At 37.9% G+C, this 72,089-nt stretch overlaps 3 protein-coding genes across 6 annotated transcripts; 1 reads left to right on the top strand and 2 right to left on the bottom strand.

Annotated features, from left to right (window-relative positions):
• Positions 1–24,595: 24,595 nt before the first annotated feature.
• Positions 24,596–34,437, bottom strand: MAIP1 (matrix AAA peptidase interacting protein 1). Of its 3 annotated transcripts, none has more exons than XM_030326050.1 (5): positions 33,805–34,437; positions 28,822–28,893; positions 28,078–28,204; positions 26,824–26,971; positions 24,596–24,966 (listed from the first exon to the last, which is right to left on the bottom strand). In XM_030326050.1, the coding sequence occupies exons 1-5, from the start codon at positions 34,243–34,245 to the stop codon at positions 24,888–24,890; spliced, it is 867 nt and encodes a 288-aa protein (XP_030181910.1). In that variant the 5' UTR covers positions 34,246–34,437; the 3' UTR covers positions 24,596–24,887. The 3 variants fall into 3 exon arrangements, 1 of the variants encoding a protein (XP_030181910.1); XR_003970952.1 differs by having other exon boundaries at positions 24,879–24,966; positions 26,824–26,925; XR_003970953.1 differs by lacking the exon at positions 26,824–26,971 and adding an exon at positions 26,633–26,786 and having other exon boundaries at positions 24,889–24,966.
• Positions 34,438–34,499: 62 nt separating this feature from the next.
• Positions 34,500–54,090, top strand: TYW5 (tRNA-yW synthesizing protein 5). 2 transcript variants are annotated; one of them, XM_030326048.1, is made up of 8 exons: positions 34,500–34,650; positions 39,350–39,504; positions 44,214–44,283; positions 47,142–47,186; positions 48,247–48,384; positions 50,365–50,452; positions 51,058–51,174; positions 53,496–54,090. In XM_030326048.1, the coding sequence occupies exons 1-8, from the start codon at positions 34,573–34,575 to the stop codon at positions 53,750–53,752; spliced, it is 948 nt and encodes a 315-aa protein (XP_030181908.1). In that variant the 5' UTR covers positions 34,500–34,572; the 3' UTR covers positions 53,753–54,090. The 2 variants fall into 2 exon arrangements, with proteins under 2 accessions (XP_030181908.1, XP_030181909.1); XM_030326049.1 differs by lacking the exon at positions 48,247–48,384.
• Positions 54,091–58,234: 4,144 nt separating this feature from the next.
• CC1H2orf69 (chromosome C1 C2orf69 homolog) lies at positions 58,235–71,806 on the bottom strand. The gene is made up of 2 exons (XM_030326616.1): positions 71,389–71,806; positions 58,235–60,917 (listed from the first exon to the last, which is right to left on the bottom strand). Exons 1-2 carry the CDS (start codon positions 71,725–71,727, stop codon positions 60,090–60,092), a joined length of 1,167 nt encoding a protein of 388 aa, XP_030182476.1. The 5' UTR covers positions 71,728–71,806; the 3' UTR covers positions 58,235–60,089.
• Between the last annotated feature and the right edge of the window lie 283 nt (positions 71,807–72,089).

Raw genomic sequence — 72,089 nt, 5'->3', positions numbered from 1 at the left:
CATCTGACTTTGGTTCAGGTCATGATCTCACAGTCGGTGAGTTCGAGGTCCGTGACTTCAAGCACCACATTGGGCTCTGTGTTGACAGCTCAGAGCCTGGAGCCTGCTTCAGATTCTGTGCCTCCTTCTCTTTTTGCCCCTTCCCTGCTCATGCTCTGTCTCGCTCTCTCTCTCAAAAATAAATAAAGATTAAAAAAATTTTTTTTCTTTGAAGGAATAGGGACTTTAGTTAATTCACCCAAGGCCACAAAATAGTAAGGGGAAGACCAGCATATGAACCCAGGAGTCTGATGTAGAGATTTTTCTCTCCACTAACAAGCTTTGCTGCCTCTCAAACATTTATATGAGGCTTATCACATGCCAGGCACCTTTCTAGGCCCTAAAAATATAGGGCCTCATCTACAGATTAGGAAAATGAAGCCTGAAGAGACTGTGACTCTCTGGCCTCCGTTTCCCTGTCTGTCAAATGAGGAGGTTGGACCAGCTGACACTGAAGGCTTTTTCTACAAGACACTAGGATCCTATTACAAAAAAGCTCAAGGGTCTGACTAAAACATAACTACAAAGAAAGCCTGTCTCACATATTTAGGGACCCCTGATCTCACAGGACTGATAACAGCACAATCATGTACTTCAGTACAAAAACTGCCAACTTGACATAGGTTATTATTCTCCATCATCTATTCTCCTGCTAGGAGCTAGGTGGGAAACAAAAGGAAGGGGATCAATAGCTTTTTAGGAAAAAATCATTTAGGATAATCTGTTTCTTGCTTTGGGCATGTGGCACTGTGGTCATTTCACATCTGACTATAGCCCTTAGTATTAAATTGGGGAGAGGATAGCACATATTTTTTTATTACTTTTTTTCTCCCATTTTTATATCCTGTTTGACTTTTAAATTTTCAATCTACCACAGGCCTTTGAGATGGGTTAGTGTTTTCAAAACGGGAAGGCCCAGAAACCACGGATGCTTGAGAACTTGCCTGAGGACACCCACCTGGTAAGAACTGAGCTGGGATTTGAACTTGTTATGAGTTTTACCTATAGTGACAGTACTAGGACTGCCAAGACTAAAACTAATCTTGTCTTAGAAATCCTAGTTTTTAAATAAAAACTCTCCTGTCAACGTGTAACCTTGTAACTCTTGACAGGCCAGGGATAGGGACATTAATAAATTGCCAGCCCCTCAGTCAAATGACCCGACACTGCTGAGTTCCTGGAAGCATCACCAAAGCAAGTCACAGGCCAGCCGTCCACCATGCTGATGGGGTACACAGGTGTCCAACATCCCCAGGAACTTCACACCCCACTATAAGGCCTGATAGGTAAAATACGACAAAACCCCTAAGAGCCTCAGGAATTAAATGATTTTATAAGGACAGACACCCATTTTCTTTGAAATGTTCCTGTGAAAAAAAAAATTGTGCACCTGAGCTAAATCAAGCCTTTTTCACCAACATATGCCACTTTGGGCTTATGAAAAAGTCCCTAATAGCCTTTAGGACCCTACTCTGCTGGGAAATAGAGGGCTCACTGTAATAACAAGAGTCCTGCCTTAGAGGAAGATCTTGATTCTTCATCTGAATATCCATAGAGCCCAAGAAAGAGCCTGGATAAGGAAGCAAGTGAAGGGAGAGAACGAGCCTCCCCAAAGAATGGTCCTGGAGTGCACGTTCCACGGTGGCTCTCCAACAACAACTAAGCAGGAGGCTGGCACGCGGTTCCTGTTTCTCCTCTCCCCTCCCCAGATGGGCTAGAGGTCTTTTAGGAATTCCATACCCTCTTTGCAATGCAGCCACAGCTTGTGCCCAATGTCTCCCTGGAACCTGAAAATGAATTACTTTAATCCACTATCAAAGTTAACAACTAATTGAATCCAATATTGCTGAAGGGAAGTTGGAAGGCACTGGGGGTTTCTTAAATCAGGGCTCAGATTCCAGGTCCTCCACCAGCTGTGCAAATCTATGCAGGTATGTAGCCTCTTGAGCCTGGTGTCTTCATTTGACAAAGGTGAGTAATAATGCCCCTCTCATTGGCTGGCGTGTTAGTTTCCTATGGCTATTGTAACAAAGCACCACAAACTGGGTGGCTTAAAATAACAGGGACTTTTACTTTCATAGTTCTGGAGGCTGGAAGTCCAAAATCAAGGTGTTAGCGGGGAGGGGTATGTTTCTTCTGAAGGCTCTAGTGAAGAATCTTTCCTTGTCCCTTCTGGCTTCTTATGGCTCAGACATATCTTGGTTTATGGCAGCATAACTCCAATCTCTGCCTCATCTTCTCACTGCCTTCTCTCTGCATCTTTATGTCCTCTCCTTTTCTTTGAAGGACATCAGTCATTAGATTTAGGCCAACCCTAATTCAGATGATCTCATCTTGATTCTTAACTAATTACATCTGCAAAGACCTTATTTCCAAATAGGGTCAAATTCTGAGGTTGCAAGTGGACATGAATTTGGGGACAGGGTACATGAAAAGTGCCTCACACAATACTTGCATGTTACAGGTCTTTCAGAAAGGAATGGTTCTTGGTTTTGATATTATTGCAGCCCCTGGAGCCATTTTCTTCCTAGAGAATTTTAAAAAAGGTTTGACCTGGGAATGAAAGGGCAGGCCTGAGGAGTGGTAGGGGAAGGGACAGCATAAAGGCCCGACAGAGAAAGTAGGAGGTTCAGAAAGAGGGAGGAGAAAGTGCTGAGGTGACAATTACTGTGTGGGCTTGCTGGGTTTCTGAGTGCCCCCAAGGCTGAGGCCCAGGACAAGCTATCAACGTTGGTCAGGAAAACTGGACATCAGCCGAGCACAGCCTGGCCATCTCCCAGTGTGGCTGAACTTTTATGAGGGAAAAGGAACAGAAGAATCTGGGGAAAGAAACTCTCCACATCCCCACTTCTAGTGTATGTATTTCAGAACATTTCTTACGGGAGTGGAAGAAGAAGAGATTCTGGAAGCCACACTCCCATAGGCTGAGGCCTTCTCACTGAAAAGTAAGTGACTCTCTCTCAGAGCTGAGCATGGACAGAAACTCCTACAATTTCAGATGATTCCTCAGGTGATTTCAACCAAGTGTAGTGAAAATGTGAAATCAAAGGCACTGGAAAAGCTAGGTCCCTTCCTCCCCAAGGTCAGGATGACAGGCCCTAAAATTTACTCAACACAATTCTGAATACACTAAAATTTCATTCTGATATAAATTGTACACTGACAAGCACTGTAACTAATACTTTTGATATGTTTGACATATCTTTATGTCACCAGAGGAGATGGAAGAGCAAGAGGTGAGTCACAACTAAAAATTATTAAGTGTAAAGATTCCCTTGAAGACTAACTTCTTTTTCCCAGAGACCAGCCTAGTGGCTTCTCAGCCAAGTGTTCCTAACCTTCTCTCTATACCATGAATACTTTTGACAGTTTGGTAAAGTCCATGGGCCTCTACTCAGAATGTTTTAAACAAAACAAAGTAAAATAAAATGACATAAGATAAAATAACATAAAATGACATAAAATGACATAAAATAAAATAAAATAAAATAAAATAAAATAAAATACAAACAAAGCAAAGTAAACTAATTGTCTCAATATTAAAATACCAACAACAAAAAACAACAAATTTGCTCTATGGTCCATATGTGCTTCTTTATTAATGTATTAAATAACAAGATCCAGCAGCAGGTCCTCTTGCTACTGGAATTTTGAAGTAATGAGGGATACAACCAATATTTCAAGATCTCTGCCACAACTATGTTGGGATCCACAGATACCTGTGATTCGTTACCTACATTCATAATTAAAGAAAATGCTAAATTTCAGTTAGAGATTAGTGAAAATAAACACAGTTTTCCCCTCACCCAAGTTCACAGAATTCTATCCATAGAGATGGTGGCCCCCAAATTTAGAAGCCCTGTTCTAAGCAAGCTTTTCAGAGGTACCCAATTTCTGGTGGGTAGCCTGAGCTACCCAGCTAGCCTGAGCTAGCCTGAGCACCAACTCAGTTATGTTGGCAAAGGAGGCCCCCTGCTGGCTGGAGGGCTCATGCTAGTCCTCGGAAAATTCATTTAATTGGCCGTGTTGGAAAACAATGGGTCAGGCAATTAATTCACTGACTCATATCAAGAAATGGAGCAGGAAAGCTACTTGTCAGCCAGGCTCTGGGGCATCTAATCAGTGCAGATTTAGAAGTTCCATTTGGCTTAATGGGGAAGTGCTGATGGCTTGTAGCTGTTGGTCATTAGTTGAAGAGGACGAGATGCCAGCCTGGCAGGCTGTTTGTAAGGGGGCTGCTTTGACCTGCTCCTGCTCAACAATAACAAAAACCCTGCAGATTGCTTAAAGGTTAGATTTCCCAATGGGCTTGTCTAACCAAGATCTTTAGGACCTGCTTTCAGTACTTGGAGCATGGAGCCAAGTGGAAGGGAAGGAGAGCAGAAATGAATTTAGGACTTACTGTGCTGGAAACCAGGGTATGTACAAATATGCTATCGCAATCAATTCCTAAAGCAACTCTGCATGGAATTTTTAGATTATTTTGTTTGTGTGTTTGATTTTATATACGGATGTGAATGAAGCTTGGAGAGGAAACTTGTCACTTGCCCATGGTCACTGAAGGAACTGCTGTGTGGGCTGGGGGGATGGGAGCCCATCTGATGCCCAGTCTCCACCACCAGAGGCAGGACAGTTAGATACCCACAGCACTACCAACTCATCGTGGCACAGAGTCCGGGACCCTGTTGTCTGGTTTGAATCCCAAGCTGTACCACCTACTAATGGTGTGAATTTAGACAAGTTAACGAATCATTCTGTGCCTCAGTCTCTTGATCTGTAAACTGAGGATAATAACAGTACCTGTAGTAAGGGATGTTGCATTGATTACATGTAAAACCCACAGAACAGTGCCCAATATCTGTAGCCATCGCTAAATGATAGGTACCATCATTCTCCGACAATACTGCCTCCTGAATACCAACACGGCAACACAGCAGCCAATAGCTTAAACCCGTGTTCTTCAACTGACGGCGAGTTTGTTCCCCTGGGGACACTTGGCAATTGCAAAGACGTGTTTGGTGGTCACAACTCGGGGCCAGAGATATTGTTAAATACCCTCCAGTGAACAAGACGGCTCCTCCCACAACAAAGAAGTGTGTAGCCCAAGTGTCAGTAGGTCTGAGGTTAAGAAACTCTGCCCTGAACCGAACACAAATGAGGTAAAGAGTATTTTGCCAGATATGAGGAGGCACTAAGTTGAAATCAGAAGCCCCCATCCTAGTGGAAGAAGGCCAGACAATACACAAATAAATAAACAAGAAACTACTGGATGACAGTAAATGCTGTGAGAAAAATAAAGCAGGAACAGAGCATGATCGGGTTGGGCTGCTTCAGACTGGACGAGCAGAAAGTCTTCCTAGGAGAGGTGACATTTAAACTGGAACCTTCTGTCATTGAAGATCTGAGCAAAGAGCACAGAGCTGGCAAAGGGACAGGTTTTGCAGAGATACCACAGTAGGGACAACCTGGATGTGCCTCAGGAGCAGAATAGGAAGCTAGTGCTGAGGAAGAAGGTAGAAAGGCAAGTGAAATTCCAATCAGGCCACACAGAATGGCTTCTTTTGGACAATGCTGCCTCGTGGTGTACTCCCTAGGAAAAAATGTTGCCTCAAAGCACCTGATGGTAACTAAAATACATGATTTGGTATGTGGCGTAAATTTTAAGTTGGTCTTTTTCCTCCTTTAGGGAGCAATAAGAGGGAGCCTCTTTCCTAGCAGTAAATTAGTTAACAATAAATTAGCCAATTATTGGAATTGCTGTTTCTGTTTGAGATCAACCGTATTTTGCTCCATCAGAGCTTTTGCCCTGAGTAGGATGCTGTATCGCAATGCACATTCTGAGGAGGGATAAAGCCAGGATGGGGGGCGGGAGGGGGGCAGACAGGGTGCTCCGCTAAACCCATGCAGCTTTGCCCATATCTCCTCTGCACTCACAATCAGAGGCTAAGGAAAGTCTCACCAAAGGATCTGATTAGGTACTTTTTCCACCATTCTTGATGGATTTCTTCACATGAAGGCAAAAAGTATCACAGGATACTTTAACTACTACTCATACAAAATTGAACCAGAGTTGTAATTTATTAAGCAAGTGTATGAGGCAAATTTTGATAGAATGTCCAATAGACTGATTTGGTTTATAAAATGGAGGTGAGGACAGTCAAGAGGAGGTTTCTATTTTTGAATATGGGATAAACTATATCCAGAGTCCTCCAGGCAGGAATGTGTGTGGTGTAAACAACAGGAAGTGAGCCCTCAAAGGTCTGGATATATTATCTGGAGCATCCTTAAGCCACTCTGGAATCAAAATTTTCTCTGGGTGCTCTATTACATCAAGGTTTTAAAAACTAGTTGGGCAATGTTTAGGACTACTACCAGACCCCAGCTAGAAAGCATGTGGGGTCTCTAAAAGCTCGTTCTCAGTCAGCAAATCTGGCAAGGCGAACCTGTCAGCCATCTACCAGAGTCCACAGTCACGATTCAAGTAACCTAATTAGAACAAATTGCTAGTTGCGTCTTCCTCTTCCTTTAGTCTTAGAACCCCTAGTTTTATTTGGGGCAATTAAATGTACCCAGATAAAACACTGTATTTCCCAGACCTAACAAAATTGTATATGGTCGTATGACTAATTCCCAGCTAACGAAATTAAGTGGAAGGGTTTTGTATGATCTCTGGGAAAGCATCTTAAAAGACAACTGATGCATATCTTTGCTTATTCTTTCCTTCCCCCCATTCTGCCACTGGAATGTGGATTTAGTGGCTGGAGCTCCACTAGCCATTTTGTACTATGAGGACAAGGGTCATACTCTCAGGAAGGCAATGCTGACTGGAAGAAGCGTGGATGCCTAAAGAGCGTCTCTGTGGAGACTCCCAACTCTGTGGAGACGCCCAACTCTGGAGTTGGCATACCAGTCCAAAGAATCCTATATCTGGACTTTGTGTGTAAGAAAAATCAACTACTTCTATATTATTTAAGTCATGATCTTAAAAGTTTATTTCATGCAGTCAGAACTAATCCTAAATGATACATCGATATTTGCATAATCTACTCAAATTGAGATTGAATGACCAAGATTAAGTACTCTCATAAGGTCTTATTTTATCTAAGTTTCTTAAAATTATTATTTTGAAGCAATAAACAACTTATCAGGGTGCCCAGGTGGCTCAGTTGGTTAAGCATCCGACTCTCGATTTCAGCTCAGCTGGTGATCTCAGGATGCGTGAGATGGAGCCCCACGTTGTATGGCTTTGCAGTCATAGCATGGAGCCTGCTTGGGATTCTCTCTCCACCCCTCCCCTGCTCAAGCTCTCTCTCTTTCAAAATAAATAAATAAACTTGGGGCTTCTGGGTGGCTTATTTGGTTAAGTGTCTGACTTTGGCTCAAGTCACGATTTCGCTGTTGGTGAGTTCGAGCCCTGTATGGGGTTCTGTGCTGACCACTCAGAGCCTGGATCCTGCTTCCAATTCTGTGTCTTCCTCTCTCTCTGCCCCTTCCCCACTCCTGCTGTCCCTCTCTCTCTCAAAAATAAATAAACATTAAAAAAAAGATAAATAAACTTTAAAAAATAAACAATATATAATAAAGGTTGACACTATATAAAGTCTTAGCCAATCAATTTTGAGTTTGTTTGATGCCCCCATTAATCTAAAAGGTTTTGTTCTTTTTAATTCACTTATTTATTTTTGAGGGAGATTGAGAGCACAAGTGGTGGAGGAGCAAAGAGAGAGAGAGGCAGACACAGAATCCAGAGCAGGCTCCAGGCTCTGATCTGTCAGCACAGAGTCTGTCATGGGGCTTGAGCTCCTAAACCATGAGATCATGACCTGAGTCGAAGTCAGATGCTCAACGAACTGAGTCATCCAGATGCCCTGCATCAAAGGGGTGTTTTATTCTTTATTTTTTTTTCAGTATATGAAATTTATTGTCAAATTGGTTTCCATACAACACCCAGTGCTCATCCCAAAAGGTGCCCTCCTCAATACCCATCACCCACCCTCCCCTCCCTCCCACCCCCATCAACCCTCAGTTTGTTCTCAGTTTTTTTTTTTTTAATTTTTTTTTTAACGTTTATTTATTTTTGAGACAGAGAGAGACAGAGCATGAACGGGGGGAGGGGCAGAGAGAGAGGGAGACACAGAATCGGAAACAGACTCCAGGCTCTGAGCCATCAGCCCAGAGCCTGACGCGGGGCTCGAACTCACAGACCGCGAGATCGTGACCTGGCTGAAGTCGGATGCTTAACCGACTGCGCCACCCAGGCGCCCCTGTTCTCAGTTTTTAAGAGTCTCTTATGCTTTGGCTCTCTCCCACTCTAACCTTTTTTTTTTTTCCTTCCCCTCCCCCATGGGTTTCTGTTAAGTTTCTCAGGATCCACATAAGAGTGAAAACATATGGTATCTGTCTTTCTCTGTATGGCTTATTTCACTTAGCATCACACTCTCCAGTTCCATCCACGTTGCTACAAAGGGCCATATTTCATTCTTGCTCATTGCCACGTAGTACTCCATTGTATATATAAACCACAATTTCTTTATCCATTCATCAGTTGATGGACATTTAGGCTCTTTCCATCATTTGGCTATTGTTGAGAGTGCTGCTATAAACATTGGGGTACAAGTGCCCCTATGCATCAGTACTCCTGTATCCCTTGGGTAAATTCCTAGCAGTGCTATTGCTGGGTCATAGGGTAGGTCTATTTTTAATTTTCTGAGGAACCTCCACACTGTTTTCCAGAGTGGCTGCACCAATTTGCATTCCCACCAACAGTGCAAGAGGGTTCCCATTTCTCCACATCCTCTCCAGAATCTATAGTCTCCTGATTTGTTCATTTGGGCCACTCTGACTGGCGTGAAGTGATATCTGAGTGTGGTTTTGATTTGTATTTCCCTGATAAGGAGTGACGCTGAGCATCTTTTCATGTGCCTGTTGGCCATCCAGATGTCTTCTTTAGAGAAGTGTCTATTCATGTTTTCTGCCCATTTCTTCACTGGGTTATTTGTTTTTCGGGTGTGGAGTTTGGTGAGCTCTTTATAGATTTTGGATACTAGCCCTCAAAGGGGTGTTTTAATAAACCTTGGTAGATCTCATCAAATGAAGAAAATGGAATTCAGGTGTTCTATGGCCTTTTTCATTTAACACTGGTTTAAGATCTGCAATCATTGGTATATAGAAATAGAGACCTTCACCTTCAGGCTCCTATAGAAGAGTAGTAAATAATTCTCAACTAATAATAAGTCACCAGAAGATCTGGGAAGTTCCTTTTTCTCCTGAGCTTCCTGATCTTTCTGATGCAATAGTATGAGTTAATTGGCTCTACAATAGCCATTCTTAGAATTAAAACAAGAGAAACCATCAGCTGAGTCCAGGAGGGCAGGTGATACCACTGCGGAGCACAGCCCCCAAGTATCTCTTACTGGACACGTAGTGTGAACAAAAAATATACCTTTTGTTTGTTTGTTTGTTTGAATCCACTGAGATTTAGAGATTGATTGTTACTGCATAATCTATATTATCCTAACTGATATACTACACCATCCAGAAAAAAACCTTCTGAGGATGGGGGTAATCACAGCAGAACTCAATGATAAAATCTGTGGTTCCAGCAATCAGAGAAGAGATGTAGGTAAGTTCCCTCTGATTTGACTGATGCACTTAACCCTTTTAACATCAACAAATTCTGTCTATTAAACTTTTTATTGAGCAGTTTCCTACAACATATCCATCTACGAAAAGTCTGCCAGTAAGCAAAGCCATCTTCCCATTGCTCAGTGACTTCAGACCCTATCAAATTTACTGCCCATCCTGGCATTTAGATTCCATACACAATTAGCGCCACCGTGTGGTATTTAGAATAAATGACATTTATTATAGGATTGTAAAAGCAAGTTCACCTATCAAATTATACCATTTACCCATTGAGAAGGGGATTATACATAATAAAAGAAACTACATACACCTTGCTAGGGCATCAAATCAAAAGCAGGAGGGAAAATGTTCCTGTCATGTGAGCATGGAAACTCAATAGTAGTGAGGCTTGCTCATTGATTTATTCATTCAACTAATATTTCCTGAAGTCTGCCATGTACCGGATATTGTTCTGGGCCCAGGAAATACAGCAATGAACAAGATAGACAAAGTCCTTGCCTTAGTTGGAAAGACAGACAATGGAATAAATCAACAAAGTAATATATACTACAATGGCAGATATGATAAGTCCTATAAACCAAAATAAATCTGGGCCAGGGCATAGAGAGTGAAAGGGAAGGAATTATTTTAAATGTTGACAGAAATAAAAGAAAACAGTCTACATTTAGCTGCCCCAAAGTTACTTTAGATAAATGATCCAAATTTGCAAATATATATAAATATGAGCATTCTCTTGCAGATATTCAATGTTTCAAGATACCCAAAGCTTGGTTTCTAAACATTATCCTGTTTTGGTCCATTCAGGTTGCTGTAATAAAAATACCATAGACTGGGTGGCTTAGACAACAAATATTTATTTCTCATAGTTGGAGAGTGGGAGGTCCAAGATCAAAGTGACAGCAGATTCAGTGTCGGTGAGAATCCCCCTCCTGGACTGTAAATGGCCATCTTATCACTGTGTCTTCACATGGCAAAGGAGCTAGGGAGCTTTCTGGGGTCTCTTTTTTGAGTGCATTAATCCACTCATGAGGTCTCTTCCCCCATTACTGAATCCCTCCCAAAGGCTTCATCTCCTAATGACATGATATTGAGGGTTGGGATTTTAACATATGAATTTGAGAGGGACACATTCAATCTATAGCAATCATTCTGAAAAGAAATCATGATTCTTTGAGGTAACATTGATTTTTTTCAAGCCTGAGGCAGGAAATAGATATGAAGATCCTGGGACATTTTGTTATGCTAAAAAATGCAGAAGCATTCAAAAACTAAAAAACAGGGTGATGATAGTCTTTAACCTGTCACAGTAAACAAATTATAGGGGCTCCCATTAGCCAAAATGGGGACTAGTTAAGCATCAAGAGAACATTAACTATAATTGATATTACATTGGATGATTAAAAATCATGAGTTTGCGGTGATTTATTTCTTTGAAGGGAAGGGGCTCTGTTATAATTTATAGAGTGCCAATAGAAGGTATTATGGAATTAGAGAATCATTATTTTGCAAACTGTAATAGAAATTCATGCAAGGATCATCTTGTATATTAATTTCCTCTTGCCGACATAACAAATTACTACAATCTTAGTGGCTTAAAACAACACAGATTTATTATTTTATAGTTCTGGAGGTCAGAAGTCTAAAATGGGTCAGCATGGCTGTTTTCATTCTGCAGACTCTAGGGCAAATCTGTTTCTTGCCTTTTCTAGTTTCTAGATGCTGTCTACATTCCTTGGTTCTCATGGCCTCACATCACTCCCACCTCTGCTTCCATTATTGCATCTCCTTCTCTCTGACTCTAACCTATCTACTTCCCTTTTATAAGGACCCCTGTGATAACATCAGGCTCACCCAGAGAATCCAGGATACTCTCCCCATCACAAGATCATTAACAGTATCTGCAAACTATCATTTTGCCATGTAAGGTAACATATTCACAGATTCCAGGCATTAGGATATAAACATCTCTGGAGACTTATACAGCCTACCACACATATATATGTGTGTATATATGTGTGTAAATATATGTGTATGTGCATATATATGTGTATATACATATACATACATATATATACACAGAAACACATATATATATATACATACATATATATATATGATATGAAGTACACAGATCACTTGTAGGATATTCTTGCCAAAAATGTTTAACTTGAATCTAATCAAACCTTTAGCCCTAAGTTCCAGCCAGCTTACAGAAATGACACCATAATAAAATAACAACACATATTCCATATATGGGACATGCTATGTGTTTACTACCCTAGACTCCTCAAAATTACAATGTCATAAAAATGAATGAAGGATATTCTAAAAGTTTTTTTAGTTTGAAAAAAAATGTTTTTTTAATCTTTATTTATTTTTGAAAGAGAGACAGAGTGTGAGCAGGGGAGGAGCTGAGGGGAGGGAGACACAGAATCAGAAGTAGGCTCCAGGCCCTGAGCTGTCGGCACAGAACCCGACAGACCCGACGCAGGGCTCAAACTCACAGACCATGAGATCATGACCTGAGCCGAAGTTGGACGCTTAACTGACTGAGCCACCCAGGTGCTCCTCTCCTTTAAAAGTTTTAAAAGAACTTAAGAAACATGATAAATATATGCAATGTATAAACCTTGATTGGATCTTGGTTTAAAGTTATTTTAAAGACAATTGGTGGAACTTTAAACTTGGCTTAAATATTAGATGATATTGTGGAATTATTGCTAATGTTCTGATATTTATGTAGGATAATGTCCTTTTTTTTGGAAATGAATGTTGAAATATTTAGGAGTGAAATATACACTGCCTGAAACTTACTTTCAAATGATTTAGATAAAAACTGTATATGTAGAGAGGTGGGAGAAAGAGCAAACATTATGGCAAAATGTTAATGTGTTTTGACTCTAAGGAAAGAGTATGTAGTTGTATCTTGTACCTGTGACAGTTATTTTTATGAGTCAATTTTGCTAGGTCATTACACTCAGATATTTGGCCAAACATTATTCTAGATGTTTCTATAAAGGCATCTTTAGATGCGATTAACATTTAAATCAGGAGATTTGAGTAAAGCAGATTTTCTTTTATACTGTGGGTGGGCCTCATTTAATCAGTTGAAGGCTTTCACGGAAGAAGACGGATACCACTCCCCTGGAAGAATGAATTCTGTCAGCACACCACTTTTGTCTTGAACTGCAGCATCAACTCTTCCCTAGGTCTTCTGTCTGCTTGCTTATCTTGCAGATTTTGAACTTGCCAGCCTCCACAATCACATGAGCCAATTCCTTAAAATCTCTCCCTCCATCTCTCCCTTTCTCTCTAGCACATGTATACCAGGAAATATTTTATTATATATCATATATAGAGCATTATATAATATATATAGCACACACATAATAGGATATATATGTTACATACTAGTGTATATATATATATATATACACACACACACACTGTGTATATATATATAGTATACATATATATATATATACACACTGTATATATATACTGTATATATATTGCGTGTGTGTGTGTGTATATATATATATATATATATATACATACAGTAAAACCTTGGTTTGTAAGCAAAATTCGTTCCAGAAACATGCTTGAAATCACAAGCACTTATATATCAAAGTGAACTTCTCATAAGAAATGGAAACTCAGATGATTCATTCCACAACCCAAAATATTCACATACAGATTATTACAATACTGTAATATAATATAAAATAGTAAAGAAAATACAAAATATAAGAAAAACAAACAAATTAACTGCACTTACCTTTGAAAACCTTTGTGGCTGGTGTGAGAGAGAAAAGAGAGAGGAGGGTTACTGTGCAGGACGACTTCCACTATTGCTAATGGAATCACTGCTATCTATTGGCTCAATGGAATCTTTTTTCTGCATGGGGCCATTATATTCACTTGCACAGATGTTGACTACAGTACTTACTAATAAACTCTTGTAATATACTGTATTTAATGTAACTGGCAATAAGACAGCAGAGGAAAGGGTCTATATCTCTAGACAGCCTGACCTAGAATGAAGCAAAGCATTCCTAAGCTTACTCTTGCATGGAAAAAGAAAGGACTCTCCATATGTGCTTTGAAGTGACAAAAATTACACTGGTGCCAGTTGTGGGCACCTTCCAACGTTGTGAAAAATCATTAATTTCTGCCAAACACCATACCCTGAGACTGAGCATCCAAGCATAGGAGACGATCACCCACAATCCCGCAGAGAGAGAGAGAGAGAGAGAACCATTGGCCCAGTTGTGATCATGTGACATTGGACGTCACATACTGCTTGTAATTCAAGTCATTGCTCATTTATCAAGTTAAAATTTACTATAAATGCTTGTTCATCTTTTTTTTAAATGTTTATTTTTGAGAGACAGAGAGAACATGAGTGGGGGAGGGGCAAAGAGAGAGGGAGACACAGGCTTGGAGAGGCTCAGAGCTGTCAGTACAGATCCCGATGCAGGGCTCAAACTCAAGAATGGTGAGATCATGACCTGAGCCAAAGTCAGATGCTTCACCGACTGAGCCACCTAGGTGCCCCAGAAATGTGTGCTCCCCTTGCAGAACACTCGCAGAACAAGTTACTTGCAATCCAAGGTTTTACTGTATATGTATCTTCCCTGGCTATCTAATTTATACAGTTAGCTTGCTTAATTTCTAGCCTCTCAAAAAGCAAAAAAATGATTAAAAGCAGCAGGATGGGGGACAGCAGGAGGAGATTTAAATAACCCAACTGTGCATAAGAAAATGGCTTCGAAAGGAGAAAAAAATATATATGAATTGCACTACATAGGGACATGTCATTTTTCTGTTGTGGATAATTGAAGGCAGATTCAAAATTGTAAAGGAAGTGATGATAAATTAATAACAGACTTTAAAAATAAATTTCAGGAAACTTTTAAACAGAGTAGACAGAGTACACCCACCACCTGAAAGAAAGGAACTTTGTTCTCTTAGCATGACTGGGCTCACACCTAAAATAGGGGATTTAATAAAAAAAAAGTACAATGAAATGGAAATTTGCCAATTTGGAGAGTTCTAACATGTAGCTGAACATTTTCAAAGAGCTTTAAATGGTAAACTAGCTAGAAATCAAACCAAACTTATGTCCCTTTAGATAAAATAACTGGCTCCCAATTTAATACCTTGGCAATTGTAAATAATGCTGCAATGAGCATGTTTTAACTTTTCTAGAATTTCACAGAAATATAATTATACAGTAAGTCCTCTCTTGTATCTGGCTTCCTTCACTCGATTGTCTATCCATCAATCTACTGAACATTTGGGGGCCTTTCCAGTTTGGAGTCATTAAGAAAAAAGCTGTTATGAACATTCAACACTTTGTGTAGATGTATGTTTTCACATCTCTTGGATAAGTACCTAGGAATAAAACTGCTGGATCCTATGGTAAGCACATGTTTAACTTTATAAGAAACTGCCAAAATACCTTCCAAATGGCCGTACCATTTTGAGGACTGACAATGTTAGAGAGTTCCAGCTGCTTCAGATCTTCATCAATATTTGGTACTGGCAGTTTTTGTTCTTGAAGCCATTTGGTGGGTTTGTAGTGGTATCTCCATGTGGTTTTCTTTTCCTATGGACTAAGGATGTCACGCATCCTTCTATGTGTTTATTGGCAATTTTAATGTCTTTCATGGAACATCCATTGACATTTTTTTTGTTTTTTTAAATTTCCTTAAAGCCTTTATTAGGTGAGATCTCTCTTGCAGTTTAGATAACTGGAGAGAGCCTTCCTGGTGATTCCCCATGGTCATACAGCATGTTTGCTTTTAGTGGGTTTCTATCAGAGGCCAGGACAGATTTTAACTGGAGGTTGTTGGAAGAAGGCCTCTTTCTTGCTCCATGAGGATGTTCTGACCCCAGGAATAACCTGGCACATCAGCCCTGAAGGTGGGCCCTTTGCCTTTTGTGCAGCCTTGAAGCCAGCAGTGAGTTCCAGTGGATACCTGGAAGCCTCAGGGGCTTGGAATTAGGCTGGAGCTTCTCCCTGCTCAATATTTAGCTCATTATTGACCTATAAGCATTATGTATATATTCCAAGTATAGGTCTTTTGTCGAATATATTTATCCCAAATATAGCATAAGTTTTAATGTTAATATATTCCGATTATTTTTTTCTTCATGATTCATGCTTTGTGTGTCTTAAGAAATCTTTGTCTATCAAAAGAAAGCGATTTCAAAATTCAATTTCTCTCTAGAATTTCTAGAGTTTTAGCTTTTATTTAAGTCTATGACCCATTTCACAATCTCAATTTTGTACTAAAATTACGTATGGTGTGAGGCAAAAGTTGAGCTTTATTTCCCATTTGAATATGTAATTTTTCCATTTGTTAAAAGGACTACCTTTCAGAGTGCCTGGGTGGCTTAGTCAGTTAAGCGTCCCACTCTTGATTTCATCTCAGGTCATGATTTTATGGTTTATGGGATCAAGCCCCACATCGGGGTTCTCGTCCCCTCTTTGGCTCTTCCCCACTCGTATGCACACACATGCACGCTCTTTCTCTCTCAAAAATAAATAAACTTAAAAAAAAAAAGACTGTCTTTTCCTCACTAAATTACTTTCGCACTTTTGTCAAAAACCAAATGTCCAATAGGCATGGATCTATTTCTGAACTCCATTCTGTGCATGGTCCTTAACATTTCTTATAAACCAGGTGTGCTGGTCTACTGGCAACAAATTTACTCATCTTTTCCCTGTCTGAAAAAGTCTTTTCTCACCTTTTCTGAAGGATATTTTGGCTGAATATATAATTTAGGTTGCCAGGGTTTTCTTTAAGCACTTTAAAGATGTTATACCAAGGTCTCTAATTTCCACTTTGAGAAAAGACATATACAGTCATTCTCTGTATGGAATGTATCCTTTTTTTTTTTCTCCAGCTGCTTTACAATTTTCTCTGGTTTGATCATGGTATACCTTAGAGAGGTTTTCTTTATGTGTCACCCTTTCTGTTGAATTTCTTGGATCTGTGAGTTTATAGTTTTCATCAATTAGGGAAATTTTCAGACATTATTTCTTACATTGTTTTTGTCTCCCCTACCCCAGCTTCTAGGATTTGAAATACAAGAATGTTAGAAGACCTGATATTATCCCAGAGGTGGCTGAGGCACTGTTGTAATATTTTTCTCTTGGTGCTTGTAGTAAGCTTCAACTTCATTGATCTTTAGTTCTGCAGTGACCGATATAGAATTCCATCTAGTCCTTCTCAACTAGCTAATGAACAGAGGTAATCAAATAGCAGCAGTGATTTTTAAAAATAAATCTTAGACATACTTGAATTATTGGTATAGATGTATTAACCACAAAATATTTAAGGACTATTAATTTAGAAATGTGTAGTTTTTTCAATACCTTCTTTACTGTCTATAAAATTAGCTTATGTATATACATAATATAGGTAACATTAGAAATGATACTGAAGGGGAACAGCATGGAAGTTTTTTTGTGTGTCTCCCATCCATGAAATACAGCCAGACCAACACTAAACCATCCTGCACACCTAGAAAACTGATTGGAGGATTAACACAACAATCTGCACAACCTGAACCACAGAATTCAGCAGGCACCCGGTGCGGAGAAGTGAACTTGGGGAGCGAGAAGGCACAGGAAGGGAGGTGCTTTTGCAAGCAGAGAGAGGACGGAGACTGGGTGGGGGGGAGAGAATACAAGAAAAGCACCCCTCCCCTAAAGCAGCTGGAGAGAAAGTGGAAAATTGGAAACAGCCACAGGGACCAAACTAAAAAGGGAGAAAGGAGAAAGGAGAGGGTTTAAATTCCAGTAAGACTGTAAACAAGGGGATCGCAAAGGCTGCAGCTCTGCAGCTCGATACCTGGTGGTGCTCTGGTGGGAAGGGCGAATCCCCAGGAACAGAGTGGGGTCCGGGAGGTTCTCAGGCCACACAGGAAAAAGCAGTTCCACTGCCGGAAGGACATTTGGTAGAGACTGTTGAAGCCACCTGGTCCAAGCAGACCCCAGAAAACGACCACATTCACTGGTGCAGGAACAAGGTGGTTAAGCCTGGTGCCAGATGTGTGATGTGATTTCCCATAATCCCTGAAAAGCTGCTGCTACACTAACTCGTGAACTTTTTCTGGGGCGGGCTGGCACCTGGCTGCAGTCTCGGGGCACCGGCAGCAGCAGGGTCCAGCAAGCATTCCTGGGTGCGGCCGACATTTGGCCATTGCTCATTCGGTCATTGCTTGGTGAGACCCTCCCATAGAGGGGCGGAACGGGTCAAAGCCACAGTCCTTCAGAAGTAAGGGGTCAGGGAAAACAGCTGCATCTGAGACAAAACTCGGGAGAGAGGTACTGCCTGGAGTCTGGTCACGGAGAGTGAAAAAGTGGGGAGTGGACAAAGCTGAAGACAGAGGACAGGTGCGTGATTGCTGATCCTGGAGAACAGAGTTCCCAAACTAGAGACTGGGTAGCTGGGTGGCACCATTTTCACCTATCCCGTGCATGTGCACATGCACCTACGAGCGCCACAACACTCCACCCAGTAGGCTAGCAGTGCCATCTAGTAGAGAGCTGAGCTGTTACACTGAGCCCCGCCCAACTGGGCCAACTTCACTCCTCAAGAACACAAATCACACCGGCTGCTTAGTTTATGGACTATAAAGCACTACATAGTCTGACTTCTAGTGGAAAACAAAGTAATTTCAGTCCTACTTCAATCTGTTACCAGCTCCATCTATTCAATTTTTTTTTCTCTTCTATGCTTATTTTCTTTTTCTTGAATACAGAAAGAGAAAAAATTCATTTCTATTTTCAATTTTTATTAAAAATCTTTCTTTAATTTTTATTACTATATTTTTTACTTTTGTGTAAATTTTTTCAAATTCTATTTTACTTCCATTTTATTTTAGTCTACTTCAATGTATTCACCTTTCCAAATTTTCAAATGATTTCCTTTTTTTTTCTTTTTTCTCTTTTTCATTTCTTTTCTTTTTCTTGAATGCAGAAAAACTTCATTTTTACTTTCAATTTCTATTAAAAATATTTTTCTTTAATTTTGTTAACTATATATTTTGCTTTTATGTAAATTTTTTCAAATTCTATTTTACTTCCATCATTTTATTTTAGTCTACTACAGGGTATTCACTTTTTCAAATTTTCAAACTATTTCTTTTTTTAATCTTTTTCCCTTTTTCATTTTTTTCTTGAATACAGAAAAATAATTCATTTTTATTTTTAATTTTTGTTAAAATATTTTCTTTAATTTTTTCCTACTATATTCTTTACTTTTGTGTATATTTTTTCAAATTCTATTTTACTCCCATCATTTCATTTTAGTCTACTTCAGTGTACTCAATTTGTCAAATTCTCAATTTCCTTTTTTTTTCTTTTCTCACCCCCACCCCCAACCCTTTCAACCATTTTCAACACCCAGACCAAAACACACCTAGGATCTAGCATCATTTATTCGATTTGTGTGTGTGTGTTTAATTTTTTAATTTTAATATTTTTTTAATTTTAATTTTTCTACACCATTAATTCCTTTATTCCCTTCAAAATGACAAAACAAAGGCATTCACCCCAAAAGGAAGAGCATGAAGAGAGGGCAGCCAGGGATTTAACCAACACAGATACAAGCAAGATGTCTGAACCAGAATTTAGAATCACGATAATGAGAATACTAGTTGGAGTAGAAAATAGATTAGAATCCCTTTCTTCAGAGATAAAAGAAGTAAAAAATAGAATGAAATTAAAAATGCTATAACTGAGCTCTAATCACGGATGGATGCAGCAGCGGCAAGGATGGATGAGGCAGAACAGAAAATCAGCGATATAGAGGACAAACTTATAGAGAATAATGAAGCAGAAAAAAAAAGAGGGAGATTAAGGCAAAACACGATTTAAGAATTAGAGAAATCAGTGACTTATTACAAAGGAACAATCTCAGAATCATAGGGGTCCTAGAAGAGGAAGAGAGAGAAATAGGGTAGAAGCTTATGTGAGCAAATCATAGCAGAAAACTTTCCTAACCTGGGGAAAGACACAGACATCAAAATCCAGGAAGCACAGAGGACTCCCATTAGATTCAACAAAAACTGAGCATCGACAAGGTATATCATAGTCAAATTCACAAAATACTCAGGCAAGGGGAGAATCATGAAAGCAGCAAGGGAAAAAAGTCCTCAACCTACAAGGGAAGACAGACCAGGCTTGCAGCAGACCTATCCACAGAAACTTGGCAGGCCAGAAAGGAGTGGCAGGATATATTAATGTGCTGAATCAGAAAATATGCAGACAAGAATTCTTTATCCAGCAAGGCTGTCATTCAAAATAGAAGGAGAGATAAAAAGTTTCCCAGACAAACAAAAATTAAAGGAGTTTGTGACCACTAAACCAGCCCTGCAAAAATTTTAAGGGGGACTCTCTGAGGGGATAAAAGAAAAAAAAAAAAAAAAAAAATATATATATATATATATATATATATACACACACATACATACATACATACCAAAAGCAACAAAGATTAGAAAGGACCAGAGAACACCACCAGAAACTCCAACTCTACAAGCATCATAATAGCAATAAATTCATATCTTCCAGTACTCACTCTAAACATCAATGGACTCAATACTCCAATCAAAAGATATAGGGTAACAGAATGGATAAGAAAACAAGATTCATCTATATGCTGTTTAAAAGAGACCCACTTTAGACCTAAAGATACCTTCAGATTGAAAATAAGGGTATGGAGAACCATCTTTCATGCTAATGGTCAACAAAAGAAAACCAGAGTAGTCATACTTAGACAATCTAGACTTTAAAATAAAGACTGTATCAAGAGATGCAGAAGGGCATTATATCATAATCAAGGGGTCTATCCACCAAGAAGACCTAACAATTGTAAACATTTATGCGCCAAATGTGGCAGCACCCAAATATATAAATCAATTAATCACAAATATAAAGAAACTCATCGATAGTAATACCATAATAGTAGGAGACTTCAATACCCCACTCACAGCAATGGACAGATCATCTAATCAAAAAATCAACAAGGAAACAATGGCTTTGAATGACACACTGGACCAGATGGACTTAACAGATATATTCAGAACATTTCATCCTAAAGCAGCAGAATATACAGTCTTCTCTAGTGCACATGGAACCTTCTCCAGAATAGACCATATACTGGGACACAAATGAGCCTTAAGTAAGTACAAAAAGATTGAGATCATACCGTGCATATTTTGAGACCACAATGCTATGAAACTCGAAATCAACCAAAGGAAAAAATTTGGAAAGGTAACAAATACTTGGAGACTGAAGAACATCCTACTAAAGAATAAATGGGCTAACCAAGCAGTTAAAGAGGAAATTAAAAAGTATATGGAAGTCAATGAAAATGATAACACAACTCAAAACCTCTGGGATGCAGCAAAGGCAGTCATAAGAGGAAAGTATATAGTAATCCAGGCCTTCCTAAAGAAGGAAGAAAGATCTCAGATACACAACCTAACCTTATACCTTAAGGAGCTGGAAAAAGAACAGCAAATAAAACCCAAAGCCAGCAGAAAACAGGAAATAACAAAGATTAGAGCAGAAATTAATGCTATCAAAACCAAAACAAAAAACAAAAAACAGTAGAACAGATCAACGAAACCAGAAGCTGGTTCTTTGAAAGAATTAACAAAATTGAGAAACCACTAGCCAGTTTGATCAAGAAGAAAAAGGAAAGGACCCAAACAAATCAAGAATGAAAGAGGAGAGATCACAACCAACACAGCAGAAATAAAAACCATAATAAGAGAATATTATGAGCAATTATATACCAATAAAATGGGCAATCTGGAAGAAATTGACAAATTCCTAGAAACATATACACTACCAAAACTGAAACAGGAAGAAATGGGAAAATTTGAACACACCCATAACCAGTAAGGAAATCGAATTAGTAATAAAAAATCTGCCAAAAACAAGAGTCCAGGGCCAGATGGCTTACCAGGGAAATTCTACCAAACATTTAAGGAAGAGTTAACACCTATTCTCTTGAAGCTGTTCCAAAAAATAGAAATGGAAAGAAAACTTCCAAACTCTTTCTATGAAGCCAGTATTACCTTGATTCCAAAACCAGACAGAGACCCCACTAAAAAGGAGAACTATAGACCAATTTCCCTGATGAACATGGATGCAAAAATCCTCAACAAGATATTAGCCAACTGGCCCCAACAATACATTAAAAAAATTATTCACTACGACCAAGTGGGATTTATACCTGGGATGCAAGTCTGGTTCAATATCCACAAAACAATTAACATGATCCATCACATCAATAAAAGAAAGGACAAGAACCATGTGATCTTCTCAATAGATGCAGAGAAAGCATTTGACAAGATACAGCATCCTTTCTTGATAAAAACCCTCAAGAAAATAGGGATAGAACGAGCATACCTCAAGATCATAAAAGCCATATACAAGTGACCCAATGCTAATATCATCCTCAATGGGGAAAAACTGACAGCTTTCCCCCTAAGGTCAGGAACAAGAAAGGGATGTCCACTCTCACCACTGTTATTCAACACAGTATTGGAAGTCTTAGACTCTGCAATCAGACAACACAAAGAAATAAAAGGCATCCACATTGGCCAGGAGGAGGTCAAACTTTCACTCTTCACAGATGACATGATACTCTATATGAAAAACCCAAAAGACTCCACCACAAGCTGCTAGAACTGATTCACAAATTCAGCAAAGTTGCAGGATATAAAATCAATGCACAGAAATCGGTTGCATTCCTATTCACCAACAATGTAGCAACAGAAAGAGAAATCAAGGAATTGATCCCATTTACAGTTGCACCAAAACCCATAAAATACCTAGGAATAAATCTAACCAAAGAGGTGAAAAATCTATACACTGAAAACTATAGAAAGCTTATGAAAGAAATTGAAGAAGACACAAAGAAATGGAAAAAGATTCCATGCTCCTGGATAGGAAGAATAAATATTGTAAAATGTCAATACTACCCAAAGCAATCTTCATATTCAATGCAATCCTTACCAAAATAACATCAGCATTCTTCACAGAGCTAGAACAAATAATCCTAAAATTTGTATGGAACCAGAAAAGACCCCGACTAGCCAAAGCAATCTTGAAAAAGAAAACCAAAGCAGGAGGCATCACAACCCCGGACTTCAAGCTATACTCTACAAAGCTATAATCATCAAGACAGTATGGTACTGGCACAAGAACAGACACTCAGATCAATGGAACAGAATAGAGAACCCAGAAATGGACCCACAAACATATGACCAACTAATCTTTGACAAAGCAGGAAAGAATATCCAATGGAATAAAACATTCCCTTCAGCAAGTGGTGTTGGGAAAACTGGACAGCAACATGCAGAAGAATGAACCTGGACCACTTTCTTACACCATACACCAAAATAAACTCAAAGTGGATGAAAGACTTCAATGTAAGACAGGAAGCCATCAAAATCCTCGAGAAGAAAGCAGGCAAAAACCTCTTTGATCTTGCCCGCAGCAACTTCTTACTCAACACGTCTCTGGAAGCAAGGGAAACAAAAGCAAAAATGTGAACTACAGCGACCTCATCAAAATAAAATGCTTCTGCACAGCGAAGGAAACAATCAGCAAAACTAAAAGGCAACCGACAGAATGGGAGAAGATATTTGCAAACAACATATCATATGAAGGGTTAGTATCCAAAATCTACAAAGAATTTATCACCCCAAAAGCAAATAATCCTGTGAATAAATGGGTAAAAGACATGAATAGACACTTCTCCAAAGAAGACATCCAGATGGCCAACCGACACATGAAGAAATGCTCAACATCACTCCTCATCAGGGAAATACAAATCAAAACCACAATGAGATTCCACCTCATACCTGTCAGAATGGCTAACATGAACATCTCAGGCAACTACAGATGTTGGCGAGGATGCAGAGAAAGAGGATCTCTTTTGTACTGCTGATGGGAATGCAAGCTGGTGCAGCCACTCTGGAAAACAGTATGGAGGTTCCTCAAAGAACTAAAAATAGAACTACCCTACGACCCAGCAATTGCGCTACTAGGCATTTATTCAAGGGATACAGGTGTGCTGTTTCGAAGGGACACATGCACCCCCATGTTTATAAAAGCACTATCAACAATAGCCATAGTATGGAAAGAGCCCAAATGTCCATCGATGGATAAATGGATAAAGAAGATGTGTTATAGATATACAATGGAGTATTACTTGTCAATCAAAAAGAATGAAATCTTGTCATTTGCAACTATGTGGAAGGAACTGGAGGGTATTATCCTTAAGTGAAATTCAGAGAAAGACAAAAATCATATGACCTCACTCATATGAAGACTTTAAGAGACAAAACAGATGAACATAAAGGAAGGGAAACAAAAATAACATAAAAACAGGGAGGGGGACAAAACAGAAGAGACTCATAAATATGGAGAACAAACTGAGGGTTGCTGGAAGGGTGGTAGCAGGGGGGATGGGCTAAATGGGTAAGGGGCACTAAGGAATCTACTCCTGAAATCATTGTTGCACTATATGCAACAATGGATGTAAATTAAAAAAAAAAGTAAATATAAAATAAAAATAAAAGACACACAAATATAACAAAGAAAAGAAAGAAAAGAAAAGAAAAGAAAGGAAAGGAAAGGAAAGGAAAAGAAAAAAGAAAAGAAAAGAAAAGAAAAGATACTGAAGGGGTGCCTGGGTGGCTCAGTTGTTTGGGCATCTGACTTCGGCTCAAGTCATGATCTCGCGGCATATGAATTCGAGCCCCAGGTTGGGCTCTGTGCTGACGGCTCCGAGCATGGAGCCTGCTTCAGATTCTCTGTCTCCCTCCGTCAATCACACTCTGTCTCCCTCTGTCTCTCAAAAATGAATAAACATTAACAAAAAAAAAATTTTTTAATTTAAAACAAAAAAAGAAATGATACTGAATATGACACCAACAATGAGCTGTTGTAGTTTTTTTACTTTGATCTCTTTTATAGAAGGTGATAATAATCTGTGGAAAAGGCCTTACTGTACCATGCCAATATACTACAAGGAATATTTCAAAATAATACAAAAGTGATCCACAGACTTGACTATGTGAAGATCAACTGATCCAAAATGGTTTTTTCCTTAATTTTTCATAGTAATTGCCAAAAGTCCAACAAGCTGATTTTTCAAGAAAGATCATTCTAATAACTTTGAGTGTTCAATCCGTGCGATGGTCCAGTCAGGCTTTACTCCTTGTGTAAACTCCCTCTGAAATCTAGGGAAAAAATTACAAATAATATGAATCTTACATTAGTCCAAATACTTCTTGGATAACTATATCATTTCCAAATGTACATTAGAGGCAATTTTTAGCAACAAGCTAATGGTAAATCATAAATAAAAATCAAAACAAAAAAGTTTAATTTACCAATTCAATCAGGAAAAGTATCATCACAAAATTAGAACATTTTCCACTAAATGAGAGCATGCACAGAGGAGGGGCAAAGGGAGAAGGAGAGAGAATCTCAAGCAGGCTGCACGCCCAGTAGAGCCCAATGTGGGGCTCAGACTCATGATGGTGAGATCATAACCCGAGCTGAAATCAAGAGTCAGACATTTAACCACCCAACCTACCTAGGTGCCCCTAAAATGAGTATTTTTAATGAACTGATATATACTCCAACATCTACCAGTCCTTGAGAGAAACTTGGGTATTATTCTGTTGTTAAATACTAGCTAGAACATATGCCTAATATGAGGAAAAATAAATTGGGCTATGGTGATGGAAAGGGTATTTTAGTGGAATTTGGTTTATATACATTAGATCAATCTTGAAAATAACAGTGTTTATGAGCTGCCCATGGCCTTAGTAGGGAATATCAGAGGAATCAAAGGTGAGTATTGATTATATTGTTCTTTAATTACAAGTGATATCTTTAAAAGGAGATGATTCTGTAGATTGAAGTATTTAAATATATATTTTATATAATTACAAATAAAGCAAAATTTAAAAAAAGAAAAAAAGCACATTTCTTTCAAATAAAGTGAAAAAATAAGGATACAATTCCCTTTTACCTTACTGAAACAGAACAGATTTTCTTAGGTCATTTTTGGGATTTGTTATTTAAATTAGGTTTATATACTTTCAGCAACATAATAGTATTCTCTTTTAAATATTAAATTATGTCTCCAGTAACCTGCTTGACTGGTTCACTGTTCCAAATTTTATTAGCAAAAAATACACGATAGTGTCTCTTTTAAATACATTGCTAACCTACTAGATAGTACCTCTTTACAGGCAGGAACTCTTCATTTTTGTATCTGAAACCCTAACAGGGTACTTGATAAAGAGGGAATGATCAGTAAATGTCTAGTGAGTGAATCACCCATGTGCCACCTGTGGCAGATTTTATTTCCCGAGTAAGGTTATAACCATACGCCCCATCCCACATGCTCTTCTGCAATGGGACCCTGCTATTGCCTGATAAAAAGTGGAATCTCTCCATGTCCTTTCAACTGTGTAGGTCCTATGACTGCTTTGACAGGTAGACAAAGGTGGAAACGATGTTCCGATCCTGGGATAGCCCTTTACCAGACTAGCTGACCACCTGGTAAAACATGTGAACAGCTGGAGACTGCCACAGGCCCAAGCCATGAAGAGAGGCCCTGGGGAATGAGACATTATGTGCGGAAGCCAAGGAGCACCAAGCGGGGCACGTGTGAGTGAAGAAGCCATCGTGGAAATGATTTCTCCAGCCCTTGCCACCCTGGTTGATGGCAGGTGAAGCAACGAAAACCTCATGGCTGTGCCTTTCCAAAATTCCTGAGCAGTAAAGCAGCAGACAAAATAAATGGCTGCTTAAAGTTACTGAGTTCGGGAGTGGTTTATGACACATCGATAGACAGCTGAAACACCTTTTAATTACATTCAGCAGCATTACCTCTTTCTAATTTCTCAACACTTCTGTTTCATATCCAGTATGCCTTTATGACTTTCTCTCTTCTTAAATAACTTGTCAAATTTCAATGCTTTTCTTCCTAAAGCTCCCTTTAGCTTTCATACCTTCATACTTCCTTCATACTACCTTCCATTTTCTAGAGAAAGGAAACAATGAGATGGGATTAGACTTACTCATAGCTTGCACTAAGAAGTTGTTTAGTTTCCACGTTCTGATCCCCCAATTTAACCTGGAATACACTGGCTCCACTTAAAGTTTCACTGGGGATGTTGGCACTGGTTAGATACCAAAAGCACATCAGGATGTTAACAAACTTCCTTCCTTAGAGAAAAAACACACACACACACATACAAATACAAATCACAATAATCTATCATCCATATATTCAAAATGAAATTAGAAAGTGGCAGTAGCTACACGAGTTTGTATAGATCCTATTTTGTACGTATTCTAGTCTAACTAGAATAACAAAGTAAGATACTTACATTGATTTCTTCTTATTTTTAGAAAATTCTCCTAGGGTTTATGACATATTTACCTTCTCTGTATCTCAGAAATAATAGTTATGATTTATTGAACATGTACTATTTACCTTCATTCACTCTGCTATGTGCCTAGTGATTCTAACAAGGTCCTGGGTTAAAATCAAGTAGTGACCATGGTGCTGAGATTTAATTTGAAATGTTAGGGAGAAGAAAATATTTATCACTAGAAGTACCTATAAAAATGTTTCAAGTTAACATGCGTATGAAAAATGTTTATTAAAGAGTCCTATATCAGAACTGCCTTGGAAAGTATGTAAGCAAAGGCTAGATTTCCTGTGTGCCTGGCACATAATACATTTGCAAATATTTATAAAAGGAACAAATGAGTCAATAAATTTTGGGGAATAGTATAGGGGAAAATGTTTGCATTGGACAAGGAGAAAAATGAGATAACCAGTAAAGTTCCTTTCAATCTTTTTCACTATCTCCAAATAAATCCAATTTGGGAGTTCCACAGTTAATCTTACTTTCAAAACAGTCTTTAACTGATATTTTTTACTTTTTACTCCTCACTCTTATTTAATCTACAGCTAGACATTTAAAATGTTCAATTGTTTCCTTCAAATTAGGAAATCTGAAACATATTTTCTATTTGAGACATGATAGCAGCCTTAGACAATCGTCATCAACTTAAGTGACAATATCTTCTCTTGTGAATGAAATAATAGTAGAGGAAGGTGCTTAGATAGAAGGCCTTAAATAACTATTACCATATCTTAACTCTTTCGTAGGTAGGTCCTTAAAGAATGAACGTATTATTTTTCTTGAATTTCTAAACATATCCACTGTACCAACAAAACCCCACTATTTCATGATTATCCACTAGTTTAGCCTATCTGGGCAATTATTTATCATTTAAAGTTGACTATGTTCCAGCAGTACCTTTCTCATCATAGTAAATGGAGATGTCTCCTGTTGATGTGTATACAATTTCATCTATGTCAGCAGCAAGGGCATTTTTATGGTTATCAGGTAATGAAGTAACCTTTTCCTTCAACACATGTAGCACCTAAGTATGGAAAAAAGCAAACCATAGTTCACCTACTGAATTTTCAAAAGTCTTTCAGTAAGCAGATGAATTCTTTATGGAATGAATTTTTCTAAACCTACTTTTTTTAATGTTTATTTATTTTAGAGAGAGAGCATGAGCAGGAGAGGAGCAAAGAGAGAGGGAGACACAGAATCCAAAGCAGGCTCCAGGCTCTGAGCTGTCAGCACAGAGCCTGACGTGAGGCTCAAACCCACGAATCGCAAGATCATGACCTGAGCTGATGTCGGATGCTTAACTGAGCCACCCCAGCACCCCTAAACGTATTTTTAAATTTACTACATTTACTCATATTCAAAAGCAATCCTGAAAGGCATCTAATTGTTCAACAGGTAATTCCTACAGAACGTTCAGTACAAAAACAAGTGTAAGACATCATATTTACTTAGCTATACCTTAAGTAGCAAGCATTCTATGCTTTTATATGACCCAAAGTACCCAAAAGTAAAGATACAAGGACTCTACTTTGGCTGATGGCACACATACTACTTTTAAGCATAAATAAGGGTAATGCATATCATTCTATTGCAAGAGAGTAATACACTTATTTTTAAAGGAAAATTAAAAGTATACTTTACCTCTTTGGCCACAAGTTCTTCCAATAGATCAAATTTGCATTGTGACAGCAACTTGGACACATGAGCAAAAGCCTTTTTAAAAAAAAAGGTGAGGAGTGGTAATCATTATTTCAAAACATCATGCAAAATACCATACAACATACAATGCTCATACTTAATTAGCTTAATATCACAAAGACTATTTTATGATAAAGGATAAACAATGTCAAATACTATGATATGCTTCAAAGTTGCTTGGCTTGTCTCTTCTCATATGGCCTTCCCACATATACAGTAGTGAGCTGATTGCCAATTAGGTAACCACTCTTAGGACCTGGGAAAAGATGGTATGTGTATAAACATAACTCTTCACATAAAAATCCTCCTACAGAATTCCTTTTAAAATAATAATGAAGTAATCACTGTTATCACTATAATGACTATTATATGACCCCTCCCCCTTCCCCAAGAACCCAAAGAATTTTGTAAGTAGTACATTCTAGATTGTAATGGGAGTCTGGAGATCTGGGCTGCAATCTGAACCTCATTAAGATAGGGAAGGCAGGTTTGGGAAAGTGGGAGAAAATATAATGAGTTTACACAGTCTAATACAGTGAGATGTATGAGATCCCATTTAAAAAAATATTTTATTTATTTTTGAGAGAGAGAGAGAGAGAGAGAGAGAGAGAGAGAGAGAGATTATGAGCAGAGAAGTGGCAGAGAGAGACACAGAGAATCCCAAGGAGGCTCCACTCTATCAGTGCAGAGACCAATGCAGGGCTTGAACTCATGAACTGCGAGATCATGACCTGAGCCAAAACCAAGAGTTGGATGTTTAACCAAATGAACTACCCAGGTGCCCCGATATCCCATTTTAAAGTAGGGAGGAACTGACTACAATCCTCCATATTTTTAGCCGTGAGAAACGAAACTCTGTATAAGACCTACCTGTTTTCAAGTAGCTTTCAGTCTACTTGAGAAGGGAGGCAAGTAAACGGACAAGTTCAAGAATTATGACAGGGGCAAGAACAGGATGACTTGAGCAGAAGCACCCACTTAAGTCAATCTGGGAGGACCAGAGAGGGCCTCTTAAAGGAAGGAACATCTCAGATGAAATGCGAAGAACTGGCAAGACAAAGCAGATGCAAAGGCATGTCAGACAGACAATAATTGTTTGGGATGGAATGTTATGGGATGAACTGTTTCCCCCAAATTCATATGTTGAAACCCTAACTCCCAGTACCTCAGGACTGAATTTGGAGACAGGGTCTTTAAAGAAGTGATTAAGATGAGGGGGGGCCTTAGCCCAACCTGACTAGTGTCCTTATAAGAGGAAATACTGACACACAAAGCACCAGGGGCACATGCACACGGAGGGGGTGGGGGGAACAAGAGTGAGGACACAGAAGACAGCCATCTGCAAGCAAAGGAGAGAGACTTCAGAAGAAACCAAACCTATCAATACCTGGATCTTGGACTTCTATCCTCTAGAACTGTGAGGAAATAAAGTTCTGTGCCCCAGACTGTGGTATTTTGCTACGGCAGCCCTGGCAAACAGACAATAATAAGAGTTGTTGAATTTTCAGAAAATGCATATATCCAAATGGATTCCGGGACGCCTTGCAAACATGTGAGAGGCCCTCAGGGTTCAAAGACACTATCTGTATTAATAAGCCTTCGTGAGGAAGGCGGGTGGTATTTAGGTAAGAAGAAAAAAGACCATAACGATCATGGTGAAACCCAACCACTACATTCTAGTTTGATTGGCCAAGGTGTGATGTTTGTGTGGCCTAAGAAGATCACACCTGAGCAAACTATCTGATCAGATAATAACGATCAAGAGGCTGCTCTGAGAAGGCTTAGATGATACAGGATTGTCTAACCTAAAGAGGCTAGGAAATAGCCTATACAACATGCAAGAAGATACAGGAAGATACAGGAAAATAAACACTATATGATTAATGTGGTTTGATGGCAGTAATAGGGAAGATGGATCATATGCACATATCCATAGTGTGACATTGTGATATAAGAAGAAAATATACACTTGTTCTCTGTTCCACCTCCTGGCACAGAGTTCCTAAAACAAGCCCCTTTCAACCATACTGGAGTTCAGGCTAATGAGGTGACTGTTGTCAGAAGAACCAACCACGTGATCAGAGGGTTGAAACTTTCAGCTCCACCTCTAGACTCAGGAAGGGAAGAGGGGCTGGGGATTGAATTAATCACGAATGGCCAATGATTTAATCATTCGTGGCTAAATAATGGAACCTCCATTAAAAACCCTAACGAAGGAATTAGAAGAGCTTCCAGGTTGGTGAACATGTGGAGATGCTGGGAAAGTGGTGCACCCAGAAAGCACGGGAGCTCCATACCCTTCCCACATGCCTTGCCCTATGCATCTCTTCCATCTGGCTGCTCCTGAATTGTATTCTTTCTAAAAAACTGAAAATAGCAAGTAAAGTGCACTCCTTAGTTCTATGAGCTGTTTTGGCAAATCATGGAACTTGAGGAAGGGGAATGTGGGAACCCTCCATTTATAACTGGCCAGTTAAATGGAGGCCTAGACTTGTAATTAGCATCTGAAGTGGAGTCAGTCATGTGGGACTGAGCCCTTAACCTGTAGGATCTGTATTAACTCCAGGGAGTTAGTGTCAGAACTGTTGTAAGCTGCCCTGATGAGGCATTGATGACAAGGAGTATCTAACCTAGAGAGGCTTCTAAGAAATAGCTCTCTTTTTCATAGAAAAGGACAAAACTTAAGATATGTAAGAAAACATACAGTATATGATTACTGCTGTTTGATGGCAGTAAGAGGGAAGATTCCATATTATATGTACATATTAATGGAAAGCAGGGTCTGTGGAGCTAATAAAGCTATAGCACTGGACCACATATTTCCCTGGCTCATGTGATGAATAAAAGCTTATTCAGACCATAATTAACCTTCTCAATTTCTAGTGACTGGAGGACCAAGACTGCTTATAGACAGGGTCACAAGACATTGCTTACAATGCATCCTTGAGCCAACTGTTTTATCATCTGTAAAGGAGAATTAGGCTAGAATGGTCCTGAAGATGTCTTTTTGTTTTCATGTTCTCTGATATAAAAAAAAAAAATCTGAATGAACGTGCTCTAATGATAACTTGATATTCACAACCCAAGATAACATTTTATTGCTGAGAGGTTAGATTAAGGAGAAAGGGCAAGTGGAGCCCATGAGAGTAGATGAACTAGCTAAGGCTTTTGCACCAGATTATTCCTAAGCCCTAGACTTTTAAACCCATGCAAAGACACAGTTGCATTATTGCATAAAGAGATCTAGTAGGGTGAAGGTTTTTTGGCCATGTCCTCTTAAATCTTAGGTGTTAAATAACTGATTTGCTTGATATAAAAGGTATGTTATAAGTAAGCATTGGTTTAAAGGAATTGATAAATATTTGCCATGGATGGCCCAACATTCCTTTTGGAAATCACAATGGTTAAATGCACAAAAACCGACTTAGATGAGGCAAAACGTGTATACAGACTGGCTGATGAAAGGATGGAGATACTACTTAATAGCAAGGATGAGGGCAAAAATAGCTAATAGCTGGAGACCAGAGAGTGATCTGGATCAGAGAGTGGCTAAAAAGTGTCCCATGCTCCTCTGTGTTCAGAGGACATGGGGTGTAAAACCTGATTCCTGCCCAAGAAGGGGAGAGGGTTTCCATTCCTCACTGACACATAAATGAGCTGGTACAGTCATTTAATATGTTATGAGGCACACAAGTTCATGTGTCCTCAGTGGGCATTGTGGAGGATAGTAGAATCACACCAATTTACCTCTACATGACAAAAGAGTTTGAGAACTGATATGAGCAGAGGTTTACCACTTATAACGCTATTAATCAAGCCTGCCTTTTGCTTTTTAACTTTTTTATAAACACATAAATCAGTCAAGAGTTGACTCAGGGAAGCAGGAGGCAGGAGTTAATATTGACACTGATTATATGAAGTTGGAAACATTTATTTATACAATCAGTACTGCGAAATAATTACAGTTATAGTATAAGTTTAAGGTATATGGCAGTATGAACTGGGAAATAAACTATGACTTCTATTTATCAACAGTTCTGAAATGTTTGGGAATGACAAACTCTCCGAGGGATTCGAAAGACATTTATAGATGGACTTTCATCCTAGAAAAGAGCATGTACACAAAAAAAAAATCCGTAAATAATCTCAGGACCCAAAGTGACTGTTATGGGACAAGGGTAAGGCAAGGTATTATCAGCCACTCAGAAAGAAAGAGAAAGAAAAGGGAAGGGGTCAGGGTTATGAATCACCAAAGGCTATTTCTCAGTGTGTAGGATGTTATGCACTTATTAGCGACCAGGTTGCTCAGCAAATTCTTTGAAAGGGTAAAACTCCTTATCTCTAAACTAGTCTTTAAAGAGTATGATGGGGGAGAATTCGGGGGTAGGGAGATGGGCTAGGGAGCTCTGCCAAATGGCTAGCAGGAAGTTTTGTTTTTCTACCTAAAATTACATTATTGCATTTGAAAATGCTACCTTATTTACTCTTCAAAACGATCGCATCTACTCATTCATTTATTCAACTAACATTTGTGGAGCGCCTGCTATGTGCCAGGCATGGTCTTCTTAATTTTGCAGAAAGTGATGTTCAGAAAGATAAAACCATGTAGCTTTTAGGTGGCAGAAATGGGCTTTGAATCGAATTCATTTCTATCGGATTCAAAACCTGTAGAGCAGAAAAAGGAATTGGAGGACTTCAGCTGGTGGAACTGGTGTCTCAATCGAACCCCTCTTCCTCCTCGGCGACCGTGCAAACGTAAGAAGCAGCTGAATTTTAGTCAAGAAGTAGCGGAGGGCTGTGTCTGGGTCACTACCCACTTTGGATACCTTGGGACCCAGTGAGGAAACCTCATCGCTAAACACTTTTTGCATGGAACCGCTGAATGCAGGAGAGGCGAACAGGTCACCCCCAAGCAAATGAACAAACCTGCTTCGCTCCCTCAGAGAATTCTGCGATGCTGAACTCTTGGTCGAAATAGGCCCAGATCAGGAAAGCGTAAATTCGAGTCCGAACCCAGTTGATGGGGTTGGAGAATCCCAGAATGATCATCTTGGTTTTCTGGCGCGGCTGGGGCTGCTCCTCGGCGCTGTAGCTGCGCCGGGGGTAGGCAGGGAAAGCGGAGAGGGCTGCGGGTAGTCCCGGAGGGCTGAGCAGGGGACGCTGCGGGCCCCGAGCGGGCAGCGCCGAGGCCCAAGTGACTCGAGGAAGCGGGACCGGTCCGGAACCGAGGCGGCGGCGGCAGAAGCGGCAGAGTTCAGCCAACGGCGGTCTCATCTCGGCTCCACGGGGAGTCCGGGGTGGGCCGGCCCCGCCGGGCAGCGGCGGAGCGAGCAGCAAGCGGGGCAAAAGACGAACAGCCAGCGCCATCTTTATGGCTTTTCACCCCAGTCCCTGTCTGTGCCGTGTCGAATGAAAGTCGGTGGGAAACCAGCTTGGCCGCATCCGGAGGAGACTAGAGAGTGAATCTGGCCTGTTGCTGCCACCTCTGGTGAGTCGGCCTCACTCCGGCTCTCCGGCACGCAGCTCACGCGGAGGCCCTGTGGCCCCGGGCCCGGATCTCCGACCAGCCGCTCTAGCGAGTCGAGCGGCCCCGCGGACCTTTTCTCTCCGGGTCGCGTTTCCGGGCGGATGGCGCGCTGACGGACGTGTCGGGCCGGGGTTCCTGGGACTTGAGCGGGACAGGCGTGAGCGACCATGGCCTGGCAGAGCATCCCGGTAGTCCGGCTGGAGGGCGTTTCGCAGGAACAGTTCACGCAGCAGCTCTACCCGCAGGTGAGGCCCTCGGGCAGGCCGAACCGCAGGGAGCCAGGAAATACCTGTCCCTGCCACTCGGGCGGCTCCGAACTGGTTTCTGGAGACCCAGGGTATGGGGAGGAGGCGGCAGGCTGCTGAAGATGGCTTGTTGGCTCTGTGGCCAGGGGAGAGAGCACATGGGGGATGTCGAATGGATCATCTGTCAAGTTTTCCAGGGAGAACAGCGCCACGTTTTCGGGGAGCAGGGTGACAGCGGAGCCAGGAGTGCGAGAAATAGCTTGCCTAATAAGCGCTGCTCGCTGCGAAGGGTGGCTCTGGACGGAGTCTATTATTTTGTCTTCCCCCGTTACCATGGCAACGAAGGGAGTTGCGTTGGGTTTCTTAAAGTTTAGAGGTTTCGTCGCCCCACTGGTTGCGTGAAAGGCGCGTGTTAGTCTACTCCACTGACTGGGTTCAGAAGAGCAATTTTTCACTGCATCGAGCCAAAAGGGAAAGCAATGGGAATCCCTCGGGAAACTGACTTCCCCTGGTCTTGGGTTCTAACTAACCTGAATTCCAGTTCAGACGTTGGAACCTCTTATATGTGTAATTCGAACCTCAGTTCCTTAAGAGAATACTCAAGAGGATAATATTAAAGAGAAGTATTTTGACTCGCGGTGCTTTGTAAGGGAATCCAGGCTTCAGAACAGACTAAAGAGTCCAGCAGGTACTTAAAAGAAAAATATAATCCACAAGCTTACAGTTAGTATGCTTATGGTAGAACTCTCCCTCAGCAATTTTACTTGATATTTAGAAGGGTGGTCACAGAGCTACAGTTCTCAGTATGAAAAAAGTCAGGAACGAAGTTTTTTGATTGTTTGCTTGTTTGTTTGTTTGTTTGTTTGTTTGTTTGCTTTTAGGAGTTAGCAATCTAGAGCGAAGATCTAAGCCTTCATTTATTTGTGGGTCTAGTGCTGGATGGGTTGTTGTTGCCCTCCCTACTCCCACCTCAGGATGTGATCGCATAAGATGCTTGTAGGGCACGATTGTGGAGAAACAATGTATGTGAAAATGCTTTCTAAGATGCATGGCAAAGAGTATTTTGTAACGTAATCTTTACAGACAAGATACATATAATATGTCACAAAGTGGACATACTTAAGTTTCCTAAAGTGGAATATTGCAAACAACACCCTGGCCACGATGTAATAAAGTAGAAACTAATAAAACTGTGAAACAAGACCTTTCTACTTGGAAACACTAAAGAAAATCGATGAGGGGGAATAGTCCTCAGATTTTTAACATGTTTTAATAATTAACAGTGTGATATAGGTGCATGAATAAATAGACCAGAGAAACAGAATAGAAAGTCTGGAGGTGTACATCTAGAAATAAATTTCCATTCATATGGGCATTTAGTATGTGATGACCATGGTGTGTTAAAAATCACTGGGGCAGGGGCGCCTGGGTGGCTCAGTCGGTTAAGTGGCCGACTTCGGCTCAGGTCATGATCTCGCGGTCCTTGAGTTCGAGACCCGCGTCAGGCTCTGTGCTGACAGCTCAGAGCCTGGAGCCTGTTTCAGATTCTGTGTCTCCCTCTCTCTGACCCTCCCCTGTTCATGCTCTGTCTCTCCCTGTCTCAAAAATAAATAAAACGTTAAAAAAATTGTTTTTAAAAATCACTGGGGCAAAGGAACTTTTAAATAAGTGATGCGGGGGCAGCTAGTCATTTTAAAAAATGATAAAATTAGATTTATATCTGACATCATACACAAGAATAATCAAATCTCTAAATGGATCAGAGACATAAATGTAGAAAAATTAAACTACATGGGTGTTAGAAGAAAACATGGATAAATTCCTCCATAATCTAGGTCAGTGGACAGTCTAACTGTGACTGAAAATTCAGGTGTGGTAACAGATTAAAATTTGAATACATAAAATACAAGCTGGGGAAGAAAGTATTTGCAACATGTTTCATAAAAGGGCAGAAAAGGCCATGTATATAAAGAACTTCTAAAAATTAAAGGGTTGGGGTGTGAAAGGCCAAAAATCTGATAAAATGTGAGCAGTTGACCAAAAAAAAAAAAAAAAAGATAAAAAATAGCCTCTACACATGAAAAGATGTTCAACTTTACTCATAAGAGAACTTAAAGCTACACTGATACACCATTTCTTATCTGTGGCTTTAATAATACTCTTGGTGAGGCTGTGAAGAAACTGGAACTCTCACACTTTATGCCAAGTGGTACAACCCTTGTGGAGAGGAATTTGGCATATCTAACAAAACTATGTGTGTTTACTTTATAACCCAGCAATCCCTCTTTGAGGAGTTTACTTTGGGGATTATTGCAAATAATCTAAAAATACTATGCACAGGAGAGTGATTGGTTAAATTGTTCATTTACATTATGGTGTACAAAGCAGTAAAAAAGAATGAGGGAGATAATCTGAACTGATAGCAGTGATTTCCAGGATGTATTTTTAAATTAAAAAAAAAAATCAAATTACCAAAAAAACCCCCACAAAATATGCCACTTTTTTTTTTTTTTGTAAAAAAGAAGGGGAAATAAGGAAGTATATGTGTTTCTGTTCTCTGCCAAACAAACAAACAAAACCAGGAACGATAAGCCAAAAATGAGACTGGTTATCTATAAGGGATGAGTGAGCAGGAAGTGGAAGAATATGGATGGGATGACCTCTTCGCATAGTTTTGACTCTGGGGATCACATTAATGCTTTACATTCTAAAGTAATACTGATAATAAAATTAATGGTGAGTAGTGATTAAAAAAACCAAAACTCTAATGTAGAATTTAAAAAAATAAGAAGTGAACTTAAGTAAGGGGGAGGGAGATAAGTAACCCAAATCACTTTTGAGCACAGTACTTGGTATGTCTTCAGTCTAAAGACAAAAAGAACTGTAAACAAATACTGAACTCTAGTTAATAGACTTGCTTTTTTACAGTGATATGACTTAGCAATCGTGAAAGTATTTATTGTGAATTCTGGGATTATGCAATTGATTAAACATTGAAGATGATAGCAACAAGGTTTATCACTGTTAACAGAAGAGAGTTACAAATATATAAACAATGAAATTTAAAATGAACCTTGTGTAAGATCGGTATTGGGGTTTCAGTGTTGGTGGTATTTTGGTTTGTTCATACATACATCTATTAAGTGCATATGTGTATATAGTGTATATGTATGCTTGGAGAGAGAGAGAAATAGATATAGGTATATACATATGTGGGCTATGTGTGATTATGTGTGTGTCTTTGGGAAAAGGAGAAATGAATATACACAGACTTTCACACATTTCTTAGCTCTGTCCACTGAGAAGGCCTAGAAGTAATGACACCCCAATAGCAATGAACACACCTAATACCAAGATCATGGTTTCTAAATATGAAATGACTGTAGGGCTGGGACAGAAAAAGTATAAAAGGATTCTGGATTGTGGTTTTTTGCTATAAAGAAAGGATGTGTTCAGGTAAAAATTCACAAGAGCCAGCTTGATTGGATCCTACTGGCCAAATGTGAGATATTTCAAGCATCAAATTAAATCAGTAGATTAAACCAAGTGAATAAAATAAATAAATGGAGATGTTAGAGCTCATTTTGACATTAGAATGCTACCTAATGTAGAAGATGATGAAATTTTTTTAAAAATCATGATTTTTGCATTCATCATAGTAATACTTGATTCAGGCAGGAATTACCAGTTGCTCAAAATTAACATCACAAATAATAGAGCAAAATATGTGCTACCTGATGTGTTGCACTGAGGAGGACACAGCATTGCTTCTGTGGTACATTTCTTCCAAAAATGTATGACCTGAATCTAATCACGGAGAAACATGAGATAAACTGAAATAGAAGGGCATCCTACAAAATAATTGGCCTGTACTTTTCAAAAATGTCAAGGTAATGGAAGAAAAAGGCTGAGGAACTGTTCCAGATTAAAAGAGACATGGCAACTAAATGCAATGTGGGATTTCAGAAATAGACAAAAAAAAAAAAAAAAACTATAAGAGACAATAGGACAATTAGCAAATTGGATATGGATTGTAAAGTAGTAGTATTTTTATCACTGTTAAATCTAATTTTGATAATTATTCTGTGGCTATGTAAGAAAACATCTTTGTTCTCAGAAACTATACTCAAGTTTTTGGAGATAAAGAAGTGTGATGTCAGCAACTTACCTTGAAGTTAATTTATTTTTACTAATATGTTCCTCTCTATACACATAGTGAACATGAGAGCAAATGGTGAAGTAAATGGGGCAAAATGTTAAATTAACAGTTGGTGAATCAGAGTAAAGAGTATATGGGAGTTCTTTGTAATGTTCTTGCAACTTTTTCACAAGTTTGAAATAGTATCAAAATAAAAAGTTACAAACAATATTGACTGTAAAGTACACATTTTAATTATTTATATTTTTGTTATAAATAGCACTTGTGAAAATGCTGTAAGTAATGTTCAGATTTGTTGTTCCTAGCTAGTGATGGCACTGCTGTTTGGTTTGTTTTCCTAATGTTAAATTTTGTTCTAAGTGTATTACATTGTTGCTCTTCCTGTTTCAGTTACAGCATGAATTGTCAAAAGGTCTGAGTCTGAGCATCTTAGGATCAAGAATCATTTCTTACTGTTTTTGTCCCTGTATTGCCAAATATAACTCCTCATATATTATTCATTTTCCCTAATTTTTTGTTGTATGTTTTTGCCACTTACAGAGAAAACCTCTAGTGTTGGAAGGAATCGATTTGGGGGCATGTACAAGCAAATGGACAGTGGATTACCTGAGCCAAGTTGGAGGGAAAAAAGAAGTAAAGATTCATGTTGCTGCAGTTGCCCAGATGGACTTCATTAGTAAGAACTTTGTATATAGGTATTTTCTTCTGAGGCTTACTCTGGGATTACAAATAGCTTTTAAACCTTTATAAAATAGTTTTGTATTATTATACAAAGACCATACTGCATTTCATCTTTTGGCTAGTTTGATACAGTCATAGAATAGCTTACTAATTTTTAAATTCTAAATTTACATAATTATATAAAGACATTTTCAAAGACCATTTTTTAAATAGGGTATATGCCTGCTACCTTCTGGAACTCTGGAAGGAGCCAGATTTCTATAACTTGAGTTAGATTAACCCCCAAATTGGGTCTGCTGTAGTCATTCAGTGCTTCATTAATTAATTGATCCTACCTCATTAGTAATTGTCATCTAGAGTAATGAATTCTAAAGTTTCCCTTCATAACCTAGCTTGATTTTTAATGCCCTTATTTTTAAAAGATTTTCTAATTCTTCATTGTTAGAAAAGCATAAGCCCATGTTTTCTTTTTTCTGCTCCCTCCAGAAATATAGGTCAGGTAGTTGCTATGTTTGCTATAGGTTTTCATCAACTTGGATAACTTAAAAAATCATAATTTTCTTTTTTGACACAATAACCTTAGATGCTTTTAATTTCCCTTGTGTTTATCATTTTATGCTTGAGATGTCTTAAAAGTAAGTAAGATAGTTAAAAGCTGCTGAATGTCCAAACTTCAATGTTTTAAATGCTATAATCTTACAGATTTAATATGCTATTTATTCCCATAAGTTTCATTAAAAATGTTTAAAAAAACCCAAATTTTTATATTCTGTGCACATGCAGTTTCCAGCAAATTCAGTTGAAAAACCATGTAGTTCACAAAAGACTGATTTTTAAAGAAAGGTGGTTCTCACTGTTCCTTCCAGAGTTTAGAGATGAGTTAAACAGAGCTTCTAATGTCCAGAGCCATTCCTTTCTCATTAGAAATATCCAAGCTCATATAGCAGCTTGCCAAAGTATTTCTTAGTTTTTGAGCCTTTGAATATTCACCATTATAGTTTTGGTGTTTAGTAGGCCATGAATTGAATTTAATTGCCATAAGTTTTAATAAGTGCAAGAACTTTTCATTTTTTATTAAACCAGAAAAGTGGAAGAAAGTGCTGGAATGATGAACATTTTTAAGCCAGCAATTAATGATGTTTATTTTCCAGAGAGTCCAAAACCATAACAAATGGGCATTGAAACTTCATCTTGAATTGCTTTGATGTTTTGTCATGTTCCATAAACTTTTCAAAACTTGTTTTGAAGCACATACATTATGTAATAGTTCTTATCCCAGCTTTCTCCAAGCCTTTCACTAGAGCTACTAAAGAGTTGCAAGATTATTTTCTTAGTGCAAGAAAAAAATAGATGCAGTCATTTTTGGCAGTTACCAACCAGGGAGTAGGAAAGAAGGGAGGCATCTAGGTCAAAAGGAGCCTAGAAAGTAAGAAATCCTACACACATGTATCGTTACCACTTCAGTTTAAGGTTGCATTTCTGCTTATTAAATATTTGAAAAGCAATACATTCCCAAGTCTTAGCTTTTACTTCTTCCTTCTTGGTGCCTCTCATTGTTCCTCTAGAATCAGGGTAGTATGAGGAGAGTCTTGTGTGGTGAAAGAATATTGTTGGTATTTTTCTGGGCGTTTAAAAAAATAAATAAGTCTGACTCTTACATAAGCTTTATTTAACTGCTTCTGTCTATCACGTCATCTAATTCCTGTCATCATCCTGCTCTTACTTATACTTTTATTAATCCTGATCTTGATTTTGCAAAGCAGCCTTTGCAAATGGGGACCAGGACAGTGAAGATCTCTTTTTCTTTTTTAAAATGTTGGTAACTACTTTCATGCTGCTAATGGGTACATTATCATTGTTGTTCACCCTACCATCTGTCCTTTCCTGAGCACTTACTATATATCAGGTGCTGTGCCAAGCATCCTAGATTATATTAGTCATTTAATTTGGAAACTATCTCTGAGGTAGTTTTTGTTGTTTGTTGTTGTTGTTTATGATTATACAGTTGAGAAAACAGAGGCTTAGAAACATTAAGTAACTTACCCAAGATCATATACCTTGAAATAATGAACCAAATCTATACCCAAATTTGCCTGACTCCACAGAGCCCATGAGACTAACCCCTCTTTGATATGATCTCCCTTACTGGTCTGTTTACCAGTCCAGACAAATGGAATTTAAATAGCAGGTATCCTTTTTTTTGAAACATGCATAGGATAGATAAAACCTCTAGACCAAGGAACTTCCTAATTCATACCTCATTTCCCCCTGTCTCAGCTTTGCTTACATAGAAGCTCTGACAGGCACCACTACATGAGGGAAAAGATTGCTGATAGCACCCAAGTTCTGCTTTTCTTCATTGCCCTGTTCTCGTGCAGGTCTTAAAACCCTTCTGAGTTTTCCTAGTAAAAAGATAAGCCTGGGCTACTGTGCCAATTACAGGGGTAGCTCTGGACCAGAGAAGCTTCTACATTTTCCCCAAACTCTTCAAAGATGCTTTAGTAGGAATAAGGGTATGTGATGAGGTCAGAGAGGAAAACATTGCATAGGGGGATTCCAAGTAAATTTGTTGATATAATTAGCCAGAAACTGTAGTAGGAAATTGGTCTGAGCAAATGGCAGACTCCTTTCTTCTCTCTTGGCAGTGCTCACTCTTGTACATAATTATTAGCAATGTCCTCAAGTTCAGACTGACATTCATAGCCATAGGACTCACTAGTTTGTAATCTGGCCTCAGATTCACTTAGCTTTACAAAAGGATACAAGGCGGGAAACCACATTCTAGCAGTATAGGATCAGTGGGAGTCTTTATTCCAATACAGTAGCCATTTTTTGGCTCACCAAGTGACAGCTTAGTTGTAAGGGAACAAGACTATATAGGTGGGTACAGAAACACCTTAGTTTAGTCAAGCCACAGAATCCACAGAAACCAGTGACATGAAATGGCCCCGTGAATTTAGCTTCTAGGTTCCACCAAGGGACAAACTCAGTTACAAGAGTTACACTGCACACAGGGAAGCCAAATCTTTTGCTTAACAAATATTTACAGTCCACACATCAGCCTTTTAGTTCAGACATAGTTTATCAATCAAGGGTCATTTTTACAATACACAATGTTACCTGATATCACAGCTAACATTCCACATTTATCTTAAATCAGTAAGTTTTTATGAAAACATTGCTAGGAGAAGGTAGGCCCAAGGTCATCTTCTTATAGAGAAGGAGAAAGGGTTTTTGCTAACCCTTTCTCCCCACCTCCTCAGTACACATTTACGTGGGAAGATATTAGGTAGGAAGAATGAAAAGGTTACAACTCTTAATTGGACTTTTGGAGGTTGGAGTGCAGTGGAGGGGTGGAGGAGAGGCTTTTGACTCAGATGCTTTTGAAGACTTCATTTTCTTGATGTTACTGTTGTCATCTTCATGTGGGGGTCAGTACTTTTGATTCTAGAATGTTGAATAGATAGGATGGGACCCAGAGAAATGGTAGCCTTCCAGGCTCAAGAGTAAGACAAAAGGAAACAAACTGCTTCTGTGATGTTCATCTCTGTTTATAAGGGTGGAAGGAGATAGCCATTTAAACAGCAATATTGAAGAAGAATAAAATTTGGTCACTTCACTGAATTCTTCTTGAGGTATTCCTCAGGATCTTAAAAAATTTTTTTTAATGTTTATTTATTTTTGAGGGAGACAGACACAGAATGCAAATGGGTTGGGGCAGAGAGAGAGGGAGGCACAGAATCTGAATCAGGCTGCAGGCTCTGAGCTGTCAGCACAGAGCCCGACATGGGGCTCGAACTCACAAGCTGTGAAATCATGACCTAAGCTGAAGTCAGATGCTCAACTGACTGAGCCACCCAGGTGCCCCACCTCAGGATCTTTAAAATGACAGAGTGGTGGTGGGGCGCCTGGGTGGCTCATTCAGTTGAGCATCTGACTTTGGCTTAGGTCGTGATCTCATGGATCATGGGTTCAAGCCCCGCGTTGGGCTCTGTACTGACAGCTAGGAGCCTGGAGCCTGCTTTGGATTTTCTCTCTCTCTCTCTCTCTCTGCCCCTCCACCATTCATGCTCTGTCTCTCTCTCCCTCTCAAAAATAAATAAACACTAAAAAAAATTTTTTTTTAAATGACATAGTAGTGAAGGAGACTGAGAGCAGTGTTATGGGCCTCTGTTTTCTGTGGTAGTGCCTAAAGGCAGGAAGATCAGTGAGAGAGGGAAGGAGTTGATCTTCACTTGACCATTCGCTTACTATCTCTTCCAAAGTAGCACTAGGAGTTTGTTCCATTTGTCAGTCACAAGACTTGTTTTGCCATGACACTTGAAAATAAGTAGCAAGTTTGAAAGTTTGTGTATATGGAGAGATAACCAGATACCACAGAAACATTTTTCTAACAGTAACTTGGAATAGGAGGATATTGACATTAGAATGATTCATTTGCACCATAGATTTAAAAACCTTTAATGTTTGAAATCAAAATTTTAGACAATCTAGGTCAAATAAGCACACTGTTAAATGAATTTTGAAAAATTGCACATAATAGATATAATAAAAATTATGGATACTGTAAAACAGAAGATCATACAACTCCAACAAACCTATATATATACCTATAGAATATTACTGGTTGATTTATTATAAAGTCTAAGGCTACTTTTTTGTTTATTTCAGAACTTTACCTTTTGATTTATTAAGTCTAAGGCTTCTTTTGTGTTTTTTTCAGAACTTTACCTTTTGATAAGTTGGTTCAAAGGGCAGCTGAAGAAAAGCATGAAGAATTCTTTATTTCAGAGGTAACTGCTTTGAACATTATTTTCTTTAGAAAGCATTAATATCTGTATACTAGGTGGATTTTCTTGTACAAGAACATTAGACACCAGAGTTGTCGCCTTCTCTGATAGCTGTTTGTAAGGCTTGGTTGTATATGCCATAGATCTAGTTTTGCTATTTATTAGATCTCAAACCTTGGCCATGTTATTTTTCTGTGCCTTGATATACTCATCTATAAAACAGGAACAATAATAGTACCTATTTGATAAAGTTTTTGTGACATTTAACTAAATAAAATCAATGCCTGACATGTAGAAACTACTCACTAAATGTTAGCTATTAATAATACTTTCTTAGAAAATGCTTTGGTGTGTGGGCACCTAGGTGGCTCAGTCAGTTAAGTGTCTGACTTCAGCTCAGGTTATGATCTCACGGTTTGTGAGTTCAAGCCCCACATCAGGCTCCATGCTGACAGTGTGGAGCCTGCTTGGGAATTTCTCTCCCCGTCTCTGCCCCTCACCCACTCATGCTCTCTCTCTCAAAATAAACAAACTAAAAAAAAAAAAAAAAAAATGCTTTAAGAAAATTCTTTGGTCTGATATGCAAAGTTCAAATGCTAAAAGAGAACTTTATTTTCGTATCTTATTGACTGTTAGACTGTTTCTATATTTTATTATTGTTAGTTATTATCAGTGTGATTGCTGTTGTATTTGCTGTAACATTTGTTCAGGATTAAATGCAGAAGAATTCTACTTATTTACATTATAATCCAGTTTTAAATAATTCAATTTAAATATCTTGAGATAAGACATTGCGGCTTATATAGAAATACATTTTTAACAAATTCACTGTTATCTCAAAAGCACATTTTAAAAATAAACTGCTTGTTAAGTTTTGAATAAAGCTGTTGTCTGCATTTGAGCCAGCTGGGCTGGTGGCCAGTTTGGTTGTGATGGGTGCTGCCTGTTCACAGTTGTTTCAGCAGGTAGTGGTTACACTAGATTATCACCAGGATCCCTCCACACTCTGCAGGGCTGTGATTCTATGATATGATTAGATTGTCTACTAAAACTGAATCCATTAGCTTTACCTGAACTAACAGTATATATTCATCTTATTTACAACTTTCCATAATTTTTAGACATAAATCCATAATTTTTAGGTGTAAGATGAATATAGACTATCAACTCAGTCCTCCAGGAAGCAGGTGCACAGATGGGCTTAGGAGTGCAAAAAAGTTTATTGGGGAGTAATACTTCTGAAAAGAAAGGGGAGGGTTAGGTGGGGGAAGACAGCATCTCTACCAGCTCAAGGTGGAACTCCTCAGCAAAGACTGCCTGTTAGAGGAGTCCTGTGTGGGTGGGTGACAGTGTCTAGTCCTTTTTCATCTTGCTCAGTCAGTGGTTGGGGCTACCCCAACAAGAGCGTGACCTTGAAAGGCTGAATTTATTTTTTTCAATCCTGAAATATTAGAACGGACAGAAAACTTAGAATTCCGAAAACCATACTTTGAAACCTATTTACCCAGTAAGAAATTTATAGAAATTATATGAGGCTAGTTAAAAACATAAAAACACTGGATCTGAGGGGCGCCTGGGTGGCTCAGTCGGTTGGGCGGCTGACTTCGGCTCAGGTTATGATCTCATGGTCCGCGAATTTGGGCCCCGCGGCGGGCTCCGTACTGACAGCTTGAAGCCTGGAGCCTGCTTTGGATTCTGTGTCTCCCTCTCTCTCTGCTCCTCCCCCATTCGCACCCTGTCTCTCTCTATCTTTCAAAAATTAATAAATGTTAAAAAAAAAAAATTGGAAACACTGGATCTGAGAGCTGAGTTAAATTTTTGGTCCTAGATTTATAATATGTTGTTAAGATAAATAATGTAGATTTTGAATCTTGTGTTATGATGGTAAGGTGTAGGTATAAAAGAGGCAGAATTCCTGAGTTGGATTGCCCCTGTACTTGACCCAGTATCTCAGTTCTTTAATTTTTAGAGGAAATGCAAGCAACAGTAGTGTTTTATAATTCAAACACTTCTCTACTCTAGCTACTCAGTGAAGGGTAGTTGACAGTTTTTTAAAGTATCAACATAAATTTACTACTCTGATGTGACATATTTCTAATTCATACATGAGCTGACTCTAAAGGATTTGGCTTGAGAATTTATATGATCAGTTATAAGGCTTACCTTGATAAAATGCAGTGTTCCGGATTTTTAAAATATTTATTACTGAAAATATAAATTGTTATATTTATCTCCTATTCTACATTTGCATTACATGAAGAAGTTTGTTGTTAGCTTCCACAATACCTTGAGATCATTGTGTTATACAAATGAGAATTCTTTTCAGTCTTATAAACTGTTAAGAGTCTAAGTAATTTAGAGCATAAAATCTAAACTAAGCATTGTAGGGACCCCTGGGTGGCTCAATCAGTTAAGCTTCCAGTTTCGGCTTAGGTCATGATCTTGTGGTCTGTGAGTTTGAGCCCTGTGTGGGTCTCTGCGCTGAGCGCTCAGAGCCTGGAGCCTGCTTTGGATTCTGTGTCTCCCTCTCTGCCCCTTTCCTGCTCGTGCTCTATCTCTCTCTCTCAAAAATAAATAAACATTAAAAAATAAATTAAGCATTGTGTTTTAGACATAGTAGGTATGTGTTGCCTTTCAAATTTATTTCATATAACATTTTGTGGATCTAGTCCTTCTAATAAGCGGCCTATAAAGCTATTTCTTCATATGGCCACCAGAGAGCATTAGTAGAAAGGGTAAGAAAACAGAACTGTTTCGAAAACAACTTAACTGGGTTAGATTTTAAGACTCATTTCCTTCTGTCTTTACTTTCTAGTATTTTTAAGTGAATATTTATGTTATTTTTCTTTGCAATATTTAAGGATGAGAAGTACTACTTACGGTCACTTGGGGAAGACCCTAGAAAGGTAAGAATTCTGAATGTAAAACAAATGCTTAAAACCTAAATGGACATATATATTTTAATTGGCACTGTAGTTTTATACTTAGTGCCTGACACATGACTTGTTTCATCTTTTTCCATTCTTTTCTCAATGATTTGTGCCCTTGAATAAGATAAAATTATTAAAAGTTGGTTACTTAGTTCTTAAGCAGGACCATAGTATCTTAGTGTTTAAAGTCATCTACTCTAATCTCTATATAATTAAGAAATCCTTTCAACAATATATTTTACAGATGGCCATTCAACTAATAAAATATAATCTAAAATAATTATAAACATTCTGAATAATTCATTATATAAGTTTTGACTTGTATTCAGAGTCAAATTAATATGGCTGCCTAAAATGATCAAGTAAGGGGCGCTTGGGTGGCTCAATCGGTTAAGCATCCAACTTAAGCTCAAGTCATGATCTCATAGTTCATGGGTTCGAGCCCCACATCGGGCTCTGTGCTGACAGCTCAGAAGCCTGGAGGCTGCTTCAGATCCTGTGTCTTCCTCTCTCTCTGTCCTTCCCCTGCTTATGCTCGCTCTCGCTCACTCTCTCAAAAATAAACATTAAAGAAATTAAAAAATAAAATGATCAAGTAAGATTCTGGTTTTTCCTTTTATTTCCCATTTCATTCTTTACTTTCTTTTAGTTTCCTCCCTTAGTAAAACCCACAGGTTTTACATAGTTGATAATGTTCAAATTGTTGACTCATAGATTTTAAATACTTAATATTGGAGTAGATGGCAATTGTATGATTGTTGTTTAAATAGGAAGAACCTCTCTATTAATTAAGCATATAAAGCTTAACAATACTGATATTGTTGAATCTGCAGTCTTGTTACATAGTCTGTTATTACTTCATTTGAAAGAGCATGTGTTGGCTGTGGTCACCTACTAGTATTTTAAAGCAATGAACAGACTTTTGCCCCATTCCTCCTTGATATCTTGGGCTCTGATGGCAGACTGAAGTAAAACAAGCATTACACCAATATTGCATTTATTATTAAAATTTTTTACCATGTTTCTCTCAATGCAGGATGTTGCAGATATCAGAAAGCAGTTTCCTTTACTGGAAGGAGATATTAAGTTTCCAAAATTTTTCAAAGAGGAGCAGTTCTTTTCCAGTGTTTTTCGAATTAGCTCACCAGGATTACAACTTTGGACCCACTATGATGTATGCTACATAAATGAGAAATCTGAAGCTATAGTCAATCTTTCGCATTTATAGATATAACATTTACAGTTTTAACGTTCTGTAGACTACCCTAAAGATCTTGGAGATATAATTTGCTGAAACATGAGCTTTGAAAACAGGTGCTCTGCAAGTTGGTGCCTAGTTTCTCATATTTGCATTTCTCTGTGGTCTTGTTATATTGGTGTGTATGTAAGTTTTGTGCAGTTTTGTTTTTTGTTTTTTGTTTTTTGTTTTTTTGTGTGTGTGTGAAAAATGGCCACCAGATGAGGGGGGAAGTTGCACAAATGGCAAAAGTCATAAGGTTATGATATGAGGATGTGAAGATGACACATGTGACTAGGTGGAACTATTTTTCAAGAGAAAGGCAGAAGTTTGTGGAGAGCCATTTCCAGTTGTAAGAATTTGGGGATATCTGAAGATCTTAGATTATATATCCCTTGAGAATGTGAAATGTCAACTGTATTGGTTGAGCAGCAAGATGTATAGAATATTGTCCCTGATCATATCATGGTATTATAATTTTACTTGCTTAAATATATGCATATAAATATTTTAAACACATTAATCCTACACATTAAAAGTGTAGGATTGTGTATGGTTTGTTGTTGAGTGGAGAAATTTAGGAAGCTAAAGCAATACCTAATAAGTTTCTAAACATAAAATAATTTTGGGGGTGCCTGGGTGGCTCAGTTGGTTAAGCGTCTGACTCTTGGTTTCGGCTCAGGTCATGATCTCATGGTTCATGGGTTCTGGCCCCATGTCGGGCTCTGCGCTGGTACTGCGGAGCCTACTTGGAATTCTCTCTCCTCTCTCTCTGTCCCTCCCTCTGCTCTCACTCATGTGTCCACTTTCTCTCTTTCTCTCTCAGAATAAATAAACTTTAAAAATAAATAAATAAGGATAAAATAATTTTTTTAAGTTCTAAATCAAGCTATATTGTTTTATAAATGTATTATAATTCAGCTGAGGATCTCTTGGGAGGATTGTAACATAATAACTCTAATTAAATGACGTAGACAAATTCTTAGCTTAGTTTTTAAATGTTTTACATAAATGATATGGTGAGAAAATGATATGGTAACTGAAATATATTTTTAATTGTATTATGTGACTTTTAAATTTTAACTAGTATCACTTTTATCTGGATTTATAATGAAACTTGATAAATCTTTTCTTAAATTAAAAATAAGTCAAAGGAGTGCTTGTTATATAGTTAAGGTTTACATAACAAAAGGGTTAGTGAAAGGAGAAATGCTTAGGTAGAAGAAAATGTAAATAATTATGAATATATCTTGCTTAGTATATATTTTAATTCCTTGGCTAAGAATTATGTATCTCCACCTTTTAACATTTCCCACAATGTGTACCAACAAAGTATATCCTTGCATATGCAGAAATCAAGATTACTCCATTAGTAAGTACATAAAGAACATTTGCCAAGTTATAGTCCGGTAGAAATAATTTGGAAATCAGGATGCCTGTAACTAAATTATGGTTGGCTATATAAGAGTTTAGTAGTGGTTGATTACAGCAATACTTTGTGTTTTTCCAGCACCTAATTTTTCTAAGTGCTTTCAATCTGTTGTCCAATGTTCATTGCATAGCATCCCTTGACAAATAAGTAAAATAAGTACTAACCAAGGGGAGCCTCAAATACATGTAACAACCTTCTCTGTCAGAATACTGGGGCAAGGACAAATAGTCCTCAGATTTCCTAATGGCTTGCCAGTCCTTACCATTTTAAGGCAATGCTGCTGGAATACCTCTAATAAAGGCACAGTTGTATTTAGAATACAAATGTTTTCTTTGTTAGATTAGAATATTACTGTAAGAGTTTTAGATAATGTGAGGCAAGTCTAACTAAAGGATAGGGTTTACATTTAACTGTTTTGAATACCACTGGTTCTATTTATTTGAATTTTAGATATTGTTTATCCATAAGTTCTTATTGGCCTTTAGGTAATGGATAACTTCTTGATACAAGTGACGGGGAAAAAACGTGTTGTACTATTCAGTCCTCGAGATGCCCAGTATCTATATTTATCAGGTACTTTTTTTTAAGTTTATATTTCTAAGGTCTGGTCTATTCAGTTTCTCTTTTTAAGAATTCTATTTTCGGGGCGCCTGGGTGGCGCAGTCGGTTAAGCGTCCGACTTCAGCCAGGTCACGATCTCGCGGTCCGTGAGTTCGAGCCCCGCATCAGGCTCTGGGCTGATGGCTCGGAGCCTGGAGCCTGTTTCCGATTCTGTGTCTCCCTCTCTCTCTGCCCCTCCCCCGTTCATGCTCTGTCTCTCTCTGTCCCAAAAAAAAAAAAAAAAAAAAAAAAAGAATTCTATTTTCATAGACAAATATCTTAGGGCTTCTTCCTAATTATGATGTATTTGTGTTCACTGTGCATGTGTATATAGGTAATAGGCTGTGTGAACAATGAAATTTTCAAATTTTCTTAATTATATTACATGGATGTCCATGGTCATAAAGGGTGGGTCACTGAAAACTGGCTTAGGTTTCAGAATAGTAATTGTTCTCACAGTGTGGATAAAATAAATAATTGTACAGAAAAGAATACACTTTCAAGTTTATATTTGCGATTACCTTTTAAGAAATGCTAACTTTGCTTAATCTTTATTATCCTTTTTTGCAACTTTTCAGGTACTAAATCAGAAGTACTGAATATAGATAATCCAGACTTAGCTAAATATCCACTGTTTTGCAAAGCTAGAAGGTATGAATGTTCCCTTAAAGCTGGAGATGTATTATTCATTCCTGGTAAGATTTCTAGACCTCATTAATTTGCTGTTTATAAACTCTGTACTCTGTCACTCATCCATTATATGATATTTTTTTTTAGTACAAAAGTATATTTATTATATGTTCTGTCCTATACAAGTTGATTTTTATATACAACTGTGTATGTGTGTTTAAAGTATGCTTAAGCAAATTCTTATAAAATTAATAATCTTGTTTTTCAAAGGCAACCTATAAATATATTATTAATTAATATAATACTCTTAATTATTTAATGACATCAAGCAATAGATTTGTATCTGAGAAAAGATTAGTTTGTTCTTTTTAATCACTTCATTTCTAAAATATTTATATATTTTAGAATTATGTCACTTAAGCATTTACAAAGAAATGGTAAATATATTTCAAAGCCAAAGGAGATTAGAAATTTTATTAAGTATCAAATTATTATAATCTTAACACCTATGATGTCTTTTTTGTGCATTATATTCTAAGTCTGAATTAGTGTCGCTTAATTTCTTTGTACAATAAATAGGCATTAGTTGTTGTAGTTAGTGATGTAATTAATATCTGTAATTATTATTCAAAAGGGAATACCTGAAGATAAAAAAATCATAATTAAGATTAAAGGAGTCCATTAACAAATTCTGTTTATATAGTCCTATTTCCCATATTTAATATATTTTTAATCATTAATACCTCTTTTTCAGGGACAGAATTAAGTAAAAAAGTATTAGTAAAAATATGATGAGGGGTGTCTGGGTGGCTCAGTCGGTTTAGCGTCCAACTTCAGCTCAGGCCATAATCTCACAGTTCCTGAGTTTGAGCCCCGCATCCAGCTCTGTGCTGACAGTTCAGAGCCTGGAGCCTGCTTCAGATTCTGTCTCCCTCTCTCTGCCCACCCCCCACTCATATTCTGTCCTTCTCTCTCTCTCTCTCTCTCTCTCTCTCTTGCTCTCGCTCTCAAAAATAAACATTAAAAAAAATTTTTTTTAATATGATGATTTCATTTGGGGCTACATTATAAACTGCTTGAGGGTAAGTAACCATGTTTTGGTAATTTTTGTATTCTCCAAGGGGCCTGTTACCATGTCCTTAACATAATACTGATTTGATACATTGACTTATTTATTCTTATGTTCTCTGTAAACAACCAGCATACTAGTCTTTAAATCTATTGTCATTATTTAAATCTTGGGGTTTTATATCTTTAGACAATGGTTAGGAGCTATGCAGTTTTCCCTTATTCTATATACAAGTTAAAAAAAAAAAAAGCCAGAAATACTGAACATTTGCATATATTTTGAAATAAAAGCAAAACCCCCATCTTTGCATTCAAATTTAACAGAATGGTTAGCTTTTTTTTCCTGTTATACTGAATAAGGCAAAAAGATTCTTAAAGAATAATTAAGATTAAATCCATGCTTGAAACTAGTTTTGCAAATCAAAATATTTTAAGCTTTGTTTTTCCTAGAGCACTCTTAGAATGAGTTTGTTTGTAAAATTTAGCATCTTGTAAATCTTACTTTCTCCCATTCACAAGATTAAACATTTTTTGATGTGACTAGTATTTCATCTTTATTATATTGTGATGTTGCTTTCATATTCCTATAGCACCTGTAAGTTTGAAAATGTTTAGACTCAATGGAAAACAAAGAAATGTTCTAGAGGAAGTGAAAAATTAATTAGCTATATCATTTGACAAAGTTCACTCATCGACTCCACCACCAGATATGTGCTTTAGTTTTATATATTGTAAAGGAGTTGAAAGAAATATAAGAAAATTATAATTAATTTAATTAGAAATGTGAAACTAAGGAGGCTACAATGAATGCAAATTTAAGCAAGTTAGAAAACCAAATATGCAGCTTGAATAGGAAGTCTTTGAGAACAAAAGTACTGTGCTGAGGCAGAAAAGGTCAAAGATACTCCTCAAATAATTGAAATGTTCTGTGTACAAAAAATAAACACTTTTGATGTGGTTGTAGGACTCAGGAAGTGTAAACAAGTAACACAAAACATAGCCCCAAATTACAGAACTACAAAACAAATACAACTTTATTATGTCTTTCAAGTTAAAAGGGAAAATTGCTATTTCCAAAGGTTTTAAACGTAGGGTTGTGTTATTGACACTTTAAATTGGTTGGCAGTTCATAAAAGTTAAAATGATTCTGTTAAAAGCTGGGAGTGTGCTAACGAAGGCATCTAGTTACAAGAATTTCTTACATTGGCTATATGCAATTTGTGATATTTCACTGACATTTTGGTGTTTTTTTTTTTTTTTTTTACTCTAGGTTTTATTTTTAACTTGGTTTTTTTTTTTTTTTTTTAACTTTCTCTAGCTTTATGGTTCCATAACGTAATCTCTGAAGAGTTTGGAGTGGGAGTGAATGTTTTTTGGAAGCACCTTCCGTCTGAATGCTATGATAAAACGGATACCTATGGAAACAAAGACCCTACGGCAGCATCAAGAGCTGCACAAATTCTGGACAGAGCTTTAAAAACACTGTCTGAATTACCAGAGGAATACAGGGACTTCTATGCACGGCGAATGGTCTTACACATTCAAGATAAAGCCTATAGTAAAAACTTTGAGTAAATAATGAAGTGAATGCAATGAATATAAACTTTGCAATACAGTTAAACTCAAATATTAGAAAAGTATAACATATAAAATATTTTTTAAAGATTGATTGTTAAAATAGGAAAGATAAATCAATCTCAGACTTATAGATTAAATATGAATTTGTATTTATATGGTTTCTATTTAATACAGTAGGTTGAAAGAATGTTGTACTGGGTGGGACCACTCTAGCTTTCAGATGCAAATAATTAAAAATCCCACTTAAAATGACTTAATAAAATAGATTGGTTGGCTCAATCGGTTAAGTGGCTCAGGTCATGATCTGTTTGTGGGATCGAGCCCCATATCAGGCTCCATGCTGACAGTGGCGAGCCTGCTTGGAATGCTCTGTCCCTCTCTGTTCTTCTCCCCCGCTTGTGCTCTCTCTGTTCTTCTCCCCTGTTTGTGTGCTGTCTCCCTCTCAAACTTAAAAAAAATAAAATGACTTAATAAAATATACTGAATCATTATACATGAAGTCAACTGATAAACGGGCTTCAGTATTTCTGATCCAGTGATTCAGTAGTGTCACCAAGAACCTCTAGGTTTGTTTCTCCCATTTTCAAATGCAGCATTGGCATCATCCTAAGGCTGGCTACCCTCGTGGTCACGGGATGATTGCCAATAGCAGTTGGAGCCATGTGCTTCTTCATTTACATGCAGTGGAGAAGTCAGGCCGGATTCCAAGGGCCTTCTCTTAATATGCAAAAGCTTTCCCAGGGTCTCATTGATCTAAAGTGGCTTAGACCTGTCTACCGCTGAGCCAGTCACTGGGAAACGGTATGGAATAACCCTTAGAACAACTGGGTCTCCTGGAGCTTATAAGTAGAATCCTCTTCCTCTGAGGTACATGAGGTATACATGCAGACAGCATGGATAATTTTTAAAATTAGGATTCAGGTTAGGAAAAGAAGATGAGCAACCAACGAGGTCTACTACATTTTTCCTTTGAGCTTTTTAAAACATACAGTTGTCTAGGCACCAACTTTGTAGACTTTATTCGGTATGTTTAGGGTTTGGTATAGTATCTGTATCTGGTAGACCTCATAGGTTGTTTTGATGTATAATCAGGATTGAGAACAACTGGATTAAATGATAGTAATTTGGATTATTGGTTTTGTGATTTGTCCAAAAGGTTTAATCTGATCCTGGGGTTTTTTGGCACTCAATATAAGTCAGATCTGCCCTTTTTTCAGTTATTCAACGTCAGAAAATGTTCAAATCTGTTTTAATTTATACTTACAGCTAAATCTCAGCCCAATTAGTTTTCCCCACTAAATGATTTTCCACCTCTTTTTAAAGAGAAAAATTCTTTTTTTAAGAACAAATACAGGAGAGATCCCAATAATGTTGTCATCATTGAAGACAATGAGGCATTGTATGTGGATCTGTGCCATTCTTTGTAATTATATTGCAATTTCATTGAAGAAAGACCAGATATATTTACTGAACACAAATGTGTTCATCTAAAGCAATCTGAGTGCATCAAGTTGGTGCGTTTTAATTATGGACAAAATAATTTTCTGTTAAAGTAATTCGTCTGTTCATATCCTGTGTTTGGAGTTTGATTAATTTCAGGTATAAAAAACATTACGATAAATAACGGAAAAGTATATAAAAAATCATTCTGAACTCCCTAGGTGCCTTTGGGAAGAGATATTGAAGTTACTCAGGTCAACAAAAGTAAAAAGACGGTCTGTTAGAAAAGCAATTGTCACATTAGCCTGATTTAATTACTAGTTGGTTTTTTTTTTTTTAATTATCTTTAGTTCTTAGATTAAGCAAAGAAATTCTTTAATGATTCCTTTTCCTTTGGGAAGAAAAAAAAAACCTCTGTTAGTTTGAACAGTATTTATGCTCAGCTCTTTAATAAACCTCCTGGGTTTTGCCTCTTTAAAAAAAACAACAACACAAAGAGAATCAGTGCAAAGTATATATCCAGAGTCATGTAGAAAACTTGGAAGTAAAACAGATTATAATCTTCCCAATGAATATTCATTTTAATTCAGTTTATTTGGGAAGCACACTGCATGACCTTAGGCAAGTTAAATAATTTAATCTTTCTGAAGCTTATTTTCCTCATCTTTAAACTTGTACTTTATACAGTTGCTACAAAATTACAGAGATAATTCCAGGGCAGGGACAGTGATGGCTGGTGCTAGCTTTGAGATTTGGGGTGGCTCTTGTGGCAGTATTAAATTATAATGCCTACAAAACTAGAAGTGAACCCTTAGGGAAATTTTAAAATGATTTCCTTGGTCATATTTTTTAATGTTAGAGTCTTAATTTTGCATTTATCTTTTTTGCTGACCTGATTGAGACCAAATGAGATATTTTTAATATATAACATATTAAACAGTATGTGTTAGCTGCAACGTCTCAGGAATTCCAAATCTTAGAACTTTATTGCTGAAAGGGATCTTAGAAATCATTTTATCAATCCACATCGCCTAAGTGATTGTCTAGGCTTGTGACAGAAACTGGAATTACAGCTGTGGTGACCAGGTCAGTAATTGTCCACGCTTTCTCCCTTAGGTGCAGCACATCTCTTGTTATTCTTTGACTACAGTTTGGGGGCTTGACCTGATACACAAAGGAATTTTTCTTCTCTGTCAGCAAAACTTGTCACTGTACCACATAGACAAGGGATACAAAGTAAGACTAACAAGTAAACAACAGAGTGTAAGAGAAAATGGAATACTATGCAGTCAAACAATGAGACAGAGGTATTGTAGTACTGGCAAGAAAGTTTTCAAGGTAATTAAATGAGTAATTAAATGAGAAAAAGGTTGGAAACTATGGATATAGTATACTGCCGTTTGTGTAAAACAAAGGTTTGCTGTAAGTAAACATTTATATTTGTATATGTATAGAATTATCTCTGCTAGAATATACAAGAAACCAGTGATAGTGATTGCCTTTGGGAAGAAGTTAGACAATTTAGGTGGGCAGACTGGAATCTGCAGTTGTATATTTTGACTTTTTTTTGGCCCCTCTATCATTCTTTCAAAACAACTTTTTTAAATACATGTGTTAGACTGTATTAGTTTTTCATGAACACTAACAGTATTTGTCTTGGCACATAATTACATTGGAATTCTACTTATTCAGTAATTGATTTAAAACTTGTCACTTACAGTTTTAAAAAGGGAAATAAATTCAACAAGGCTTATTTTGTATCTTTCCACCCTTTTGAAGAGCGGCTATGGGAACATTTGGAAAGAATCTTGGTAAGGAGGCTTTTCTCTCACCTATCTGAAGTTGCCAACAGACATCTTAGCTGAACCTGAGAAATTGAAGGAAAGCAAAATGCAGGAAGCTGGAGTGTAGGTATGCGTGGGGTCAGAGCTGTGCTGCTGGGACTCCTTCCTCCAGGGCTGAGACCAGACGTGGTGAGGAGCCAGTCGACCGGCAGTCACTCACACATCCCTGCTGTTACCTCAGTCTTGTTGCAAGCACACATGCTGAGTGTTTGGTGTTTTAAGTATGCCTAAGTTGTATTCTATTTTTAAAGCTCCATTAAATGGGATCCTAAAATGACCACCCTAAGCAACTGCCTGTCTCTAGCACTAAGAGCTACTAGACCAACCTGAACTTACAGATGAGGTCTACCTATGTGTCGATCGTATCCTCTGAGGCCCTTAAATGAAGTATAACAGAATAGCTCTTTTAAAAATACTACCTTTTGTTTCACATTTTCACTTTGAAGCCTTAGTCTATTACACATTTCCATACTCAAATGCTTGAGACTGGTTTGTCCGAGTCTAGATCTTTCTTGCCTGGGTGGGTGCTTATATATATCATTACATGGGTGAAATGAAAAGCAGATCACACCATATTTTAACTAAGACTCTTAAGGAGAGCACAAGAAATACATATACCTGAAATTATTAGCACAAAAATTATTCCTTTCCTTATGAAAGGAAAAACCTACTTACTTGAGAGAGTTTTTCTTCCACAAGAAATTCAGCAAAAGAAATGGAAATAAAGCAAATTTTTGTGGGGCAACTTAAAGGAGAGAAGAAATGTATTTTTACAGGAAAGACTCAAAGTTGCTCATATGAAAAGACATGGAAGGTTAATGAACACATATACAAACCTAAACTAGCAAAGTGGATAGAAATAGCTTCCTTCCAAGTAACAATCTGAAATTTTAACAAATCTATTAACATAAAGCACATCCAAACAGACTTCTCTGGATTAAATTTAATACAATTGTACATTCATGCTGTGGCGGTAACAACTTTCACATTATCTATATGACTTCTCAGTTGATTCTCATGACACAAACACAAAGGCACAATCCAAAAGGATACACTAACATTTACAATAGTTTTAAACAAATGTAGAGAAAGAACAAATTGGAAGTCATAAATATTTGAATATGGATCAGCTGGAATATATTTTCATTCAAGAAAATATTTCTACTTTCAACACTCTCATCCTGTTGCAATGGCAGTTCCAGGTGTCCAGTGAGTTATTCTTAACATCCATTGAACACATAACAATTATAATTAAGCAGTCATATGACTAGATAGCTAAAGAACCCAGATTTTTAAATATCTCAGATTTTTAAAATAAATCCTTCTACAAAAGTCTTTTTTCCATTTTACCTAATCCTGTGAAATAAGTGCTTTTCCTTCCCCCTCAGTAGTGCATTCAGTAACTTAGCTACTTAACATTAGATACACATGAATTTAACCAAGGATTATTAAACATTGAAAGAAGCCATCCGATCAATCATGATACTTTAAGATTAGGTAATAAAATGCTAGAATCAGGTTGCTGGTTTCCTTACTAGGAATTTTTGGTCTTAAAAGCCGGTAAAGAAATTGAACCAACATAAACTAACTTGTCCTTAAAAAAAATTGAGATACTATTCTGTACTTTATACAATTAAGGGATGTCATTTCTAAGCATTTGGTGAGCAAGAATTCTGATAAGTTTGAATATTTGGAATGTATTACAGAGTCATTAAAATATAAGTCTGGGAAGAAACCAAGAGATTAACATTTTAATTCTGTATTTTATAAATTTAGGTCCTCTGGGTTATTAAGATATTAAGCTTCAGTATCTTTTTTGATCAATTTGAAAGCGGCAATGCCTGCTTAATTATTTCATGACCTGCAAAAGCTAATTATTAATAAGCAATAAAAAAGTGACTGCTCACCTTTTATTGTAATCATACAGCTGTCAGTGTTAGTTGACACTCATTAGATCTTGGTTTCTCAAAATGTATTTATCTAGGTCAAGAAAAACAGGCAGAAGGAAACCTCACCCAAATTATGTAGCAGTGTTAAGCAAATTCAGTTTTTGAGCCAAAACTAAATCATTTGTGTCTTCAAACTTTCCCTTGTAACTTTTCTTATAGCAATATAATTTTGCATTTTGGCCAAAGAGAGCTGCTTTCTTTTGGCAGACAAAATCAAGCTTCTGGAGAAACACTGACTTAGATGTATAGAATCTGCCTCCTTTTCAATAGAGCAGTAACAAATCGAGTGTTATATATTTATTTCACCTAGGTTGATCTCTTTCAAAAGACTGATATGATGAAAAGATTTTAAATTTGTAGTCTATTTTTATGCAGTATACCTAATTATGTTCTAATTAAAACAATTTTGCCAAAGAACTGGTTTTTGGCCAAGAGTCAAGTCCAAAATGTCTTATCTAAAAGCCACAGTGCTTAAGTGTAATGTTTTTAAAAACCAACTGTACATTACTACATGTTTTTGGAAATGTGGAAACAAATACATTTTGACTTTCAAGAAAAAAAAACACTTGGTGGCACATTAAAGGATGACTATGAGTTTATAAAACATAAGAGGCAGGATATAGTTATTCCAGAATTATGGAAAACATCAGTGTGCCTTTGCTTTATTTGAAGAAAAATGGGAGTTTTGAGTGCCAAAATAGCTAATTACCGTTAGTGTCACCAAAATTAGTTCCAAACATTAGTACTCAGAAAATAAACTATTTCCAACAATAACAATTTTCATTACCTTTTAGAAGGACTATATCATAACTTTCATTCCTAAGGGTCTTATATCTCCTTGTAAGGTTATCACAAATCACCTTTTACTTTTCAAATGAACTAATTCTAACCCAATCCAAATTAAAAACTGTTCACATTCACGAGCAAGGAATACTATTGCACATTACACTCTTTAGGAATGTGTGCTTCCTCCCCCCGCCCCCCCCCCCGCCCCCGAAAAACTGACAGTGCATCTATGAATTAGATCTCACTACCTGAATTTATAACACTCAAAGTGCTTCTGCTCTTCCACTGAACAAGGGCATTAATGTTCTTGTAGTCTCAAAATACTTCATGAACCCTGAAGTGATTCTCTATGGAAGGAGCTTCCTTTGCAAAATGAATTTGGCTAGTCACCTGCATACCAAAATCTCCAAGTATTTGAACAAATTTCTTGTGCTCCTTTCCAATCCAAGATCTCATTGGATCACATACTTGGTAAGGTGTTACATGGGTATGAACAATAATTCCTGTTTGTGCAAATTCTTTCAAGACTTCTGGATAAGTAACCCAAGTATTGCTTCCTCCGGAATGACCACCATCCAGCCAGTACATTGTTCTTATGCTTTTGATAAAAGCATCTATGTTCTTGTCTTTCTTGGCTTCTTTTAATTCAAAAAGCAATTGATTCAAAACAACACAACCTTTACTGAATCCGATCAAAGTAAAAGAAGCACCATTTAGTGATGGTGGATAAAAACTCATGGCGGACTCATCAAACTTTTCACAGGTCCTCTCTTTTTCTCCCTGGCAACCATTAGTAGTGTGAGAAGAACTGGATCTACAATTAGATGCTTTGGAGTCCTGATTCAAATCTTTCACATTCTTCTTTGATAACAAACTGTTCTGACTTAAGTTAAAAGCATTAACTAATAACATATAAAGGTGCTTAAAAGCTCCAAAGTCAGTATTGTGTTCTGGAGCACCAAACATATTACTTTTCACAAAATTATCATAGCAGCTGAATTTGTGCAAATGCATTCGAGAACACTTTATCACCCAAATGTAACTATTGGGGAACCGGTGGGCTAAAATGTTGGCCACATTTTCTAGACTCCAGTTTTCCCACTGATAATTCTCAGGATGACGAGTCATAATTTCATGGTAATTCTGAAAGGTAAGAAAGATGAAACAAGCATTAAATACACATTTACATAAAATTATTTCCACAAAATAGTTTCCCATTTTTATTGTGGAGAAAATTGGGATGTTGTATGACCGACCCATGGTTACCATACTAGAAATGAAAACTACAAATATGTCATTACTTTCTGATAGAATTTTAAACAAATAATTTAATCAGTTTAAACCCCCAAACCATCAAAAGACAGGGTTATGAGATACAGCTAAATAGCACAGTAGAAATTTAAAAATAAAACTTACCTTAAAAGGATTATAAATAATTTTAAGTAAATGTTATTTAGCATACATACAATCTCCTACTCCTAACATATTAACTGAAAATAAAAACTGGTTTATTAAGCAGACTTTTTGACCAAGACAGAACTTTAAAAATATTTTCCCTTTAAAGCTGTTACCCTGAACCCCACCCCTCTTTGGACTACTGGAATGAACTGAATGCTAAATTTGATTTCATTTTTGTATTACATACAGTTGACCCTTCAACAACATGCATTCAATCTGTGAAGGTCCACTTATAAGCAAGTTTTTTCCTATACATACAGTATACTGTAAATGTATTTTCTGTTATGATTTTTTTAATAACATTTTCTTTTTTTAAAAAAGATTTTATTTTTAAGTAATGTCTACACCCAATGTGGGGCTCGAACCACAACCCTAAGATCAAGAGTTGCATGTTCCACCTACTGAGTAGCCAGATGCCACCTTAATAACATTTTCTTAAGAAAAATGTCACTTTATTGTAAGAATACAGCATATAATACATATACAAAATACTCATTAATTGACTATTTACATTATCAGTAAGGCTTCTGATTCTAATCAGTAGGCTATTAGTAGTTAAATTTGGGGGGAATCAAAAGTTATATGTAGATTTTCAACTAGGTGGGGGTCAGTGCCCCTAACCCCTGCATTGTTCAAGGTTTCATCTGTACAAAGCTGCAATGGATGTTAATAGAAACATTTTTTTTTTTAATTTTTTTTTTTTTCAATGTTTATTTATTTTTGGGACAGAGAGAGACAGAGCATGAACGGGGGAGGGGCAGAGAGAGAGGGAGACACAGAATCGGAAACAGGCTCCAGGCTCTGAGCCATCAGCCCAGAGCCTGACGCGGGGCTCGAACTCACGGACCGCGAGATCGTGACCTGGCTGAAGTCGGACGCTTAACCGACTGCGCCACCCAGGCGCCCCAATAGAAACATCTTTTTATATATCTGTGATTATCTCTTTAAAAATAAATTCCTGGATATGGAAAAACAGGGTAAAAAAATATCCATAATTTAAGATTAGTTATACAGACTACAATACTGTCTTCCAGAGAGATATGTATAATTTTTCTTCTATCTTTGTGCAATTTCTTAGGCAAAGGATAGCTTATTCTAATTTGGATTTGTTGAAAATTTGAATGAAGTTGAAACTTTGTTTATATATTTATTAACGACCTGGATTTCTACTTGTGTTTGTTCATAACTTTGGCCCTTTTTTATTTGGATCTTATTTATTTATAAGCATTCTATATATAGTAGTAACTTTTTGCTCAGGTTCTAGGATATGCACATAAATTTTTTTTTCCTTTTAATTTGTATTCATAGTAGCTTTTTTAAAAAAAGAGGAAATTCAGATTTATTCATTTATTTTATGAAATTTATTGGATACCTACTGATTGGGTATGGATCAGAACAGACTAAACCCCTGCCCACATGGAGCTCACATTCTAGTACAGAGATACACAATAAACTACTGTGTAAGTAAACAGCAACACCGTCCAACAGAAATATAACATGAGCCACACATTTCTAGTAGCTACATTTTAAAAAGTAAAAAGTTAACAGGTGAAACTATCTTTAATAATGTATTTTGAGCCCAAGATGTGTAAAATATTATAATTTCAACATGTAACCATTATAAAAAACTACTGAGAGATTACTACATTTCTTTTTCTTACAAAGTCTATGAAATCCAGTGTGTATTTTACACTTATAGCACATCTCAATTTGGATACTGAATTTTCATTGGAAATACTAGATCTGAATTTAGATTTCGTAAAATTTACAGTCAAAAAAGTAGACTCATTTATCCAAGTTGTTCAAATATACTTAAAAGTTTTCTAGGAACTGAACTGAGTATCAGTTTTTAGATTTCAATTTAAAGTCAAATATAATTAAAAATTTCATTCCTTGATTAGACTAATATTTCAAGTGGTCAATAGCCACAAGCGGCTAGTAGTCGGCACAAAACATTAGATGGTAGTTAAGTGCAATGGAGTAAAATTTTTAAAAAGCAGGGCAAAAAGAATACAAGGCTTTGGAGAGGGTGGAAGATTCTTATTTAAAACACAGGGTGGTCTGCAATAAGGCGGCTACTTGAGAAGGAACAGAAGGAACCAAGGGAGTGAATCATGACATTTCAGGCATAAGGAACTGCAACCACAAAAGGCCCTGAAGTGGAAGCATGTTTGGTAGAGCCAAGATACAGTAATGAGGCTAGCGTAGCTCCGTATCAGGAACAAATAGAAAAGTCAAAGTCAGAGAGATTGTTGGGGAGGAGGGGAGGTATGAGGGCTCTGGCTTTTGCTTGGTAGGGTTTGGAACAGAGGGCTGAAATAATTTATGTCTTGAAATGATTACTCTGGCTCCTATGTTGAAGGGTTGGGAGTTGAAGCAAGGAGACCAGTAGGGGGCTACTGAAGGATAATCCTGAGAAAAGAAGGTAGTTTGAATAAAAGTGGTAGTAGAAATCAAGGCAGTAAAAAGTGGTCAGACTCTGAACGTATTTCGAAAGTAGAGTCAATAGCATTTGCTGACTGACTGGATACAAGATGTGAGAAAAAGAGAAACAGAGTTGTGATTTGCCTTTTTTTTCTAACAGCCATAAACTATATATGTTGAACAATTTTAGAATTAAAAACATTTTTTTAACGTTTATTCATTTTTGAGAGACAGAGCATGAGTGGGGGAGGGGCAGAGAGGGAGACAGAATCCAAAGCAGGCTCCAGGCTCTGAGCTGGCAGCACAGAACCCCATGAGGGGCTCGAATTCACGAGCCATGAGATCATGACCTGAGCCAAACTTGGATGCTTAACTGACTGAGCCACCCAGGCACCCCTATGTGGAACAATTTTAAATGAACTTCTCTTTTGACCTAGTAACTCCACTTTTAGGAATTTATCTCAGTGGCATACCTGCATATATGCATGAATAATTAAGTATGTATAAGGTTATTTGTTTCAAAAGAATAGACATGTGTGAGTACTAACACGGGTTGTAAAATAAGGGCTAAAAATCCACTGTATGCTATGCTACCATTTGTGCTTTTTTTAAAAAGTTTGCATCAGCATAGAATGTCTCTGGAAGGACATATCAATCAGTAACAATGGTAGCCTTGGTGAAGAGAAATGGGAGATTGGAGACTGGGGTGAAAAGGAGATTTACTTACCAATGTATAACCTTAAAGAAACTGAATTTTTAACAATATGCATATATTTTCTATTAAAAAACTAAAACTAATAAAATACTCTATAAAAACTGTCTATATGCAAAGGCATAAGGAAGATAGAAAAATCCTCCATAAAATTATCAATTAGAAGTAATCATTATTAAACCTTTGGAGTCTAGCATTCCAGTTTTCTTTAGTATACATACACATATACAAATACATATATAAGAGAGCATTCTTGGGGCACCTAGGTGCTTAGTCAGTTAAGCGTCCAACTCTTGATTTTGGCTCAAGTGATGATGGCAGTTGTTGAGACTGAGCGGCGAGTCAGGCTCCACACTGACAGCACGGAGCCTGCTTGAGATTCTCTCTCTCTCTCTCTCTCTCTCTCTCTCTGCTCCTCCCTCCCTCGCATGCTTGCACACATGCACACTCTCTCTGTCTCTCAAAATAAACATTTAAAAAAAAGAGCATTCTTTATTTCTCCCTCAACAAGCTTATGCATACAGTTTTCACTTAAAAATATATTACAGGCATGGTTCCATATCATAAATATAGATTTGCATCATAATTATTAGACTTTCCATAAAAAGATTAATATCAATTTACATTCCACTGGAAGTGTATAAGAATTTACTCACATCCTTACCCACAGTGGCTATTAGCATCAATTTTTTAAAAATTTCTACTATGATAAAAAATCTTACTTTTATCTTTTATTATATATATATATATATATATATATATATATGTATTTTTTTTTAACGTTTGTTTATTTTTGAGAGAGAGAGACAGAGCATGAGCAGGAGAGGGGCAGAGAGAGAGGGAGACAGAATCTGAAGTGGGCTCCAGGCTCTGCGCTGTCAGCATAGAGCCTGACATGGGCTCGAACTCACAAACTGTGAGATCATGACCTGAGCCAAAGTCAGATGCTTACCAACTGAGCTACCCAAGCACCTCAAAATAGCTTACTTTTAACTTGCATGTGTTGATTCCTAATCAGGTTGAATTTTTTTCTATGTTTATTGGCAATTTTCTTTCTCTTCTTCTGTTCTCGGTTTCATGTCCTTTGATAATTTTCCCAGATGCTCAAGTCCTTCTTAACAGTTTGTAATCTCATTAATGTTGACTATTTTGTCATACATGTAAAAACTTTTAATTCCCAGAAGGCTATCATTTAATTTTTTATGGATTCTGCTACTGTACTCTGCATATTGATTTGTGACATATAATTAAAATAGAGGCTCAGATCTGAAAGGGCTTATCTAAATCCTTTATATAGCTAAGGAAATGGAGATCCTAGAAACTACAGTTATTATATTATATAGTTATTTAGTTAATGAGCCAAAATGAACTCAAGATTTTACAATTCTCACAATTTACCACATAGGAGGTGGTAAATCTAAAAACTTGGTATTTTCTTTGATTAGCCCCAGGTTACATGATCAGAGGGGGAAAATGCTTTTAATGCATAAAACTAAAACATAAAAACAGGATGGTTACTGTTGTGTCAAAACCTTTGCAGCTCTCAAAACAATGGATAAGTACTCCCATATTCTAAAAAGAGACATCCCAATAGGACTTGCTAAAGGTAGCCAAAGCTGGTTCTGCAACTCAGGCTATTAAAACAAGGCCAATCTACAGAAAAGGCTAAAGACTGCAGGAAGAGAGCATTTTCTTTTGACAATTTGCATCCCAGTTGGGAAGGCAATGCACTTATTTACCTTTTAAGGGGGAATGCTTCTAGTGGGGCATGCTTCTCTTCATCACCAGTGAGACAAGTGGCAAAAGAATGTCTTGGAGCAATTAAGAGGTGGTTATTTCACAGGTAGATTGACCTGCAAAAACTTACAGGCCCACCCCATACTGCTATTGAAGTAAAAGTACAAAAGATTTTTAGGAAAGCTTTACATGCATGTGTTTCCAATAGTTTGGAGACATTCAAGATAAAGTTTTAAGCTAGGCGAACTATTCTTACACCAGAGCAAGGATAACTATATGGGATACGAGCTGTACTTCCATCAAAAATGGGGGAAGGGGACATCTTTACTGAGCATAAAGTGGACATCCCAAGTAAGCAAGCTAGAAGGACCATAATAGCCTAAGAAGGCTGCCCAACAAGAAGCACAAGAAACCCCAGAGCATATGATCAAGTGCAAAATAATAGAATACACACACACACACACACACACACACACACACACACACACACATACATACACACACCTGTCCCTGGCTCCTTGCACAGAGCTCCTAAAACCCTTGGAATTTCCTGGGTGACAGGAACATCTTTGCTCTAATGAGATGACTCTTGGTGGACTCCTGGATAGGAAATGGTCAACCAGAAAGACCAAGACATGATTAGAAGTTTGAAACTTTCAGTCCCACTCTCCATTCTCAATAGAGAGACTGGAAAATGGAGTTAATGATTGATTATGACCATGCAATGAAGCCTCCATAAAAAAAAAAAAAAAAAATCCCCAAATATGGGGCTCCTAGGTAGCTCAGTTGGTTAAGCATCCGACTTCGGCTCAGGTCAGGATCTTGCGGTCCATGAGTTCAAACCCCACATTGGGCTCTGTGCTGATAGCTCAGAGCCTGGAGCCTGCTTCAGATTCTGTTCTCCTCTCTCTGCCCCTCCCCTGCTCACGCTTTGTCTGTCTCTCAGAAATAAACATTAAAAAAAATTTTTTTTTAAATCCCCAAATATGGGTTTGGGTAGCTTCTAGGCTGGTGAACACATGGAGGTCCTAGGGTAATGGTGCACTGAGAGAGGGAATGGAAGCTCCATACCCCTTTCCACATACCTTATCCTATGCATCTCTTCCATCTAGATATTCATCTGTATCCTTTATCACATCCTTTCATAATAAGTGGGTAAATAGTAAGTAAGCTGTTTCCATAAATTCTGTGAACTGCTCCTGCAGATTAACTGAACCCACGGAGGGGGTCACGGGAAGCCCAATTTATAGCCAGTCAGTCAGCAGTACAGGTGACAACCTGGGACTTGGATGGGCATCTGAAGTGGAGGGAGCAGTCTTGTGGGACTCAGTCCTTAACTTATGAAATGTGACAATAACTCCAGGTAGATACTGTCAGAATTGAACTGTAGGATATCCAGCTAGTGTCAGAGAGGATCACCCGGTATGGGGAAAAACCCCACATATCAGGTTTCAGAAGTACTGTGAGTGTGGTAGTAGTGTACATAGTAAAGGAGTGAGACTTCTACTCACCAGGACATATATGTAGGGCATACTATGTATCCTAGCCTTTAGGAAAACAAAATTTCTTTAACGGTTGGAAATGACCAAATATTCACCAAGCGCTGAATGAGTAAACAAACTGTATATGTATACACAGAAAACGACTTGGTAATAAAAAGGAACATACTAATGATACAGGCAACAATAATAATGAATTTCAAAAGCATTATATATTAACTGAAAGAAGCCAGATACAAGACTACATACTATGCTTCTAAATTATTGAAAATCTAGAAAAGGCAAAACTATAGTGAAAGAAAGCAGATCACTAGTTGCCTGGGGCTGAGAAAAGAGACTGACAGAAGTAGGACACAAGGGTACTTTTTAGGGTGATGCAATGTTGTATAACATGATTGTGATGTTGGTTACATAATTGTAACATTTGTCAAAATTCATCAAATTGTAAGCTTATACTTAAAAGAGAGAGACAGATAAGTATAATTTTACACCCCGAGGCTTCACAAAGCAAGAGAACTCAAGAAAATTGGAAAGTGTCAACTTAAAAAAAAATAGATTCCCCCTCCAAAATCAGAGCACCTAAAGAAATATGAATTACTATGTTCTCAGCTCATCTGTTAATTCATATGAGAAAATAAAAAGTATAGAATAAAAAAGGACAAAATGATTGCAAAGGGAACATCAACAAAGTAATGATAATTAAAATTTTAAATTACATGGACCATCAGATCCAAATGATACCAAATCTGTGTTAACATAAGGTAAGCTCTTAATGGTACCCTACAAAGTTCCGTTGGCCCTATTTTGTTCAGTACTTATCCAAATTAAGAATAAAGATACAGAAAGAATGCTTATTTAATCTATGTATGATACAAAGCAAAATAATGGTTCTATAAAAGGATCAATAAAAAAGCTGAGCTGTATTTAACAGCGTAAATTTCACATAGATAAACATTAGGCTCAGAAGAATCAAGTACAAAGATACAGATGAGGAAATCTAGCCCAAAAGCATTTCATATAATAACAGCCAAGATTTATCAAGCACTTCATCATGCATTGCTCAAAGCAACTTACATATATTCATTCATTTATTTCATTCAAAAAATTATCTACTGAATATTTACAACATGCCAGTCAGTAAGCATCATAAACATATTAGTGAAGAAAACAGACATGAAGCTTACATTGTAGTGTTGAAGACAGGTAAAAAACAAAATGACTAACTAATACAGTAAATGAAATGGATAAAAATAAAAGAGAAAAACTGACAGGAATCCTGTGCATATATATGATTACTAAATAGGTTGGTCAGAAAACACCTCATTGTGAAGGCAACTTTTGAGTAGCCTTGAGACAGGTGATGTAATGAATCCTACAGGTATCTGGAAGAATACTGTTGCAGGCAGTATGTGCAAAGCTTTTGGGGTGAAGTATGGCTACCATGAATGACATTTAGAATGCTGGTGTGGTTATGGCAGAGTAAAACAGAAAAAGGAGACAGGAAAGCAACAGAATGGGAAAACGTAAAGGTAGTGAAGAGCCATACAAACCATCAAGAGTTCTCTGGCTTTTACTCTGAGTGACATGGAAAACTATTGGAGAGTTTTGAGCAGTGGTATGGCATGATTTGACTTACATTTCAAATTGATAATTCTGATCACTTCCAGATACATTTAGGAGGAGAAGCAACTTTGTTGATTGAGTGAGATATGAAGTGTGAAAGAGAGGTTACTAAAAAATAACTTCAAGGTTTCTAACTTGAGCAACTAAGAAAAGAAATTCTATTAACTGAGATGAGGAAGACTGCAAGAAGAACAGATTTAAAAGCAAAGATTCATGTTTGCTTTGAGATATGTTTGAGATATCTATTAAATATCCAAAAGGCAATATTGTGCAGGTGACTGGTAAGGCCAAAGTTCCAGGAATCTAGGCTACATACAAAAGCGTTGAAGGTCATCAGAGTACAGATAGTATGTAAAATCACAAGACTGAAAGATTACTAAAGGAATAAAGGTAGAGTAGAAAAGTTCACAAACTGAGCCCAAGGGTAGCCCAATAATAAAAAAGGTCATCAGAAAGATGAGAAGAAACTGTTAGTCATTAGGTATTCATATAGTTAGTCCTCACTGATACCTTCTAAATTATTACTCCTATTTTATAGTTGAGGTAGCTGCAATTGGCCAGAGATTTCATAGCTAAAAAGTGCAGAATCAGGGTTCAAACCTAGGCAATCTGGCCTCAAAGTCTTTTGATGCATTATCCTATTCTTCTCTAAAGGACCTGAGTTTTTAAAGCACTTCATATTCTGCATAAATCAACACTATATCACTGTCCAAAAAGCTAATGGAATCTCGGGCTACATTAGGAAGTGAATAATGTCAAAACGAAAGGAGGTATTACTCTAAGTGTATTTAGCACTTTTTAGACCTCATCTGAAGATACTGTATTCTGGCTGGTACACTTTATAAGCATTTAATAGGTACTCAAGAAAGGTTAGTTACTATCCATTACTATCATCACCATCATCATCATCATTATGATGCACACAGTAGCTGGTCCTCAAATCTCTGGAAGTCGCTGCTGTCAGCATTGCCATGCTATTTTCCCAAACTGAGCAACAGAGCATCAATTGAGTAAATTAAGTATCTTGTCTTAAATCTAAATACTAGTTTTTTCAGAGTTTTTATTAGAAGTCAATTAGACTAGTCAATTGTTTTAAGAATGAGAGAAAAAACTACATATATCTTAACCATTACTCGACACAAGGCACAAAGTTTGTAACTATATCATTTAAAGCATCAATTTCAAAAACAATAAAGTAATATCGTTTCATGGTATAAGAAACCTATCTAGCCATGCTGCCTAGACAAGCCATGCTATCTACATCAGCACTACCGAACAGAACTTTCTATGATGATGGAAACGTTCAGTGGAAATGCTTTGTATTTGTGCTGTCCATTAGGAAACACACAAACCTTAGGTGCTACTGAGCACTTGAAATGTAGCTAGTGTGACTGAGAACCTGGATTTTTTATTTAATTTAAACAGCCACATATACCTAATGGCTAGCGTATTAGACGACGCGGTTCTGAGTTAAGATCCAGATTAAGACCCGGCATTCCAGGACAAAATAGCCACAGATATTTGCCTGAAGCTATAAAAATAATAATTAAGATAAAATCACATACAAAAACAAAAGTAAAGAATTTAGGTGATCATCAAAATATTGACATGCTTAATTACTGTCCCTTTTCTTCCACCCACCCTCCCTTTCTAGGGTAACTGAAAAGTGTCATACCCTTGTATTTTTTTTTTTTTTTTACTTGCTTGCTTTTTAATTACTGACAGCGTTTTCGGAACCCTAAAGTGCTAAGTTAATTTACAAGTCATTCCTGTCTCCTGTCTAACACACACACACACACACACACACACACACACACACACATACACTTCCGAGAAACGAAGTTATAGAATGGATATACATTATGTGTCTCATTCCTTCTGTCTCAAATTCCAACCCATCGAAGCCTACACTAAACAGCTGGCTCTTTCGAGGTCGTAACCCTCCAAGGACACCTTCCCTCTGGGGCTCCAGAAGCACAGGGTCAGGGGTGTGGCAGGGGCGGTTTTGGATTTCGTGGAGCAACGGAAGAGCCACGCCGTGAGCGCATGTGTGGGTGTGTTCAGGACAGGCAAGGAACCGCGCACTAATACGAGGGGGAAATGGGGGCATTCGCATATGCACACGAGGAAGGAACAGGTGTCCAGGCAGGCCCCAGGTTACCTGCACATCCCCCGGGAAATAGAGAACGTGATGCTGGGGCGCTGGCTGCGGCTCCTCCTTCGCCCGGTCCCCAGGGAGGGCCCGCCGTTCCGGTCCCTCCCCGGCTGTCTCCGCCGCCAGCAGGAGCAACTCGTTGCTGCGCTGCGGGTCAGCTCCCGGCACCGTGGACAGCTGCAGGCACTGCGGCCGGCGCCCCTCCGCCGACGGGGAGAACGGCGCACCGCTGCCGCCGCCCAGGTTCATGGTTTCGGCCTGCGAGCGGGACGCGGCGATTCCGAGGCTGAGCTGCGGCAGGAGGAGCAGCAGCGGTGGCGACCGCAGGAGCCTGAACTCCCACATGGGTCGCTGCCGCGAGAGCAGTTCAGGGGTGGGGGGAGGTCCTGAGGGAGGGACATCGGCAGGCCGCCCAACAGTCGGCGGGAGCGGCCCGGGCGGGACTCGGCGCGGGGGCGACGACGGCGTCAGAGGCCGACGTCCGCGCGCAGCGTGCGTAAGGGAAGGAGGGGTGTGCACGAAATCCGACTCGGCTCCCAGAGCGGGCGATGGGGGCGTGGCCCTAGGAAAGACGTTTGTGATTGGTGGGTTCTGCTTTGCCCGGGAAGTTCGAACGGAAGTCTGGGAAAGAGTTGGGAGAGCAAAGGAAGAGGGAATGTAGTAAGGACTCTGAAAGAAGGGCAGCAGTTGTAGCGTACTCGCAGCAG

The sequence above is a fragment of the Lynx canadensis genome, chromosome C1 (genome assembly GCF_007474595.2).
Source record: "Lynx canadensis isolate LIC74 chromosome C1, mLynCan4.pri.v2, whole genome shotgun sequence".
Taxonomy (NCBI): domain Eukaryota; kingdom Metazoa; phylum Chordata; class Mammalia; order Carnivora; family Felidae; genus Lynx; species Lynx canadensis.
The sequence above is the reverse complement of the archived record's forward strand: the minus strand, read 5'-3'. Positions and strand labels throughout refer to the sequence as shown.

Coding starts and splice junctions, on each gene's coding strand:
- MAIP1 (XM_030326050.1), bottom strand. CDS start 34,245: ATGGCGCTGGCTGTTCGTCTTTTGCCCCGCTTGCTGCTCGCTCCGCCG. Junction 28,894..33,804: donor TCTCTGAGGGAGCGAAGCAG/GTTTGTTCATTT, acceptor TTTTTTAAAAAG/GCTTTTGCTCATGTGTCCAA. Junction 28,205..28,821: donor AAGAACTTGTGGCCAAAGAG/GTAAAGTATACT, acceptor TTCCATACTTAG/GTGCTACATGTGTTGAAGGA.
- TYW5 (XM_030326048.1), top strand. CDS start 34,573: ATGGCCTGGCAGAGCATCCCGGTAGTCCGGCTGGAGGGCGTTTCGCAG. Junction 44,284..47,141: donor AAGAATTCTTTATTTCAGAG/GTAACTGCTTTG, acceptor GCAATATTTAAG/GATGAGAAGTACTACTTACG. Junction 50,453..51,057: donor CCAGTATCTATATTTATCAG/GTACTTTTTTTT, acceptor GCAACTTTTCAG/GTACTAAATCAGAAGTACTG.
- CC1H2orf69 (XM_030326616.1), bottom strand. CDS start 71,727: ATGTGGGAGTTCAGGCTCCTGCGGTCGCCACCGCTGCTGCTCCTCCTG. Junction 60,918..71,388: donor ATTTCCCGGGGGATGTGCAG/GTAACCTGGGGC, acceptor CTTACCTTTCAG/AATTACCATGAAATTATGAC.